The 72,089-nt window shown below is 42.4% G+C and overlaps 2 protein-coding genes across 2 annotated transcripts in view; both read left to right on the top strand.

Annotated features, from left to right (window-relative positions):
- Nucleotides 1–32,312: 32,312 nt before the first annotated feature.
- On the top strand, nt 32,313–59,033 carry LOC131948688 (synaptotagmin-9). The gene is made up of 4 exons (XM_059310344.1): nt 32,313–33,112; nt 48,229–48,349; nt 57,452–57,623; nt 58,240–59,033. Exons 1-4 carry the CDS (start codon nt 32,327–32,329, stop codon nt 58,460–58,462), a joined length of 1,302 nt encoding a protein of 433 aa, XP_059166327.1. The 5' UTR covers nt 32,313–32,326; the 3' UTR covers nt 58,463–59,033.
- Nucleotides 59,034–71,225: 12,192 nt separating this feature from the next.
- LOC131948725 (uncharacterized) overlaps nt 71,226–72,089 on the top strand; it is a 17,746-nt gene continuing 16,882 nt past the window's right edge. The window contains exon 1 of the mRNA XM_059310400.1: nt 71,226–71,762. The gene's annotated coding sequence lies outside the window, so the exon portion shown is untranslated. The remainder of the gene's footprint in view (nt 71,763–72,089) is intronic.

Genomic DNA, 72,089 nt, shown 5'->3' on the forward strand with positions numbered 1-72,089 from the left:
CTATCCCTTGTTGCCAAGTGGCCGGGTGCTAGGAGCTATCCCTTGTTGCCAAGTGGCCGGGTGCTAGGAGCTATCCCTTGTTGCCAAGTGGCCGGGTGCTAGGAGCTATCCCTTGTTGCCAAGTGGCCGGGTGCTAGGAGCTATCCCTTGTTGCCAAGTGGCCGGGTGCTAGGAGCTATCCCTTGTTGCCAAGTGACCAGGAGCTAGAAAATGTGTTTCCTTAAGAATCTGACCTCTAACGGCCCACCAGGCAATCGAATTAAAGGAGATTGTTACGTGAAAAATTACGTGAAAAATTACGTGAAAAATTACGGGAAAAATTACGTGAAAAATTACGTGAAAAATTATGCGAAAAATTACGTGAAAAATTACGTGAAAAATTACGGGAAAAATTACGTGAAAAATTACGTGAAAAATTATGCGAAAAATTACGTGAAAAATTACGCGAAAAATTACGTGAAAAATCAAGTGAACAATTACATGAAAAATTACGCCACTGATTGTAAAATTGATTCGTCTTAAATTTGTTGTTGTAAAAAATGGTCGCGGCTTGTTTTTGTAAGTAGGACGTAAGGGAAGCAACCGAGGAAGACAATGGTGAATAAATGATGAGACACGTGACACGCTGACGTCATCATGCGGTTGAAAATTATGTCATTTAGATTGGCCGAAGCTGTTTCCTTTTAAAAATAAATTAGTATAAATAATGTAGACCGTTTCTGAATTTTAAATGTTTGCTAAAGATACTTAAAGTGGAAATAACTTTAAAAAATAAACACATTTAACACTCATTCATGCACCGGCTATCAGACTACCGACTAAATCTATCTGACTACTGACTAAATCTATCTGACCACCGACTAAATCTATCTGACCACCGACTAAATCTATCTGACTACTGACTAAATCTATCTGACCACCGACTAAATCTATCAGACCACCGACTAAATCTACCTAACCACCGACTAAATCTACCTGACCACCAACAAATCCGGCCAACAACCGAACCAAACAACAGCTACTTTAAGTGGCACTGCACTCATTAAAAATCTTTGAGACGGTCAAACAGATGGTGTATCTGGCCATAGGGTTGGGTGCAATACGTCATTGTCCGGCTGGCGTCCAGGGGATATTGGATGCCGGCCAACCGGTACAGGCCGGTCACGTGACCGTACAACACAGGAAGCTGGGACAGACGAATCGATGTGGGACCCGGTCAAGTGCGGGACCAAGGTCTCACTTTAATGTGGGACCCGGTCAAGTGCGGGGACCAAGGTCTCACTTTAATGTGGGACCCGGTCAAGTGCTGGGACCAAGGTCTCACTTTAATGTGGGACCGTGCTGGTACCAAGGTCTCACTTTAATGTGGGACCCGGTCAAGTGCGGGGACCAAGGTCTCACTTTAATGTGGGACCCGGTCAAGTGCGGGGACCAAGGTCTCACTTTAATGTGGGACCCGGTCAAGTGCTGGGACCAAGGTCTCACTTTAATGTGGGACCGTGCTGGTACCAAGGTCTCACTTTAATGTGGGACCCGGTCAAGTGCGGGGACCAAGGTCTCACTTTAATGTGGGACCCGGTCAAGTGCGGGGACCAAGGTCTCACTTTAATATGGGACCCGGTCAAGTGCTGGGACCAAGGTCTCACTTTAATGTGGGACCGTGCTGGTACCAAGGTCTCACTTTAATGTGGGACCCGGTCAAGTGCTGGGACCAAGGTCTCACTTAAATGTGGGACCGTGATGGGACCAAGGTCTCACTTTAATGTTGGACCGTGCTGGGACCAAGGTCTCACTTTAATGTGGGACCCGGTCAAGTGCTGGGACCAAGGTCTCACTTTAATGTGGGACCGTGCTGGTACCAAGGTCTCACTTTAATGTGGGACCCGGTCAAGTGCTGGGACCAAGGTCTCACTTTAATGTGGGACCGTGCTGGGACCAAGGTCTCACTTTAATGTTGGACCGTGCTGGGACCAAGGTCTCACTTTAATGTGGGACCGTGCTGGGACCAAGGTCTCACTTTAATGTGGGACCATGCTGGGACCAAGGTCTCACTTTAATGTGGGACCGTATGGTGACCCGGTCAAGTGCTGGGACCAAGGTCTCACTTTAATGTGGGACCGTGCTGGGACCAAGGTCTCACTTTAATGTGGGACCGTGCTGGTGACCAAGGTCTCACTTTAATTTGGGACCGTGATGGGACCAAGGTCTCACTTTAATGTGGGACCGTATGGTGACCCAGTCAAGTGCTGGTGACCAAGGTCTCACTTTAATGTGGGACCGTGCTGGGACCAAGGTCTCACTTTAATGTGGGACCGTGCTGGGACCAAGGTCTCACTTTAATGTGGGTCCGGTCAAGTGCTGGGACCAAGGTCTCACTTTAATGTGGGATCGTGCTGGGACCAAGGTCTCACTTTAATGTGGGGCCGTGCTGGGACCACGGTCTCGCTTTAATGTGGGGTCATGCTGGGGGCAAGGTCTCACTTTAATGTGGGACCGTTCTGGGACCAAGGTCTCACTTTAATGTGGGACCATGCTGGGACCACGGTCTCACTTTAATGTGGGACCGTGCTGGTACCAAGGTATCACTTTAATGTGGGACCGTGCTGGTACCAAGGTCTCACTTTAATGTGGGACCGTGCTGGGACCAAGGTCTCACTTTAATGTGGGACCGGTCAAGTGCTGGGACCAAGGTCTCACTTTAATGTGGGACCATGCTGGTACCAAGGTCTCACTTTAATGTGGGACCGTGCTGGGACCAAGGTCTCACTTTAATGTGGGACCGTGCTGGGACCAAGGTCTCACTTTAATGTGGGACCGTGATGGGACCAAGGCCTCACTTTAATGTGGGACCGTGCTGGGACCAAGGCCTCACCTTAATGTGGGACCGTGATGGGACCATGGTCTCACTTTAATGTAGGACCATGCTACGACCAAGGTCTCACTTTAATGTGGGACCTTGCTGGTGACCTGGTCAAGGGCTGGGACCAAGGTCTCACTTTAATGTGGGACCATGCTGGGACCAAGGTCTCACTTTAATGTGGGACCATGCTGGGACCAAGGTCTCACTTTAATGTGGGACCTTGCTGGTGACCTGGTCAAGGGCTGGGACCAAGGTCTCATACACACAGCACGTCCAAAATATTTTTTTCAGCGCCAGGTAATTAACCGATATTGAAATTGTATGCTATTTGATTACGAAATGCAATATAGTAAGTAGATTCTCAGGTTTTTGAAAAACTGGAATTTCCGCCCACCTTTTTTTTTTTCGGACGAGTTTTTTATTTAAACCCTGGACGTATTTGAAAATTAAAAATAAATAAAATGAAGAATGATTGTATTGTAATTTTTAAACTATATTATCTAGCTGTGGGTGCTGCAATAAAGACAGTTGTATGATGGTTGCTGTATGATGGTTATTGTATGATGGTTGTTGTTGTATGATGGTTATTGTGTAATGGTTGTTGTATGATGATTGTTGTATGATGATTGTTGTATGATGGTTGTTGTATGATGGTTGTTGTTGTATGATGGTTGTTGTATGATGGCTGTTGTATGGTGGCTGTTGTATGATGGTTGTTGTATGATAGGCGTTGTATGATGGTTGTTGTATGATGGTTGTTGTATGATGGTTGTTGTATGATATTTGTTGTATGATGGTTGTTGTATGATGGTTGTTGTATGATGGTTGTTGTATGATGGTTGTTGTATGATGATTGTTGTATGATGGTTGTTGTATGATGTTTGTTGTATGATGGTTGTTGTATGATGGTTGTTGTGTGATGGTTGTCGTATGATGATTGTTGTATGATGATTGTTGTATGATGGTTGTTTTGTGATGGTTGTCGTATGATGATTGTTGTGTGATGGTTGTCGTATGATGATTGTTGTGTGATGATTGTTGTATGATGGTTGTTGTATGATGGTTGTTTTATGATTGTTGTTGTATGATGGTTGTTGTATGATGGTTGTTGTATGATGGTTGTTGTATGATGGTTGTTGTATGATGGTTGTTGTATGATGGGCGTTGTATGATGGTTGTTGTATGTTGGTTGTTGTATGATGGTTGTTGTATGATGGTTGTTGTATGATGGTTGTTGTATGATGGTTGTCGTATGATGATTGTTGTATGATGATTGTTGTATGATGGTTGTTTTGTGATGGTTGTCGTATGATGATTGTTGTGTGATGGTTGTCGTATGGTGATTGTTGTGTGATGATTGTTGTATGATGGTTGTTGTATGATGGTTGTTTTATGATTGTTGTTGTATGATGGTTGTTGTATGATGGTTGTTGTATGATGGTTGTTGTATGATGGTTATTGTGTAATGGTTGTTGTATGATGATTGTTGTATGATGATTGTTGTATGATGGTTGTTGTATGATGGTTGTTGTTGTATGATGGTTGTTGTATGATGGCTGTTGTATGGTGGCTGTTGTATGATGGTTGTTGTATGATAGGCGTTGTATGATGGTTGTTGTATGATGGTTGTTGTATGATGGTTGTTGTATGATGGTTGTTGTATGATATTTGTTGTATGATGGTTGTTGTATGATGGTTGTTGTATGATGGTTGTTGTATGATGGTTGTTGTATGATGATTGTTGTATGATGGTTGTTGTATGATGTTTGTTGTATGATGGTTGTTGTATGATGGTTGTTGTGTGATGGTTGTCGTATGATGATTGTTGTATGATGATTGTTGTATGATGGTTGTTTTGTGATGGTTGTCGTATGATGATTGTTGTGTGATGGTTGTCGTATGATGATTGTTGTGTGATGATTGTTGTATGATGGTTGTTGTATGATGGTTGTTTTATGATTGTTGTTGTATGATGGTTGTTGTATGATGGTTGTTGTATGATGGTTGTTGTATGATGGTTGTTGTATGATGGGCGTTGTATGATGGTTGTTGTATGTTGGTTGTTGTATGATGGTTGTTGTTTGATGGTTGTTGTATGATGGTTGTTGTATGATGGTTGTTGTATGATGGTTGTTGTATGATGGGCGTTGTATGATGGTTGTTGTATGTTGGTTGTTGTATGATGGTTGTTGTATGATGGTTGTTGTATGATGGTTGTTGTATGATGGTTGTTGTATGATGGTTGTAGTATGATGGTTGTTGTATGATGGTTGTTGTATGATGGTTGTTGTATGATGGTTGTTGTATGATGGTTGTTGTATGATTGTTGTAGTATGATGGTTGTTGTATGATGGTTGTTGTATGATGGTTGTTGTATGATGGTTGTTGTATGATGGGCGTTGTATGATAATGTTTCGTATGATGGTTGTTGTATGATGGTTGTTGTATGATGGTTGTTGTATGATGGTTGCTGTATAATGGTCGTTGTGTAATGGTTGCGGTGTGATGGCATTCTTACTGTTCAATATAAAAGGCTTACAACAATATACCATGTAAGCTCTATTGTCCTCATCTCCCCACCCCTACAACAATGGACTCGCCCACCCACGTGCACTACAAACATGTATGTACTCAGCACAAATCTCGCGTTTATCTCGTGCAGGGAGCTCATACGTCTCACGTGCACGTGAGTTGTAAAGATGTGCTCACGACGTAAACAAAACAAAATGTCTGTTGAAACTAAGCATGATCAAAATATATCTGGTTCATTACGACAACTGCTTCACTAAGACAATTAATGAACTGGTTTACTGCGAGATGTTGAAACCACGAATTTAGCCCAGGGCCTTTTAATGGAACATTTTTTAAACCAGATTTTGGACACATGACGTCAAATGTGACATCTGATGACACGTTGACCTGAGTGCCCTCTCCAGGTCATTGTGACATGGATCAGTTGCCATATCCGTTGCTCTCGTGACTTCAGTGGGGGGGGGGGGGGATTTTTACAACTATTTTTTAAACGTCAGCACCTGGAACACAGACTCAGCGGTTTTCAGCTTTAATGAAATGCTGGGAAATAATTCAGCTGAGTTATACATGAGTCGCAGAAAAAAGTGCAGAGAAATGTAACATTTTGAGAGATGGTGACCGATGGTGACAGATGATGACAGATGGTGACAGATGGTGAGAGATGGTGACAGATGTTGACAGATGGTGAGACGTGGGGAACCATACAACCAATGAACCTAACAAGTAAAATGTTTTTAGAAATTAAAACAATAGCCAAAATCAGTTTTTTATGCATATTCTCTTCAACTCTTAACTACAGTATGACTGAGTTTGTCAAACTAGCTTTACTAGAACCTTTAAATACTTAACTGGGTTCACTAAATAATGAGTTAGTTCTGTAACGGACACCAATCTATCAGCCAGACAGATGGCGAACGCTCCCGGATTCGTTTAACTGTTTACACACAGATGGCGACAAGCCTAAATAAAAGAAAGTTGACACACTAGCTCGCTAGGACTCGTAATGGATGTCTAGGGGAAACACTAGAGAAACTACTAATGCCAACAATACCTTTAATCTGCATATAACTTGCAATGAGTGTACAAAGTCGTGGCAGAACACTAGATTTATACAAGAATAAAATGGATTTACAGAATGAACAAAACCCAACTTACAATTCGTGGGAATAAATAGTATGATACACTATCACAGCTTTTAACACTTCAGAAAAATCACCACAGTATACATAACACTGCTATAAGCATAAAGAATTACTTAACCACAAGTAATATAATAATATGCTACTTAAACAACTTAGTACTACGCGGCAACACACAGGGCTTATGTCTCTCAACGACGTGTAGTCAAGTAACTGCCTCGAGACACCTGTGGGCAGTCTATTTATAGACTTAGGCAACATGGAAGGTCACCTTCAAATCATAAGGCCATTGGTTGGGGTGGTCATCTCGTCTGAATCAATCAATCATCTCTTGGTGGAAAATGTCTGAGTCTAAGACTCTCTTAGTAAGACAGCGGAAAAAAACGGTCATTGTACCACAGACCATATATGGTATTATAACAAATGTAAAAATAAAACATTACTAGACCTAAGTAGGTCACAGTTCCAATACCTAATTGCACTAATTGTACAAGTTGTATGGCTGTTTACCCACCACACAAAACAAAAACCAACGAAGTGACTGTGTAGCTCTACAGTAGCCCCGCTTGTCCTGTTGGTGAGGTGAGCCAAGATTGTAAGGACGGCTCAGTGATGGTGAGGTGAGCAAAGTTTGGTAAGGACGGCTCGGTGATAAGCCACGTTTTGTTGACGGTCTGAGCTCTGAGCTTTATGTTGTGTCGATGTCCTAAGCTCAGAGCTTTATGTTGTGTCGATGTCCTAAGCTCAGAGCTTTATGTTGTGTCGATGTCCTAAGCTCAGAGCTATTAGTCTGCTAGCAGTTAGACAACAACACATACTGGCACCGCTGCTAGCTTGTATGGAGTTGACCTCCTGCCGCTCACGTCACTACTGACGTAATACAGGCACGTGCATGATCACCATCAGAGCAGAGTTTCTTTCAGGCATCTCTTCGGGGGGGGGGGGGGGGGAATATATACTTTTAAAACTGTCCCCCCCCCCCCCGAAAATTTTAGGTGCCGCCCCCCACAGGAAAAAAATTCTGGAAGAAACACTGCATCAGAGTCTGGGCATACATTCTATTTATAGAAACATTGGGTTGTGGCATCCTAAGGTCTTGGTCACCTTTAGCCGTGTGTCACATAACCAGGTCACCCACTGGTCACATTGAGCCGTGTGTCATCTTCTTGACCTATCAATGTCCCCCACTCTACACTCTAATGGCACGCGCTTGTCTCAGTTAATTAGACCGCCACCACAGTCCTAGATTGTAAATGATGTCCCTGTTAGTTATGTACCAATCTTTACAAATTACTCCCCTTTGATATCTGCCGATCTTTACAAATTATTCCCCTTTGATATCTGGTATATCTTTGTTGAGTGATCTTCAGGAAATCAGTCATAAAACTTTATTATCTAATTTTTTAAATGATTGCCGCCATTTTGATCTGGTTTATGATTCCAGAATTCGATTCCCCGGGTAAAACAAATCATTTTTCTGGAGTCAAAGCTGGTTGAGATGGAAAATAATTTTAAAAATAAATAAATAATAAAACATAAAAAGGTCTAAAGAATTATAAGAAAAATCTTCATAATAATCTTCATAATTTAAAAAAATAAAATAAACCTTCTTTCGTAAAAATGTTAGTCTCTCTTGTATTTCTTTCCATATTTTGATGGCTAATGCTTTAACGATGAAACATTTAGATATTGTAGAGACACATGAGGAAGTCGATGTGTAGGTTTTAAAACCAATTAGTTTTATCTTTTTTTTAAAATTTGGTTTCGCGTTAATTAAGTCGATTCCCCAACGGATAAAAATATTTGCTTTAAAAACAAACAGTCAAAAATGTTACTTAAAGACAGGACCAGTAACTCGAATCGCAATTATCTGTCCTTTAGTCGAGTGTATAATCAACTTTCAGGTGTGGAAACATCCATCCATACGGCTCACGGATCTAATTAGTTTTTTAGTTTATCTCCTTTTGTGATCGAATATAGTAGACTAAAATTAAATTTTTAATAACTTGTTTTATATCTAATTAGACGGAAAATGAGATAATCTTGCGTCGTGATAGGATAGAAATTAATCTGAAGTTGCTTAAAGGAAATGGCAGCATTTCACTTGTGGGGGTCGTCAGGTCGGGGAAGGCTCATAGTTGCTAAACCGGAAAGTCCTGAGTTCGAACCCCCGGGCAAATGAGCCTTGATAGCTGGGGACAGAAACTCATCTGGGAGGGAAATCTCCAAAATCAGACAACTCTTGTCTTGTAGCTTGTTCTAGGTCGGACAATTGAAGCTAATCCAAAATTAAAAGCAGTGACGACGGCCTATTTGGCGCATAGCATGTTGGAGGGAATCCATTCAACATAAAAGAACGAAAAGAATGTCTCAAAAGTACATCCACCTTGATCTCCACCCACCAATCGCCCATCGAGATGACCAGGATTCCAATCTTCAGACAAACGCACTAGACCTGACCTTGGCTAACACGTGACCAAACCCTCACTCGGGTTTTCTAGACAGAGAAAGTAAATGTCAGACATTGCGACACGTATCCCTCGCCCGCCCACACACTCCCCCCCCCACACCCCTCACCCTCAAACACGCCTACACCTAGTCCAACCCAATGTCCTGATGTTGTCCGACCCCAGATGTTTCTACTAACGACGTTTAGTCACAGGTTCCGGATGTAGAAATTTGTGATCCAATTTTAGGGTTATCTTATTACCTCCTGTGTTGATATAACCTTGACCTACGTGAACTTACAGACAATAAACCGCAGCAAATTTGACTAGATAGTGGTAAACAAATTGGACCAGATAGTGGTAAACAAATTGGACCAGATAGTGGTAAACAAATTGGACCAGATACTGGTAAACAAATTGGACCAGATAGTGGTCAAACAAATTGGACCAGTTAGTGGTAAACAAATTGGACCAGTTAGTGGTAAACAAATTGGACCAGTTAGTGGTAAACAAATTGGACCAGATAGTGGTAAACAAATTGGACCAGATAGTGGTCAAACAAATTGGACCAGTTAGTGGTAAACAAATTGGACCAGATAGTGGTCAAACAAAACTACTGGACAGAAGTAAAATAAAATAATACAACAGTGGACTATTACTCTATTTTTCTTTAAAGTTTAGGAAGTAGAAAAATCAAAGTTATTTTAATTGATTATCAGTAGTCGGCAGTGTCAGTAGTCGGCTGTGATGTGTATCGTTGTCGTCGCGGTCTTTATAGCTCGTCAACAGTTTGTCTGGATGTCGTGTCATGTAACTGGTCAGCTTTTTGTTTTGACCTCAAGTCCCATGTATTTACTTCACCTTTTCACCCGGCACATACAACACACCCCACTTGACACCCACACATTGACAACACACCCCACTTGACACACACAAATTGACTTTGAAGATAATCCCCCCCCCTGACGTTTTGGTGATATTATTTACTCTGGTTTCCCGTCCTCTACAAACACTAGCATATTCTCACCCTTATGTCTGCTGGACTGAACCCCCCCCCACGTCTGATGGACACTACCCCCCTCCCCCTTCTAGTGTGTCTGCTAGACCCCCACCCACGGACTGACCACTTGGTCCCTCATCGTGTGGAGTTCAACAAATCCTTGACAGTAAATTGTTTTTCTAGCTGACCTTGGCCTAGTTCCCAGTCCTAATGATTTAACGGTGCTTGAGTTGTTTATAAAAATCAGAACAAGTTATGATACATCTGTTGGAATACATTATACTTCAAGGGTAACAGGGGTCACAAACAGGGGCCACAATCAGGGGTCACAAGCAGGGGTCACAAGCATGGGTCAGAAAGAAGGGTCTGGACAGAAAACTCTCCCTGCAAGAGATAAAATCTGCCAGTAGCAGAACAAACAGGAGAAACGTGCTCCAGAAATGTTTTCCAATTTTAAGACTAACATTTTTTCTTCACAAATTTGTTTGTTACACGCAAAACAATGTAGCCAGATAAAAATATAGAACTCGAGGCTATAAAAAAACCAACTTGGCTAATGTGATTAAAAAATTCAAGCCATTTCATTTTTCTTTGGTTCAGATTACAGTTTTCACAGCCTGGGTAGTTCGTGATTCGGGTTGTCAGCTTTTTGTTTGACATGGGTTGTCAGCTTTTTGTTTGACATGGGTTGTCAGCATTTTTTTTGACATGGGTTGTCAGCTTTTTTGATTGACATGGGTTGTCAGCTTTTTTGATTGACATGGGTTGTCAGCTTTTTGTTTGACATGGGTTGTCAGCTTTTTGTTTGACATGGGTTGTCAGCTTTTTGTTTGACATGGGTTGTCAGCTTTTTGTTTGACATGGGTTGTCAGCTTTTTGTTTGACATGGGTTGTCAGCTTTTTGTTTGACATGGGTTGTCAGCTTTTTGTTTGAAATGGTTGTAAGCTTTTTGTTTGACATGGGTTGTCAGCTTTTTTGTTTGACATGGGTTGTCAGCTTCTTTGATTGACATGGGTTGTCAGCTTTTTTGATTGACATGGGTTGTCAGCTTTTTGTTTGACATGGGTTGTCAGCTTTTTGTTTGACATGGGTTGTCAGCTTTTTGTTTGACATGGGTTGTCAGCTTTTTGTTTGACATGGGTTGTCAGCTTTTTGTTTGACATGGGTTGTCAGCTTTTTGTTTGACATGGGTTGTCAGCTTTTTGTTTGACATGGGTTGTCAGCTTTTTGTTTGAAATGGTTGTCAGCTTTTTGTTTGAAATGGTTGTAAGCTTTTTGTTTGACATGGGTTGTCAGCTTTTTAGTTTGACATGGGTTGTCAGCTTTTTTGTTTGACATGGGTTGTCAGCTTTTTGTTTGACATGGGTTGTCAGTCTTTTTAAAATATGCCGGCTGTCAGTCTTTCTGTTTGAATATGGTGTCAGTCTTGATTTTTAACATTCGGTTTATCAGTCTTTATTCAATTCGGGTTGTCAGTATTTCAGGCTGCTGGTTACCGAGTTGGTTGGTCAGTCTGTCAGTCAGACATTGAAGTGGTGTCACATACACGTTGTGTCAGCCGCCCCACCCACTAGTACAAACACCCCACACATTACTTACACACACGGTGTATCAGCCGTCCCACCCACACGTATTTTAATACCATCCCACACTACTTGCACACATATGCAACACCATCCCCACTCACACATATGGTGATTGCCGCCCAACTTAAACATCTGTTAAAACCACCCCACACACTACGCACACACACATCTAACCTCCTCACCCAGCACTCACACACGTTACCCGACCCCCCCCCCCCCCCCACATATCTCACCCCCACAGTAAGCCGACCCGTGCTTGTCTCGTAAAGCAAGCTCTTCCAGGCGGGTCTCGTCTAGTCTCGTCACGTAATCTCGTGTTGTACAACTAATCGATACCACCTCCACGTGTATCGATACCGCCTGGCCGAGTATCGATACCCTACCAGAAAGCCAAACGACAAACAGCAGGACACGATACCACCACACACAACTCTGTATGGGAAGGACGGAAACAGGAACTAGCCATTGTTCGACCTTACTTAATTCTAGAACATTTAGAACATTTAAAATCTAAGAAATGTAATGTTTTTAATGACGAATGCAAGTGAAATATAATGTGTGTAATTATGACTGTAAGAATCCCAGCACATTGTAAGATACAGATTACACAAATTACACAGCTTACATAGATTAGAGGATCAGATGAAAAAGGTCGCATCAAACAGAGAAATCTGAAGAAAGTTTAATGTTAATCGAGTCGAGGGGCCACAGGGGGCTGTACTCGCTTGACACAAGGGGCTGTACTCGCTTGACACAAGGGGCTGTACTCGCTTGACACAAGGGACTGTACTCGCTTGAATATTCGTACACAGGATGAAGAGTTGAAACTTTGGGGGGCAGAGATGAGATAAATTGGATGAGATTTGTCTTGTCACGTGGTACAGGGTGACGTCAGGCCAGGAAATGACACTCTGTAAGTGTAAACTAAAGACGTGGGTGTTCGTGGGGGTGGGGTGGAGTGGGCGTTTGTGTGGCGTAATTTGCTGTCAGAATATCGTGTGTACTTCACATGAGATGGGGTAAGTTGTGTACTTCACATGAGATGGGGTAAGTTGTGTACTTCACATGAGATGGGGTAAGTTGTGTACTTCACATGAGATGGGGTAAGTTGTGTACTTCACATGAGATGGGGTAAGTTGTGTACTTCACATGAGATGGGGTAAGTTGTGTACTTCACATGAGATGGGGTAAGTTGTGTACTTCACATGAGATGGGGTAAGTTGTGTACTTCACATGAGATGGGGTAAGTTGTGTACTTCACATGAGATGGGGTAAGTTGTGTACTTCACATGAGATGGGGTAAGTTGTGTACTTCACATGAGATGGGGTACGGCCGCCTGAAATTTGACACTGAAGCCTACAGCCTAGGGGACGGGAATGTAAGTCTCTGTACCCCGGGGGGGGGGGGGGGAGGGGGAATTGTAAGTCTCTGTACCCCAGAGGGGGGGACGGTAATGTAAGTCTTTATACTGGGGGGGGGGATTGTAAGTCTCTGTACTGGGGGGGGGGAATGTAAGTCTCTGTACTAGGGGGGGATTGTAAGTCTCTGTACTGGGGGGGGGGGATTGTAAGTCTCTGTACCCGGGGGGGACGGGAATGTAAGTCTCTGACCTATGGAACGGTATTGAAAGCCTAAGTCCTAGGTATTGTAGTCATCCATCATTGAAGGTGCCGTCAGTAGACTACAGCTGTATGCCAAGAGCCTTCCTACGCCACACTACCACACTACCACACTATGCCAAGAGCCACACCACACTACCACACTACCACACTATGCCAAGAGCCACACCACGCTACCACACTATGCCAAGAGCCACACCACACTACCACACTATGCCAAGAGCCACACCACACTACCACACTACCACACTATGCCAAGAGCCACACCACACTACCACACTATGCCAAGAGCCACACCACACTACCACACTATGCCAAGAGCCACACGACGCTACAACACTACCACACTATGCCAAGAGCCACACCACACTACCACACTATGCCAAGAGCCACACCACACTACCACACTATGCCAAGAGCCACACCACACTACCACACTATGCCAAGAGCCACACCACGCTACCACACTATGCCAAGAGCCACACCACACTACCACACTATGCCAAGAGCCACACCACACTACCACACTATGCCAAGAGCCACACCACGCTACCACACTATGCCAAGAGCCACACCACACTACCACACTATGCCAAGAGCCACACCACACTACCACACTATGCCAAGAGCCACACCACGCTACCACACTATGCCAAGAGCCACACCACACTACCACACTATGCCAAGAGCCACACCACACTACCACACTATGCCAAGAGCCACACCACGCTACCACACTATGCCAAGAGCCACACCACGCTACCACACTACCACACTATGCCAAGAGCCACACCACACTACCACACTATGCCAAGAGCCACACCACGCTACCACACTATGCCAAGAGCCACACCACGCTACAACACTACCACACTATGCCAAGAGCCACACCACACTACCACACTATGCCAAGAGCCACACCACACTACCACACTATGCCAAGAGCCACACCACGCTACAACACTACAACACTATGCCAAGAGCCACACCACACTACCACACTATGCCAAGAGCCACACCACACTACCACACTATGCCAAGAGCCACACCACACTACCACACTATGCCAAGAGCCACACCACACTACCACACTATGCCAAGAGCCACACCACGCTACCACACTATGCCAAGAGCCACACCACACTACCACACTATGCCAAGAGCCACACCACACTACCACACTATGCCAAGAGCCACACCACGCTACCACACTATGCCAAGAGCCACACCACACTACCACACTATGCCAAGAGCCACACCACACTACCACACTATGCCAAGAGCCACACCACGCTACAACACTACCACACTATGCCAAGAGCCACACCACACTACCACACTACCACACTATGCCAAGAGCCACACCACGCTACAACACTATGCCAAGAGCCACACCACACTACCACACTACCACACTATGCCAAGAGCCACACCACGCTACCACACTACCACACTATGCCAAGAGCCACACAACACTACCACACTATGCCAAGAGCCACACCACGCTACAACACTACCACACTACCACACTATGCCAAGAGCCACACCACACTACCACACTATGCCAAGAGCCACACCACACTACCACACTATGCCAAGAGCCACACCACACTACCACACTATGCCAAGAGCCACACCACGCTACAACACTACCACACTATGCCAAGAGCCACACCACACTACCACACTATGCCAAGAGCCACACCACACTACCACACTATGCCAAGAGCAAAACCACGCTACAACACTACCACACTATGCCAAGAGCCACACCACTCCACCACACTATGCCAAGAGCCACACCACTTCACCACACTATGCCAAGAGCCACACCACGCTACAACACTACCACACTATGCCAAGAGCCACACCACACTACCACACTATGCCAAGAGCCACACCACACTACCACACTATGCCAAGAGCCACACCACGCTACAACACTACCACACTATGCCAAGAGCCACACCACTCCACCACACTATGCCAAGAGCCACACCACTCCACCACACTATGCCAAGAGCCACACCACGCTACCACACTATGCCAAGAGCCACACCACACTACCACACTATGCCAAGAGCCACACCACACTACCACACTACCACACTATGCCAAGAGCCACACCACACTACCACACTATGCCAAGAGCCACACCACACTACCACACTATGCCAAGAGCCACACCACGCTACAACACTACCACACTATGCCAAGAGCCACACCACTCCACCACACTATGCCAAGAGCCACACCACTCCACCACACTATGCCAAGAGCCACACCACGCTACAACACTACCACACTATGCCAAGAGCCACACCACACTACCACACTACCACACTATGCCAAGAGCCACACCACACTACCACACTATGCCAAGAGCCACACCACGCTACAACACTACCACACTATGCCAAGAGCCACACCACTCCACCACACTATGCCAAGAGCCACACCACACTACCACACTATGCCAAGAGCCACACCACACTACCACACTATGCCAAGAGCCACACCACACTACCACACTATGCCAAGAGCCACACCACACTACCACACTATGCCAAGAGCCACACCACACTACCACACTATGCCAAGAGCCACACCACGCTACAACACTATGCCAAGAGCCACACAACACTACCACACTATGCCAAGAGCCACACCACGCTACAACACTACCACACTATGCCAAGAGCCACACCACACTACAACACTACCACACTATGCTAAGAGCCACACCACGCTACAACACTACCACACTATGCCAAGAGCCACACCACACTACAACACTACCACACTAAGCCAAGAGCCACACCACACTACCACACTATGCCAAGAGCCACACCACACTACCACACTATGCCAAGAGCCACACCACGCTACAACACTATGCCAAGAGCCACACCACACTACCACATTATGCCAAGAGCCACACCACGCTACCACACTACCACACTATGCCAAGAGCCACACCACACTACAACACTACCACACTATGCCAAGAGCCACACCACGCTACAACACTACCACACTATGCCAAGAGCCACACCACACTATCACACTATGCCAAGAGCCACACCACGCTACCACACTATGCCAAGAGCCACACCACACTACCACACTATGCCAAGAGCCACACCACTCCACCACACTATGCCAAGAGCCACACCACGCTACAACACTACCACACTATGCCAAGAGCCACACCACACTACCACACTATGCCAAGAGCCACACCACGCTACAACACTACCACACTATGCCAAGAGCCACACCACACTACCACACTACCACACTATGCCAAGAGCCACACCACACTACAACACTACCACACTATGCCAAGAGCCACACCACACTACCACACTATGCCAAGAGCCACACCACGCTACAACACTACCACCCTATGCCAAGAGCCACACCACTCCACCACCCTATGCCAAGCGCCACACCACTCCACCACGCTATGCCAAGAGCCACACCACTCCACCACCCTATGCCAAGAGCCACACCACGCTACCACACTATGCCAAGAGCCATACCACGCTACCACACTATGCCAAGAGCCACACCACGCTACAACACTACCACACTATGCCAAGAGCCACACCACGCTACCACACTACCACACTATGCCAAGAGCCACACCACACTACCACACTATGCCAAGAGCCACACCACGCTACAACACTACCACACTATGCCAAGAGCCACACCACGCTACCACACTACCACACTATGCCAAGAGCCACACCACACTACAACACTACCACACTATGCCAAGAGCCACACTACGCTACAACACTACCACACTATGCCAAGAGCCACACCACACTACCACACTATGCCAAGAGCCACACCACGCTACCACACTATGCCAAGAGCCACACCACACTACCACACTATGCCAAGAGCCACACCACTCCACCACACTATGCCAAGAGCCACACCACGCTACAACACTACCACACTATGCCAAGAGCCACACCACGCTACAACACTATGCCAAGAGCCACACCACGCTACCACACTATGCCAAGAGCCACACCACACTACCACACTATGCCAAGAGCCACACCACGCTACAACACTACCACACTATGCCAAGAGCCACACCACACTACAACACTACCACACTATGCCAAGAGCCACACCACTCCACCACACTATGCCAAGAGCCACACCACGCTACAACACTACCACACTATGCCAAGAGCCACACCACACTACCACACTATGCCAAGAGCCACACCACGCTACAACACTACCACACTATGCCAAGAGCCACACCACACTACAACACTACCACACTATGCCAAGAGCCACACCACTCCACCACACTATGCCAAGAGCCACACCACGCTACCATACTATGCCAAGAGCCACACCACGCTACCACACTATGCCAAGAGCCACACCACGCTACAACACTACCACACTATGCCAAGAGCCACACCACACTACAACACTACCACACTATGCCAAGAGCCACACCACTCCACCACACTATGCCAAGAGCCACACCACACTACCACACTATGCCAAGAGCCACACCACGCTACAACACTACCACACTATGCCAAGAGCCACACCACACTACCACACTATGCCAAGAGCCACACCACACTACCACACTATGCCAAGAGCCACACCACACTACAACACTACCACACTATGCCAAGAGCCACACCACTCCACCACACTATGCCAAGAGCCACACCACTCCACCACACTATGCCAAGAGCCACACCACGCTACAACACTACCACACTATGCCAAGAGCCACCCCACTCCACCACACTATGGCAAGAGCCACACAACTCCACCACACTATGCCAAGAGCCACACCACTCCACCACACTATGCCAAGAGCCACACCACACTACCACACTATGCCAAGAGCCACACCACACTACCACACTACCACACTATGCCAAGAGCCACACCACGCTACAACACTACCACACTATGCCAAGAGCCACACCACACTACCACACTATGCCAAGAGCCACACCACTCCACCACACTATGCCAAGAGCCACACCACGCTACAACACTACCACACTATGCCAAGAGCCACACAACTCCACCACACTATGCCAAGAGCCACACCACTCCACCACACTATGCCAAGAGCCACACCACACTACCACACTATGCCAAGAGCCACACCACACTACCACACTACCACACTATGCCAAGAGCCACACCACGCTACAACACTACCACACTATGCCAAGAGCCACACCACGCTACCACACTATGCCAAGAGCCACACCACACTACCACTCCACCACACTATGCCAAGAGCCACACCACGCTACCACACTATGCCAAGAGCCACACCACACTACCACTCCACCACACTATGCCAAGAGCCACACCACGCTACCACACTATGCCAAGAGCCACACCACACTACCACACTATGCCAAGAGCCACACCACACTACCACACTACCACACTATGCCAAGAGCCACACCACACTACCACACTATGCCAAGAGCCACACCACACTACCACACTACCACACTATGCCAAGAGCCACACCACGCTACAACACTACCACACTATGCCAAGAGCCACACCACACTACCACACTATGCCAAGAGCCACACCACACTACCACACTATGCCAAGAGCCACACCACGCTACAACACTACCACACTATGCCAAGAGCCACACCACACTACAACACTACCACACTACCACACTATGCCAAGAGCCACACCACACTACCACACTATGCCAAGAGCCACACCACGCTACAACACTACCACACTATGCCAAGAGCCACACCACACTACCACACTATGCCAAGAGCCACACCACTCCACCACACTATGCCAAGAGCCACACCACGCTACAACACTACAACACTATGCCAAGAGCCACACCACGCTACAACACTACCACACTATGCCAAGAGCCACACCACACTACCACACTATGCCAAGAGCCACACCACACTACCACACTATGCCAAGAGCCACACCACACTACCACACTACCACACTATGCCAAGAGCCACACCACACTACAACACTACCACACTACCACACTATGCCAAGAGCCACACCACGCTACCACACTATGCCAAGACCCACACCACACTACAACACTATGCCAAGAGCCACACCACACTACCACACTATGCCAAGAGCCACACCACGCTACAACACTACCACACTATGCCAAGACCCACACCACGCTACCACACTATGCCAAGACCCACACCACACTACCACACTATGCCAAGAGCCACACCACACTACCACACTATGCCAAGAGCCACACCACACTACCACACTATGCCAAGACCCACACCACACTACCACACTATGCCAAGACCCACACCACACTACCACACTACCACACTATGCCAAGACCCACACCACGCTACCACACTATGCCAAGACCCACACAACACTACCACACTATGCCAAGAGCCACACCACAGTACCACACTATGCCAAGAGCCACACCACGCTACAACACTACCACACTATGCCAAGAGCCACACCACACTACAACACTACCACACTATGCCAAGAGCCACACCACACTACAACACTACCACACTATGCCAAGAGCCACACCACACTACCACACTATGCCAAGAGCCACACCACACTACCACACTATGCCAAGAGCCACACCACGCTACAACACTACCACACTATGCCAAGAGCCACACCACACTACCACACTATGCCAAGAGCCACACCACACTACCACACTATGCCAAGAGCCACACCACACTACCACACTATGCCAAGAGCCACACCACACTACCACACTATGCCAAGAGCCACACCACACTACCACACTATGCCAAGAGCCACACCACACTACCACACTATGCCAAGAGCCACACCACGCTACAACACTACCACACTATGCCAAGAGCCACACCACACTACCACACTATGCCAAGAGCCACACCACGCTACAACACTACCACACTATGCCAAGAGCCACACCACACTACCACACTATGCCAAGAGCCACACCACACTACCACACTACCACACTATGCCAAGAGCCACACCACACTACCACATCGGAACAATGAATCAAACACAAGCGTAAAGCCCGACCCTGACAAAACCCGACCCTGACAAAACCCGACCCTGACAAAACCCGACCCTGACAAAACCCGACCCTGACAAAACCCGACCCTGACAAAACCCGACCCTGACAAAACCCGACCCTGACAAAACCCGACCCTGACAAAACCCGACCCTGACAAAACCTGATCCTGACAAAACCCGACCCTGACAAAACCTGATCCTGACAAAACCCGACCCTGACAAAACCCGACCCTGACAAAACCCGACCCTGACAAAACCCGACCCTGACAAAACCCGACCCTGACAAAACCCGACCCTGACAAAACCCGACCCTGACAAAACCCGACCCTGACAAAACCCGACCCTGACAAAACCCGACCCTGACAAAACCCGACCCTGACAAAACCTGATCCTGACAAAACCCGACCCTGACAAAACCCGACCCTGACAAAACCCGACCCTGACAAAACCCGACCCTGACAAAACCCGACCCTGACAAAACCTGATCCTGACAAAACCCGACCCTGACAAAACCTGATCCTGACAAAACCCGACCCTGACAAAACCCGACCCTGACAAAACCCGACCCTGACAAAACCCGACCCTGACAAAACCCGACCCTGACAAAACCTGATCCTGACAAAACCCGACCCTGACAAAACCTGATCCTGACAAAACCCGACCCTGACAAAACCCGACCCTGACAAAACCCGACCCTGACAAAACCCGACCCTGACAAAACCCGACCCTGACAAAACCCGACCCTGACAAAACCCGACCCTGACAAAACCCGACCCTGACAAAACCCGACCCTGACAAAACCCGACCCTGACAAAACCCGACCCTGACAAAACCTGATCCTGACAAAACCCGACCCTGACAAAACCCGACCCTGACAAAACCCGACCCTGACAAAACCCGACCCTGACAAAACCCGACCCTGACAAAACCTGATCCTGACAAAACCCGACCCTGACAAAACCTGATCCTGACAAAACCCGACCCTGACAAAACCCGACCCTGACAAAACCCAACCCTGACAAAACCCGACCCTGACAAAACCCGACCCTGACAAAACAACCTGACCCTGACAAAACCTGACCCTGACAAAACCTGATCCTGACAAAACAACCTGATCCTGACAAAACAACCTGACCCTGACAAAACCTGACCCTGACAAAACCTGATCCTGACAAAACCCGACCCTGACAAAACCCGACCCTGACAAAACAACCTGACCCTGACAAAACCTGACCCTGACAAAACCTGATCCTGACAAAACAACCTGATCCTGACAAAACAACCTGATCCTGACAAAACAACCTGACCCTGACAAAACCTGACCCTGACAAAACCTGATCCTGACAAAACAACCTGATCCTGACAAAACAACCTGACCCTGACAAAACCTGACCCTGACAAAACCTGATCCTGACAAAACAACCTGATCCTGACAAAACAACCTGACCCTGACAAAACCTGACCCTGACAAAACCTGATCCTGACAAAACAACCTGATCCTGACAAAACAACCTGACCCTGACAAAACCTGACCCTGACAAAACCTGATCCTGAAATAAAGTCATGTCTAGCATGCCATCAACCTCCTAGACGTCAGGTGACTAATTACATCAAGCTAGGTCAGTCTGACCTAACGTGCAGATCTATACTCAGTTTGGTGGTGGGGACGGCGGGGGGGGGGGGGTCGGCTTGGACTAGAGTAACCCCCCCCCCCCCCCCCCCTGCTGTAATGTAAGTGGACAGCTGAGAAATGCTAATCAAAGATCACAGGCTGACACGGAGAATAAGATGACATGACTAAATTCAAGCGCTCTGATTGGCTGGAGATTCATTGGATGTGAGACCAACAGAATTGTTGAGCTAAAGATCACAAGATCACTCTCTGTTGTTTGTGACCGCAAGATCATTTAAATGGTTCTCTTTTGGTGGTGCTTTGTTGTCGTGGTGACTGTGGTGCTTTGTTGCCGTGGTAACTGTTGTGCGTTGCTGTCGTGGTGACTGTAGACTTTGTTGCCGTGGTGACTGTGGTCTTTGGTTCGTCTTCTTCGTTCTTAGTTGTAGGAATTTCCTCCAACACAATTAAGTATTACGTGTTAATCTGTTATGCGTAATTTAAGAATTTCAGCCAGATTTACTTTCTCGATTTGCTTCCATACAAATACAGTTTGGCATAAACAACAGTTAAAATACCGTTAGGCCTAAACAATAGTTAAAATACAGTTTGACGCAAACAACAGTTAAAATACAGTTAGGCCTAAACAATAGTTAAAATACTGTTTGACGCAAACAACAGTTAAAATACAGTTAGGCCTAAACAATAGTTAAAATACAGTTTGACGCAAACAACAGTTAAAATACAGTTTGGCGCAAACAGCAGTTAAAATACAGTTTGATGCAAACAACAGTTAAAATACAGTTTGGTGCAAACAACAGTTAAAATACAGTTTGGCATAAACACAGTTAAAATACAGTTTGGCCTAAACACAGTTAAAATACAGTTTGGCATAAACAACAGTTAAAATACAGTTTGATGCAAACAACAGTTAAAATACAGTTAGGCCCAAACAACAGTTAAAATACAGTTTGGCATAAACAACAGTTAAAATACAGTTTGGCATAAACAACAGTTAAAATACCGTTTGGCATAAACAACAGTTAAAATACAGTTTGGCATAAACAACAGTTAAAATACAGTTTGGCATAAACAACAGTTAAAATACATTTTGACGCAAACCACAGTTAAAATACCGTTTGGCGCAAACAACAGTTAAAATACAGTTTGGCGCAAACAACAGTTAAAATACAGTTTGGCATAAACAACAGTTAAAATACAGTTTGGCGCAAACAACAGTTAAAATACAGTTTGGCGCAAACAACAGTTAAAATACAGTTTGGCTCAAACAACAGTTAAAATACAGTTTGGCGCAAACAACAGTTAAAATACAGTTTGGCGCAAACAACAGTTAAAATACAGTTTGGCGCAAACAACAGTTAAAATACAGTTTGGCTCAAACAACAGTTAAAATACAGTTTGGCGCAAACAACAGTTAAAATACAGTTTGGCGCAAACAACAGTTAAAATATAGTTTGGCGCAAACAACAGTTAAAAACAGTTTGGCGCAAACAACAGTTAAAATACAGTTTGGCGCAAACAACAGTTAAAATACAGTTTGGTATAAACAACAGTTAAAATACAGTTTGGCGCAAACAACAGTTAAAATACAGTTTTGCGCAAACAACAGTTAAAATACAGTTTGGCGCAAACAACAGTTAAAATACAGTTTTGCGCAAACAACAGTTAAAATACAGTTTGGCGCAAACAACAGTTAAAATACAGTTTGGCATAAACAACAGTTAAAATACAGTTTGGCGCAAACAACAGTTAAAATACAGTTTGGTGCAAACAACAGTTAAAATACAGTTTGGCATAAACAACAGTTAAAATACCGTTTGGCCTAAACAACAGTTAAAATACAGTTTGGCATAAACAACAGTTAAAATACAGTTTGGCATAAACAACAGTTAAAATACAGTTTGGCGCAAACAACAGTTAAAATACAGTTTGGCGCAAACAACAGTTAAAATACAGTTTGGCGCAAACAACAGTTAAAATACAGTTTGGCATAAACAACAGTTAAAATACAGTTTGGCGCAAACAACAGTTAAAATACAGTTTGGTGCAAACAACAGTTAAAATACAGTTTGGCATAAACAACAGTTAAAATACAGTTTGGCGCAAACAACAGTTAAAATACAGTTTGGCATAAACAACAGTTAAAATACAGTTTGGCGCAAACAACAGTTACAATACAGTTTGGCGCAAACAACAGTTAAAATACAGTTTGGCGCAAACAACAGTTAAAATACAGTTTGGCATAAACAACAGTTAAAATACAGTTTGGCGCAAACAACAGTTAAAATACAGTTTGGTGCAAACAACAGTTAAAATACAGTTTGGCATAAACAACAGTTAAAATACCGTTTGGCCTAAACAACAGTTAAAATACCGTTTGGCATAAACAACAGTTAAAATACAGTTTGGCATAAACAACAGTTAAAATACAGTTTGGCATAAACCACAGTTAAAATACAGTTTGGCGCAAACCACAGTTAAAATACAGTTTGGCATAAACAACTGTTAAAATACCGTTTGGCATAAACAACAGTTAAAATACCGTTTGGCATAAACCACAGTTAAAATACAGTTTGGCATAAACAACAGTTAAAATACAGTTTGGCACAAACAACAGTTAAAATACCGTTTGGCATAAAATACCGTTTTGCCTAAACTGTTGGCACAAAAAAAAAACGTGTTGTTTTATCGACCAGAACTTCCCGGCCAGTGAAGGAACTCTCGCGAGGGTTCCAGGTCTCTGTGGCCTTGACCCTAAGGCTGGAACAACAGCAACAATTTTTGTAATTATATGACAATAGGTTAAAAAATGTATATGTGTGACAGTAGGTTGGAAAGTGTAAATATGTGACCATAAACTCATAAATGTAAATATGTGACAACAGGTTCAGTCATGCATGTAAATGCGACACAAGAATATGTGACAATAGTTTAAGCCAGGATTTAAAGTCAGTGATAAATTAAGAAAATGGATGTCAATACAATCATGCAGTTAAAATGTAGTCGTAAATCACGTTGCATGTTACGAGTTATTGAAAGCAACACATGCTGCTAATACTGAAAAAGACTTTCAGTTATGTTATAGTTGTGTGTTAAAAGTCACTTTATGCTGTAGCATAATGTCATAACAATGTTATTGTTGTGTTGTTCACAGTCGATAACTGGAGTCATGATCTACTTTGTGGGCCGTCTGTGGTGGTCCTCATGTAGCACTCTGTGGTGGTCTATTGTGGGCTGTTTTTATGGTCTATTGTGGACCGTCTGTGGTGGTCTATTGTGGGCTGTTTTTATGGTCTATTGTGGGCCGTCTGTGGTGGTCTATTGTGGGCTGTTTTTGTGATCGGTTTGTGGCCCACCCTCGTGGTCTTCTGGTCAACGTCTTGTGGGTTTCCATGGCCCGTGTGTGTGACACCCCACAATTTTGTCAATGTCAATGTGTGTCCTACTCGATCGAAGTCCACACATTTCTTCTGTGTTGGATAAACAGGTAATGTAAACTTTACAACCCCGACAAATTGGCTTCCTAAAAAAGATGTCGTTTCGATACATTTTTCATGCAACTCCTGGTGTCTGCCCGACAGGGATAATAACTCTGGCGGCATTTAAAATTTCAGCACTGAATAAATAGTGTGAAACCTGTGTCTTACATTGCGCCAGTAGTTGCTTCCCTTTGGGGTGGGTTTGTCACGGAAGCCAGCGCGTCATGAATAATTATGCAAGTCCTAAAGGGGAGCTAACTACATTGTTGAGTACAAAGGGAGCTAACAAGTATAAAGGGGAGCTAACCCAATTGGTCGAGTATAAAGGGGAGCTAACCCAATTGTTCGAGTATAAAGGGGAGCTAACCCAATTGTCCGAGTATAAAGGGGAGCTAACCCAATTGTCCGAGTATAAAGGGGAGCTAATCCAATTGGTCGAGTATAAAGGGGAGCTAACTCTATTGTTAAAGTAAGAAGTGGAGCTAAGTGAGCCGGTCGGTGGTCAAGTAGAAAGGGGAGCTACCCCAGCTAAATTTCCCGACAGACACAAGAGACGAGAATACTCTATCGGGCAAACACTAAACGTACAATATCAAATCCCCAGTGAGCGCAGAAAAATCGTGTTGCTAGCAATTCAATTAGCAGACAACGACGGCCATTTTGTCTTGTTGCCTAGCACCCGTATGCTTGACAGTTTCACACCACAGGTCCACCATACAATACCAGTACAGATGTTGTCTAGTCCTGGTCTAGTCAGCTGTTGTTGTTGATGTTGTCTAGTCCTGGTCTAGTAGTCAGCTGTTGTTGTTGATGTGTAGTCTGGTCTAGTAGTCAGTTGTGTCAACATGTGTCATCATGTCAACATGTTCCATAATGTGTCATGATGTCAACATGTGCCATGATGTCACCATGTGTCATGATGTGGCATGATGTCAACATGTGACATGATGTCAACATGTGACATGATGTCAACATGTGACATGATGTGTCATGATGTCACCATGTGTCATGATGTGTCATGATGTCAACATGTTCCATGATGTGTCATGATGTCACCATGTGTCACGATGTGGCATGATGTCAACATGTGACATGATGTCAACATGTGACATGATGTCAACATGTGGCATGATGTCAACATGTGACATGATGTGTCATGATGTCAACATGTGCCATGATGTGTCATGATGTCACCATGTGCCATGATGTCAACATGTGCCATGATGTCAACATGTGCCATGATGTCAACATGTGCCATGATGTCAACATGTGCCATGATGTCAACATGTGCCATGATGTCAACATGTGCCATGATGTCAACATGTGCCATGATGTCAACATGTGCCATGATGTCAACATGTGCCATGATGTCAACATGTGCCATGATGTCAACATGTGCCATGATGTCAACATGTGCCATGATGTCAACATGTGCCATGATGTGCCATGATGTCACCATGTGTCATGATGTGGCATGATGTCAACATGTTTACTCTAGTTCTTGAAATGACCGAGACAACAAAGACTGCCCCTACCCTAGGGACTAGCTGTGGACAAACAGACAGGTCTCTGATCTTGTATATCACCACGCCGGCCATGAGTTTTTCAAATCACAACCCTGGCCACGACTCTCTAATTAAGTCAGCTCCCTGCCTGTATAGTAAACAAATCTGCCTCATGTTGTGCCGTGCTGAGAGCTGTACTCAAGCGTGCAACCATAGATCTCTGGATACTCATCTTTAAGATAACCCCACTGATGAAACATTCATCACTGGCTTTAAGATAACCGTACTGCTGAAACATTCATCCGTAGCAGTATTTTATGTCACAACAAAATATAACGTAACAAACGTTTTTTAGTTCATCTCTTTTGTAACTAGTTATATTAACAACTAGACGGTCCGAGAGGTGCTCTGGGCACGGAGAGAGGTGGGTGTTGTAGTTCCTCTATGAGAGGTGTGGGTTGTGTAAATCCTCAATGAGAGAGGTGGGTGATGTAGTTTCTCTATGAGAGAGGTGGCTGTTGTCAATGATGAATGGAGCAACATACACATTCAGACACATTCAAAACCTGACGTACATCAGTAAATATTTCCCCTGCAATCTAGGAATACACACTAAGATACGCTACATTAAAATTTCTATTGACTAACTGCCAACTACCGCACGACTTACTGCCAACTACCGCACGACTTACTGCCAACTACCGCACGACTTACTGCCAACTACCGGACGACTTACTGCCAACTACCGTACGAGCAGAACGACCCAGTCATTTATTGTCCATCCATCTTTTTCACGTCTGATGAAATGTAATTTTTTTTAGGTCTGCTAAAACTCCAGTAGCAGACGACAATAGCACGTGCATTCACGTGCGTCACTTTAGTGGGGCACAAATTAACCCCTGCAAATTGATTGCAATTTTGTTGATGATTCTTTTAATTTAACCCTGATTCACGAGACAGATTAATGTCTTTACGAGGTTTAATTTTAGATTACACGGGAATCAGTAGGACATTGATGTCAACATGAGGTCGATAGGACTTTGATGTCAACAAGATTCAGTAGGACATTAAAGTCGACAAGGATCAGTAGCACATTAAAGTCGACATGAGCCAGTAGGACATTGATGTAGAAAGGAATCAGTAGGACATTGATGTTAAAAGTAACCAGTAGGACATTGATGTCGACAATCACAAACACACAGGCTGAAAGAATCTTGCAGCCACTAACAAATCCTGTTCATTATTCCTTCATTTAAAGCCCATATGTAACTATAGCAACGGAAAATCCCTTTAGATTAATTATTCACTAGTGATACACCGGCCAACCGGGCTGTATGATAATTCCAATCCAGCGCAGGCGGACGTCGTGATAATAGAGGCTTTAATCAGGAAGACATGCCAGATTTTGTAGGGGGACTAAAGTACACTCTCAACAAACATTTTGTAAGGTGGACATGTCGACTCAATGATGTGGTCACTTCAGGGGCGGGGGGGGGGTCAACTCAATTCTCTGGTCACTACAGGGGATCAACTAAATTCTATGGTCACTTCAGGGGATCAACTAAATTCTATGGTCACTTCAGGGGGGTCAACTAAATTCTATGGTCAATTTAGGGGTCAAGTCAACTAATTTCTATGGTCACTTCAGGGGGTCAACTAAATTCTATGGTCACTTCAGAGGGTCAAGTAAATTCTATGGTCACTTCAGGGGGTCAACTAAATTCTATGGTCATTTCAGGGGGGGTCAACTAAATTCTATGGTCACTTCAGGGGGTCAACTAAATTCTATGGTCACTTCAGGGGGTCAACTAAATTCTATGGTCACTTCAGGGGGTCAACTAAATTCTATGGTCATTTCAGGGGGTCAACTAAATTCTATGGTCATTTCAGGGGGGGTCAACTAAATTCTATGGTCACTTCAGGGGGTCAACTAAATTCTATGGTCACTTCAGGGGGTCAACTAAATTCTATGGTCATTTCAGGGGGGTCAACTAAATTCTATGGTCACTTCAGGGGGTCAACTAAATTCTATGGTCACTTCAGGGGGGGTCAACTAAATTCTATGGTCACTTCAGGGGGTCAACTAAATTCTATGGTCACTTCAGGGGGTCAACTAAATTCTATGGTCACTTCAGGGGGTCAAGTCAACTAAATTCTATGGTCACTTCAGAGGGTCAACTAAATTCTATGGTCATTTCAGGGGGGGTCAACTAAATTCTATGGTCACGTAGTTGTTACAGTGGTATAATATTATTAAAATTATTAATAACCTTGCTTCTGTTATAGGTAAAATAAAAATTATAATTGTTACAATTTGGGGAAACTTGGTATTTTAAAATCTTGAAGCGATGCAAATAAACAAATAACCGCCATGATTATAACATTTAATTTAGTTTGAAAGTTTCTCCCTGGCCAACGAGGTTTCAAATTGTACGTGAAAGAGATCGAGATTTACTAGCCCCATTGTTACATTTTACCCGCGACAATGTCCAATGACGTTTTGCCATTACTTGTAGTCTTGCTAACTCAAGGGCCGGTGTGTAACGGATTTGGCAGGTCCATTGAATGTTTGTCTCTGACACCCCCCCCCACCCCACCCCACCCTGCCTGTCCATCCAGCCGTATCTGATCCGTCAATTTCCGACCCCCCCCTCCGTGTTCGTCTGGACACAATAGATATCTGACTTGCAGAAATCTGAGCCGTCTGCTGGCAAAAACAAATGCTCTTTCTGCGACTGTCGTTCTCTCCCTCTCCCTCCCCCTCCAGTAAATACACATATGTGAACATTCTTTACCTACCATTTCAATAACTTTTTTTAATGATTGAGTAAGATAATTAGACCAACCCGCACATAATCAACTGTCTCTGAGCTGTTGAGTCATGTGTGAAGTTACTGACGCGACACATCTCTATGCGTCACTTGTCCACTGACGTCACACATCTAATGACGTCAGGCAGGTTCCCACCTCATCAGCTGCTGCCTTGACCTGGTCAGATAAAAGTTCCAACAGAAAAAAAAAGTGCACAAAAATGTGCATCTGTTGTGCGGTATCCCATGCATCAATAGAGTTTCTTCTTACAGGACGTCTTTCAATTTTTTGATCTGGGAATCCAAATTCTATCAGAGATTCAAACAGCGTAATCTAAACTTTAAAAATTCATTTGGAGATATTTTGGATCATATGAGAAATTTTCGTGAAAACACAAACAAAAAAAATAAGAAAAAGTGGGTTGTCCGGTTTCAAGTTGTGCCATAACCACTAGGTACCAAACGGAACCACTAACCACCAACATAACCTCTAACCACCAATAGAACCACCAACAGAACCACCAACAGAACCACCAACAGAACCACCAACAGAACCACCAACAGAACCACCAACAGAACCACCGACAGAACCACTAGCCACCAGAAAACCAATTTCACCATATCACCAAAGAATGAAGTCGTCTGAAATTGTCGTCTGTTATCTATTTCACCAAAGAATGAGGTCGTCTGAAATTGTCGTCTGTTATCTGACCATGCCAGACCTGGGTGACTAGATGGCCCCAAATTTCTGACGGAGATATATCTCTCGCACACCCCTCGGTCACTCTGATTGGAGGGGTGGGGATGGGGGAGTCACAAGCCGCTGGGGTCACCACACCTTTCATTAGACAAACACCAATGTGCCTCTACACCTTTCATTACACAAAACCAAACACCAATGTGCCTCTACACCTTTCATTACACAAAAACAAACACCAATGTGCCTCTACACCTTTCATTACACAAAAACAAACACCAATGTGCCTCTACACCTTTAATTACACAAAAACAAACACCAATGTGCCTCTACACCTTTCATTACACAAAAACAAACACCAATGTGCCTCTACACCTTTCATTACACAAAAACAAACACTAATGTGCCTCTATACCTTTTATTAGACAAAACCAAACACCAATGTGCCTCTACACCTTTCATTACACAAAAACAAACACCAATGTGCCTCTACACCTTTCATTACACAAAAACAAACACCAATGTGCCTCTACACCTTTCATTACACAAAAACAAACACCAATGTGCCTCTACACCTTTCATTACACAAAAACAAACACCAATGTGCCTCTACACCTTTCATTACACAAAAACAAACACCAATGTGCCTCTATACCTTTTATTAGACAAAACCAAACACCAATGTGCCTCTACACCTTTCATTACACAAAAACAAACACCAATGTGCCTCTACACCTTTCATTACACAAAAACAAACACCAATGTGCCTCTACACCTTTCATTACACAAAAACAAACACCAATGTGCCTCTATACCTTTTATTAGACAAAACCAAACACCAATGTGCCTCTACACCTTTCATTACACAAAAACAAACACCAATGTGCCTCTACACCTTTCATTACACAAAAACAAACACCAATGTGCCTCTACACCTTTCATTACACAAAAACAAACACCAATGTGCCTCTATACCTTTTATTAGACAAAAGCAAACACCAATGTGCCTCTACACCTTTAATTAGATAAACACCGAGGTGTCACTACACCTTTGATTTTTGCCAACACCAGAAGCTGCAATATTCTCTTTGTACTTTGTAAATGACCTGTTTGTCGCTTTGAAACGTCACCGCGACTGTAATTCGATTGTTTGGGAATTCCCGGCAGACCCAGCACCCCGTGTTTCCTTTTATTCCAAGTTTTAATGGGAAAAAAAGAAAGAAAAACTGCTGAATCAATGGCGACTAACCCAACCGTTTTGTCAACTTTTTCTCCCTCTTTGTGCCAGCGACTATAATCCCTCTGGTGGCTGTAGAAATATTTATTTTTTCATTTGCATTTTTTTGTTTGTGTGTTTGTGTGTTTGTGTGTTTGTGAATCTGGACATGACGAGAGAAGAAATAAATTAGATTTGTCTTGCGCTCAAAGAAAATAAAAATAAGCACAGTCTATCAGGTGAAAAATAAATCTCGGATGTTTTCTTGGTTTTTCAAACTCAGCTTTATCACACAGAAACAGACGCAAGACAAATGAAAAAAAAAAGCAGACAAAAAACAAACAAAAGCAAAGAAAATAAAACAAGACAATGAACGCCATACTGTTAAAACTCACATCAGTAAACGTTTGAGAAACAGACGGATAGATTATAGTCCAATTATTTGGTGTAATTTAGTCTAGGTTGTGTCGCTGTGATTGGTCTAACTTGGTTTATTTTAGTCTTGTGACACAAGGCAGGGAGAGTTTTAAAAAAACAACTTTAAACTATTTGATTTGTTTCCGTATTTTGTAGTAATGTGCTAGTCAGCAAATGGTAGCCGTAAAATGTTTTTGATTGGTTGATTTAAATTTCTTCCCCAGGTCCTGACGCTGTCCTGGTTGGGGGTGTGACAGGGGGCGTGGCGGTGCTGGTCGGCCTTGTCATGGTCATAGCCTGGTACATCTACCGGAAGAAGAAAGGTCTGACCCTGCTGCCCACCACTGACGCCTCCACCGGCCTCCCCACCCACCAATGGGCCGCCAGCTCCGGCCCCATCCCCATCAGCCGGAGCTACCCGGACATCAGCCGGTCATCAGAGCCGGGGAAAGGCTCTGGTAACGTCAGCAAGAAGAATATTTTGATCGCTGACCGCCAGTGGACGCTGCCCACGGTGCCACAGCGGCACCAGAACTTCCAGCGCCTGATCTCTCACCGGCTGAACATGTCGCAGATCGAGTTCACGGTCCAGAGCGTCAAGCAGAAGGAGCAGCCGGACCTCGGCGCCATCAAGCCGGAACTCTACAAGCAGGCCTCCGTGGACAGCCTGCGGTCCGAGCATGTGCCGTGCGGCAAGCTGTTCTTCAGCCTCCGCTACAACCCGGAGGAGCTCACACTGGTAGTCAACATCAACCGCGCGGAGAGTCTGCCGGCTAAAGACTTTTCCGGCACGTCGGATCCGTACGTCAAGGTTTACCTCCTGCCGGACCGGAAGACGAAGCTCCAGACCAAGGTGCACCGGAAGACCTTGAACCCGGAGTTTAACGAGACCTTCACCTTCGTGGTGCCGTACGACGAGCTGTCCCAGCGGTGCCTACAGTTCAACATCTACGACTTCGATCGCTTCTCCCGACACGACGCCATCGGCACGGTCAAGGTCAAGGATATTCTCGGGGAGGGGAGTCTGACCAAGGAGACGTATTTTGTCAGGGATATCTACGCCGCACAACAGGTCAGTTCAAAGTCTTTTAGTTACTGGTCTAACGGTCCAACTATTTGGTCTAACGGTCGAACTGTTTGGTCTAACGGTCGAACTGTTTGGTCCAACTTTTTGGTCCAACTTTTTGGTCCAACTTTTTGGTCCAACTTTTTGGTCGAACTGTTTGGTCTAACGGTTTGGTCCTACACTGTTGGGTCCAATTATCAAACGCACTAACAGGCCCACGGTCTAACAGGCCCACGGTCTAACAGGCCCACGGTCTAACAGTCGCCATGTTCTAAACAAGCAAGTCTGTCAGTCTGTTTTGTCTTAATATAAAGTCTAGCTATACACAATACAAAGAATCGATTATTTAATAACCTTTGATCTAATGGTCTAACGAAACTAACGATCCGATATTTTAACGATCCAAACGATGGTTTAGCCATCTATTTGGTTTTCGCGAAACATGTTAATATTGAGGTTAGTACCGCGCTGGAGTCCACCCAGCTGTAATGGGTACCTGACACCAGTTGGAAAAAACAAAATCAGCTCGGAATGGCCTTGAACAGTTTAATTGTATAGGACACACAAACATTCTGCCAAAGTCAGAGAAAAATACATTTTAATATCTCCGACAAATCTCGGACAGGACATTTGGATCATCAAATAATCTCTACCATTTGAAATGGCTATAGCACAGACAAGAAACAAAACAGAGAAAAAAAATACGGCAATTTTTGTGTGGAAATCCCACGGTTAAATATTCTAGAGACTCCGGGTCAGGCCAGGGGTCAGGTCCCCTCAGACCCGCTAGACCCTTGAAACGAGTGAGGACATTTATTATTTAACCGTAATGCTCCGAGAGTCGACGAAGAAAATAAAAAGAAATAGCGATGATTCGATTTGTTGCTAGTTTTTGGGGCTCAACTTAATTAAACATTTCACGTCTTCATGTGTGGTGTTCTTTCACCAGCAGGACCGCAGTGCTTTATGTTAGCACTGGTGCTAAGATGTGGGGTCAGTGCTTTATCTTAGCACTTGTGCTAAAATGTGCGGTCAGTACTTTGATGTTAGCACTGGTGCTAAGATGGGTGGTCAGTACTTAAAGTTTAGAGCAAAGATGTGCAGTCAGTGCGTTGAATTGGTTTATACCAGGGGTCGGCAACCTTTTGAAGCGGAAGAGCCAAAAGTTACAATTTTCAAAATTTCCCTGGCTTTAAAGAGCCACTAACATTTTTTTTATTTCAAATATTTTATTTTTTTATTAAGATTATTAGTATTTGTTCAAGGAGCTGGAGAGCCGCATCTTGATATCAAAAGAGCCGCATGCGGCTCGCGAGCCGCAGGTTGCCGACCCCTGGTTTATACCCCTGAGAACACATTGTTGAAAATAGAAGAGAATGTTGAGGACAACCAGCCAACAGTTGACAACCATGTGAACGTCTGACAACCAGCCAACAGTTAACAACCATGCCGGTAGAGGTTGACTCACCATATAGACACAACACATCCCATAGAGACACAACACATCCCATATAGACACAACACATCCCATATAGACACATAGACACAACACATCCCATATAGACACATCCCATATAGACATAACACATCCCATAGAGACACAACACATCCCATATAGACACAACACATCCCATATAGACACATAGACACAACACATCCCATATAGACACATCCCATATAGACATAACACATCCCATAGAGACACAACACATCCCATATAGACACAACACATCCCATATAGACACATAGACACAACACATCCCATATAGACACATCCCATATAGACATAACACATCCCATAGAGACACAACACATCCCATATAGACACAACACATCCCATATAGACACATAGACACAACACATCACATATAGACACAACACATATAGACACAACACATCCCATATAGACACAACACATCCCATATAGACACATAGACACAACACATCTCATATAGACACAACACATCACATATAGACACAATACATTCCATATAGACACAACACATCCCATATAGACACAACACATCCCATATAGACACAACACATCCCATATAGACACAACACATCCCATATAGACACAACACATCCCATATGGGATGTGTCCATATGGGATGTGTTTGTGTCTATATGGGGGTTGGGATGGTGTTGTGTCTATATGTGTTGTGTCTATATGGGTGATTGTGGTTTGTGTCTATATGGTGATGGTGTTGTGTCCTATATGGGATGGTTTGTGTCTATATGTGATGTGTTGTGTCTTATAATGAGATGTGTTGTGTCTATGTGTGATGTGTTGTGTCTATATCTGATGTGTTGTGTCTATATGTGATTGTGTGTGTCGTATAGGAGATGTGTTTGTGTCTATGTGTCGTATATGGGATGTGTTGTGTCTATATGGGATGTGTTGTGTCTATATGGGATGTATTGTGTCTATCACATATAGACACAATACATCCCATATAGACACAACACATCCCATATAGACACAACACATCCCATATAGACACATAGACACAACACATCTCATATAGACACAACACATCACAATATAGACACAACACATCCGATATTAGACACAACACATCACCCATAGACACAACACATCTCATATAGACACAACACATCACATATAGACACAACACATCCCATATAGACACAACACATCACCATATAGACACAACACATCACCCATATAGACACAACACATATAGACACAACACATCACCATATAGACACAACACATATAGACACAACACATCCCATATAGACACATCCCATATAGACACAACACATCCCATATAGACACAACACATCCCATATAGACACAACACATCACATATAGACACAACACATCCCATATAGACACAACACATCCCATATAGACACAACACATCCCATATAGACACAACACATCACCACATCACATATTGACACAACACATCCCATATAGACACATAGACACAACACATCACCACATCACATATAGACACAACACATCCCATATAGACACAACACATCACATATAGACACAACACATCCCATATAGACACAACACATCCCATATAGACACAACACATCCCATATAGACACAACACATCCCATATAGACACAACACATCCCATATAGACACAATACATCCCATATAGACACAACACATCACCACATCACATATTGACACAACACATCCCATATAGACACATAGACACAACACATCTCATATAGACACAACACATCACATATAGACACAACACATCCCATATAGACACAACACATCACCATATAGACACAACACATCACCATATAGACACAACACATATAGACACAACACATCACCATATAGACACAACACATATAGACACAACACATCCCATATAGACACAACACATATAGACACAACACATCCCATATAGACACAACACATCCCATATAGACACAACACATCACATATAGACACAACACATCCCATATAGACACATCCCATATAGACACAATACATCCCATATAGACACAACACATCCCATATACACACAACACATCCCATATAGACACAACACATCCCATATAGACACAACACATCCCATATAGACACAACACATCCCATATAGACACAACACATCTCATATAGACACAACACATCTCATATAGACACAACACATATAGACACAACACATCCCATATAGACACAACACATCACATATAGACACAACACATCACATATAGACACAACACATCCCATATAGACACAACACATCCCATATAGACACAACACATCACATATAGACACAACACATCCTATATAGACACAATACATCCCATATAGACACAACACATCCCATATAGACACAACACATCCCATATAGACACAACACATCACATATAGACACATCCCATATAGACATAACACATCCCATATAGACACAACACATCCCATATAGACACAACACATCCCATATAGACACAACACATCCCATATAGACACAACACATCCCATATAGACACATAGACACAACACATCTCATATAGACACAACACATATAGACACAACACATCCCATATAGACACAACACATCCCATATAGACACATAGACACAACACACCTCATATAGACACAACACATATAGACACAACACATCCCATATAGACACAACACATCACATATAGACACATCCCATATAGACACAACACATCCCATATAGACACAACACATCACATATAGACACATCCCATATAGACACAACACATCCCATATAGACACAACACATCACCATATCCCATATAGACACAACACATCCCATATAGACACAACACATCCCATATAGACACAACACATCACCACATCCCATATAGACACAACACATCACATATAGACACAACACATCACCATATCCCATATAGACACAACACATCCCATATAGACATAACACATCCCATATAGACACAACACATCACATATAGACACAACACATCACATATAGACACAACACATCCCATATAGACACAACACATCCCATATAGACACAACACATCACATATAGACACAACACATCCTATATAGACACAATACATCCCATATAGACACAACACATCCCATATAGACACAACACATCCCATATAGACACAACACATCACATATAGACACATCCCATATAGACATAACACATCCCATATAGACACAACACATCCCATATAGACACAACACATCCCATATAGACACAACACATCCCATATAGACACAACACATCCCATATAGACACAACACATCCCATATAGACACATAGACACAACACATCTCATATAGACACAACACATATAGACACAACACATCCCATATAGACACAACACATCCCATATAGACACATAGACACAACACACCTCATATAGACACAACACATATAGACACAACACATCCCATATAGACACAACACATCCCATATAGACACAACACATCACATATAGACACATCCCATATAGACACAACACATCCCATATAGACACAACACATCACATATAGACACATCCCATATAGACACAACACATCCCATATAGACACAACACATCACCATATCCCATATAGACACAACACATCCCATATAGACACAACACATCACATATAGACACAACACATCCCATATAGACACAACACATCACCATATCCCATATAGACACAACACATCCCATATAGACACAACACATCACATATAGACACATAGACACAACACATCCCATATAGACACAACACATCCCATATAGACACAACACATCACCATATCCCATATAGACACAACACATCCCATATAGACACAACACATCACATATAGACACAACACATCACATATAGACACAACACATCACATATAGACACAACACATCACATATAGACACAACACATCCCATATAGACACAACACATCCCATATAGACACAACACATCCCATATAGACACAACACATCCCATATAGACACAACACATCACCACATCACATATAGACACAACACATCCCATATAGACACAACACATCCCATATAGACACAACACATCCCATATAGACACAACACATCACATATAGACACAACACATCCCATATAGACACAACACATCACATATAGACACAACACATCACATATTGACACAACACATCCCATATAGACACAACACATCCCATATAGACACAACACATCCCATATAGACACAACACATCCCATATACACACAACACATCCCATATAGACACAACACATCACATATAGACACAACACATCACATATAGACACAACACACCATTACTTTATTAATTAGCCTAGAGGCGAGTACAAAGAATCAAAGATTAATTAAGTCCTACTTATCTCCCCTCGGCCATATGGAACAATAATTTCTAATTATCGAGAGGTTCCCCCACCCCAGCATTGTTTGAGGCCCCCCACCCCCAGCATTGTTTGAGGCCCCCCCCCCCCCCGACCCCTCGCTGTGTGGTGTTGACCTCATGAATACATTTGTCCCCCACAGCGCGTGTTATATCATACATGATTAGCTTCCCGGGGGGGGGGGGGGGCGTGATACATCGCTCATCTGATGGTGGGGGGGGGGGGGGGGCTAATCCAATCGCTCGTGTGACGAAATCAAAATTCCCGACATTGGAGGAAACAAAAAATGTAATGAATATTGTGCTTTAGTTGAGGTGAATGCAGGGTGGGCAGGTTAATAAATGTGACATTAGTGCAGGGACTCAGCTCTTGTTTGATGTCACTTTACCGAGGGGTACTTCGTTACTCTAGCTACTGTAAGCCATCTATTACTTTACCGAGGGGTACTTCGTCACTCTAGCTACTGTAAGCACATCTATTACTTTACAGCTATGTACCTTGGACAAACTCTTTCATCCACATTGTTTTGTTATAATAATGAAAATGTCCTATGTCTACTTCATTACAATACAAATAAAGTACGACATAGCATAACAGTCTAAATAATATGTCAAGTATTAACGAGAATGTCCAAGTATGTGACGTGACGCCACTAGACATTGGTCTATGTGACGTCAGGGTGGCACATACATCAGTCGTTACGTCAGGAGTTATAGATGTGTCACGTGGTCTAAAGGACGTTACCTCTAATATCAGGTTGACAGAATATATGTGACATAATGTCAGTATTTATGGGATACCTGTAATGTCAGACTGACAGGATATATGTGACATAATGTCAGTATTTATGTGATACCTCTAATATCAGACTGACAGAATATATGTGACATAATGTCAGTATTTATGTGCCACCTCTAATGTCAGACTGACAGAATATATGTGACATAATGTCAGTATTTATGTGCCACCTCTAATGTCAGACCGACAGAATTCCTCGATTAGCTCCCATCTTGCAGTTAGTTAGACCAGCACTCCACACAACTTGCAAACAAGTCTCACGACAATAGACTACAACAACCGCGATAATAGATACAGGGTGGGGGATAATAGGCGTCTATAGTCTCATACCACTGACACACGCACACATACATACCTACACACACACTGAAACACACTGACGAAAAAATGACACACACTCTGTCACACACACACACTAACATTCTCTGACGCACACAGAACACGCACACACTGAAACCTACTGACGCACTCTGACACACACACTGTCACACACACTAACACACCGAGACACACACACACACACACACACACTGACAAATTGAGACACATGACACCACGCCCCCCCCCTACCCATCTCTCTTGACGATGTTCTAACAACTGGCGTGTGTTGGATTATCCAGCGTAAAACAGATTGTGTGGGTATTGATTGGTTCTAACAACTGGCGTGTGTTGGATTATCCAGCGTAAAACGGATTGTGTGGGTATTGATTAGCTGCTGGCAGACGTAAATCTCAGCTAATGATGTAAGCAGTCAAGGAAGGTCAGGGTCAGATGTGTTATCGAGGTCAGCAACCTGTCTTGTCAGCACCAAGTCAGATGTTGAATTTATCAACGTTCTATCAACACTCATGCGAGACATTTCAATCAATACACATTTTAGATTTCCAAAAGCTCAGTACAAATTTTAGATTTTTCTATAGCTCAGCACAAATTTCAGATTTTCTAAAGCTCAAATTTTAGATTTTCAAAAGCTCAGTACAAATTTTAGATTTCCAAAAGCTCAACACAAATTTTAGATTTCCAAAAGCTCAACACAAATTTTAGATTTTCTAAAGCTCAGCACAAATTTTAGATTTTCAAAAGCTCAGCACAAATTTTAGATTTTCAAAAACTCAAAACAAATTTTAGATTTTCCAAAGCTCAAAACAAATATTAGATTTTCAAAAGCTCAGCACAAATTTTAGATTTTCAAAAGCTCAGCACAAATTTTAGATTTTCAAAAGCTCAGCACAAATTTTAGATTTTCAAAAGCTCAACACAAATTTTAGATTTTCAAAAGCTCAAAACAAATATTAGATTTTTTTAAACGCTCAGCACAAATTTTAAATTTTCAAAAGCTCAGCAAAAATTTTAGATTTTCAAAAGCTCAACACAAATTTTAGATTTCCAAAAGCTCAACACAAATTTTTGATTTTCAAAAGCTCAACACAAATTTTAGATTTTCAAAAGCTCAAATTTTAGATTTTTCAAAAGTTCAGCAAAAATTTTAAGATTTCCAAAAGCTCAGCACAAATTTTAGATTTTCTAAAGCTCAACACAAATTTTAGATTTCCAAAAGCTCAGCACAAATTTTAGATTTTCAAAAGCTCAGTACAAATTTTTGATTTTCAAAAGCTCAACACGAATTTTAGATTTTCTAAAGCTCAGCATAAATTTTAGATTTTCAAAAGCTCAACACAAATTTTAGATTTTCGAAAGCTCAACACAAATTTTAGATTTTCAAAAGCTCAACACAAATTTTAGATTTCCAAAAGCTCAACACAAATTTTAGATTTTCAAAAGCTCAGTACAAATTTTTGATTTCCAAAAGCTCAACACAAAGTTTAGATTTTCAAAAGCTCAGCACAGATTTTTAGATTTTTCAAAAGCTCAAATTTTTGGATTTCCAGAAGCTCAGCACAAATTTTAGATTTTCAAAAGCTCAGTACAAATTTTAGATTTTCAAAAGCTCAACACAAATTTTAGATTTCCAAAAGCTCAGCACAAATTTTAGATTTTCAAAAGCTCAGTACAAATTTTTGATTTTCAAAAGCTCAACACGAATTTTAGATTTTCTAAAGCTCAGCATAAATTTTAGATTTTCAAAAGCTCAACACAAATTTTAGATTTCCAAAAGCTCAACACAAATTTTAGATTTTCTAAAGCTCAGCACAAATTTTAGATTTTCAAAAGCTCAGCACAAATTTTAGATTTTCAAAAACTCAAAACAAATTTTAGATTTTCCAAAGCTCAAAACAAATATTAGATTTTCAAAAGCTCAGCACAAATTTTAGATTTTCAAAAGCTCAGCACAAATTTTAGATTTTCAAAAGCTCAGCACAAATTTTAGATTTTCAAAAGCTCAACACAAATTTTAGATTTTCAAAAGCTCAAAACAAATATTAGATTTTTTTAAAAGCTCAGCACAAATTTTAAATTTTCAAAAGCTCAGCAAAAATTTTAGATTTTCAAAAGCTCAACACAAATTTTAGATTTCCAAAAGCTCAACACAAATTTTTGATTTTCAAAAGCTCAACACAAATTTTAGATTTTCAAAAGCTCAAATTTTAGATTTTTCAAAAGTTCAGCAAAAATTTTAAGATTTCCAAAAGCTCAGCACAAATTTTAGATTTTCTAAAGCTCAACACAAATTTTAGATTTCCAAAAGCTCAGCACAAATTTTAGATTTTCAAAAGCTCAGTACAAATTTTTGATTTTCAAAAGCTCAACACGAATTTTAGATTTTCTAAAGCTCAGCATAAATTTTAGATTTTCAAAAGCTCAACACAAATTTTAGATTTTCGAAAGCTCAACACAAATTTTAGATTTTCAAAAGCTCAACACAAATTTTAGATTTCCAAAAGCTCAACACAAATTTTAGATTTTCAAAAGCTCAGTACAAATTTTTGATTTCCAAAAGCTCAACACAAAGTTTAGATTTTCAAAAGCTCAGCACAGATTTTTAGATTTTTCAAAAGCTCAAATTTTTGGATTTCCAGAAGCTCAGCACAAATTTTAGATTTTCAAAAGCTCAGTACAAATTTTAGATTTTCAAAAGCTCAACACAAATTTTAGATTTCCAAAAGCTCAGCACAAATTTTAGATTTTCAAAAGCTCAGTACAAATTTTTGATTTTCAAAAGCTCAACACGAATTTTAGATTTTCTAAAGCTCAGCATAAATTTTAGATTTTCAAAAGCTCAACACAAATTTTAGATTTCCAAAAGCTCAACACAAATTTTAGATTTTCAAAAGCTCAACACAAATTTTAGATTTCCAAAAGCTCAACACAAAGTTTAGATTTTCAAAAGCTCAGCACAGATTTTTAGATTTTTCAAAAGCTCAAATTTTAGATTTCCAAAAGCTCAGCACAAATTTTAGATTTTCAAAAGCTCAACACAAATTTTAAATTTTCTAAAGCTCAGCATAAATTTTAGATTTTCAAAAGCTCAACACGAATTTTAGATTTTCTAAAGCTCAGCATAAATTTTAGATTTTCAAAAGCTCAACACAAATTTTAGATTTCCAAAAGCTCAACACAAATTTTAAGATTTTCAAAAGCCCAAAACAAATTTTAAATTTTCTATAGCTCAGCACAAATTTTAGATTTTCAAAAGCTCAGCACAAATTTTAGATTTTCAAAAGCTCAAAACAAATTTTAAATTTTCTAAAGCTCAACACAAATTTTAGATTTTCTATAGCTCAGCACAAATTTTAGATTTTCTAAAGCTCAGCATAAATTTTAGATTTTCTAAAGCTCAACACAAATTTTAGATTTCCAAAAGCTCAGCACAAATTTTAGATTTTTAAAAGCTCAACACAAATTTTAGATTTTTCTATAACTCAGCACAAATTCCATTAACTATGAAAGACCGGCAAAGTAAAGTTGCGCTAGTAAAAAAAAATGATTAGACCTGACGATTCATTAAATTCTAATATTGATCTCAAACATCATGAGGTATTGACGGCACAGCGCAGGTCACTCATAGCAAACAATGTCAAACAAGCACATTTCTATCAGGCAGAAAAAGGGAATTCCCTCTAGGCACGAATTACACCACGTTTAGAAAGGGCTTTTATTGGAACTTCCCGATCGCATTAGGCTAATAAAGCAAGTAAAATATCAATAAACAAGTCATTGACAAATCATGATGGAGGCTGACGGGGTACTATACTGCCCCCCCCCCCTAAATTTTAAGACGCCTCCAAACTGTGTCTCATATATAAGAATAGAAAAATTAGGCACGGTTATATATTTGGTGCAGAGAACCCCCCCCCCCCCCTCATATTTGCCCTAAACTGAATCATCCCTGTAGGCGATGTGTACCGATAGTTTGTTCTGTTCTAGCTAACTTTGTGGTGGGATGCAGCTTGTAACACTAGTGGTATGTAAGCGGCTTTGATATAAACAGCTGTGATGTAAGCAGCTGTGGTGTAAACAGCTGTGATGCAAGCAGCTCTGATGTAAGTAGCTGTAATGTAAGCAGCTGTGGTGTAGGCAGATGTGATGTAAGCACTTATTCTGTCACGTTATACAGTAGTTTAAGATTAATCTAACGATTCGTCCATTCGAGTGTTGATTAATGCTATCAGCATGTTCACTAGCCGTTCACTTGACCAGTACACTTATGTATAGGTCAGCTTCACCAGTACACTTATGTACATGTCAACTTGACCAGTACACTTATGTACATGTCAACCTGACCAGTTCACTTATGTACATGTCAACTTGACCAATATACTTATGTACATGTCAACTTGACCAGTATACTTATGTACATGTCACCTTGACCAGTACACTTATGTACATGTCAACTTGACCAGTACACTTATGTACATATCACCTTGAGACCAATAAATTGACGTGAGGTCACCTTGACAAGTACAATAATATACAGAGCATGACAATTAAGGTAATTTAAGACTGTTGTTCATACTTGACTTCTTTCGTTTGACGGCTTGATGGCTTCCAAGATCTGATTGCTATCAAGGCAGGCAGGATGCTATTGATCTATTTCAATTTATTTTAATGCATCAGCCATGCACATTACTGTCGTAAGCTACATTTTTAAAATCATTCAGGTAATTACTTGATATGAGGAATATTAGATCGATTTTCTACCTTCGTGGTTAAAGGATTTTTTTTTTAAATAAAAAAGTCAATTAATGTACTCAATGCAAGTTTTAGAATGAACCTAATGAAGAGCATTAATTAGAGAAGTCATCTGTTAGAGAGGTACAGGATTGATCATACCCGCCCCCAAAATATAAACTAAAAGTTTATGACCATACAAAAGATTGTGGCTACCATAGACAAGATTGTGGCTACCATAGACAAGATTGTGGCTACCATACAAAAGATTGTGGCTACCAAAAGATTGTGGCTACCATACAAAAGATTGTGGCTACCATACACAAGATTGTGGCTACCATACAAAAGTGTGTTGCTACCATACAAAAGATTGTGGCTACCATACACAAGATTGTGGCTACCATACACAAGATTGTGGCTACCATACAAAAATTGTGGCTACCATACAAAAGATTGTGGCTACCATACAAAAGATTGTGGCTACCATACACAAGATTGTGGCTACCATACAAAAAATTGTGGCTACCATACAAAAGATTGTGGCTACCATACAAAAGATTGTGGCTACCATACAAAAGATTGTGGCTACCATACAAAAGATTGTGGCTACCATACACAAGATTGTGGCTACCCTTCCACTGAGACACTGTAGCCACGGCCAACTGATGTAGCCTAGCGCCGACTTTCACGCACCATTTAAGATGGGACGCTCAGCAGAGCGTGTTGGATCAATATCGGGGGATTCCCCACAATCAACAATTTACTAAATAAATCCAATGTGTAAGAGTGAGATTTTAAATGCACTATAAAAAATAAAATAAAAATTAAACATACTTGTTCGATTTGGATTATGCACACACAAATGGGGAGCAAACTATGTTGTAGCGAGAGGTGAAGGTCATTTATGGATTACTCCCGCAACCCACGGTTATTCAAGAATAACGGGTAGTCTAGAACTTTCTATAACAACAAACTTTTAATTTCTCTTAAAACAATATAAAACCAGATTTCTCATTTAGAAATAATTCAACAAGCGTTTATCAATAACGTTATATGTAATACAATTTGTAGACAACACTTCAGCGACAACCACTGACTAGACAACCCTCAGACAACCCTCAGACAACCACTGACCAGCCAACCCTCAGACAACCACTGACCAGCCAACCCTCAGACAACCACTGACCAGCCAACCCTCAGACAACCCTCAGACAACCACTGACCAGCCAACCCTCAGACAACCCTCAGACAACCATTGACCAGCCAACCCTCAGACAACCACTGACCAGCCAACCCTCAGACAACCACTGACTAGCCAACCCTCAGACCAACCCTCAGCCAACCACTGACCAGCCAACCACTGACCAGCCAACCCTTAGCCACCCACTGACCAGACAACCACTGACCAGACAACCACTGACCAGCCAACCCTCAGACCAGCCAACCACTGACCAGCCAACCCTCAGACAACCACTGACCAGCCAACCCTCAGACAACCACTGACTAGCCAACCCTCAGACCAACCCTCAGCCAACCACTGACCAGCCAACCACTGACCAGCCAACCCTCAGACCAGCCAACCACTGACCAGCCAACCCTCAGACAACCACTGACCAGCCAACCCTCAGACAACCACTGACTAGCCAACCCTCAGACCAACCCTCAGCCAACCACTGACCAGCCAACCACTGACCAGCCAACCCTCCGACAACCACTGACCAGCCAACCCTCAGACAACCACTGACTAGCCAACCCTCAGACCAACCCTCAGCCAACCACTGACCAGCCAACCACTGACCAGCCAACCACTGACTAGCCAACCCTCAGACCAACCCTCATACAACCACTGACCAGCCAACCCCCAGCCAACCACTGACCAGCCAACCACTGACCAGCCAACCCTCATACAACCACTGACCAGCCAACCCTCAGACAACCACTGACCAGCCAACCCTCAGACAACCACTGACCAGCCAACCCTCAGACAACCACTGACCAGCCAACCCTCAGACCAGCCAACCCTCAGACAACCACTGACCAGCCAACCCTCAGACAACCACTGACCAGCCAACCCCCAGCCAACCACTGACCAGCCAACCCTCAGACCAGCCAACCCTCAGACAACCCTCATACAACCACTGACCAGCCAACCCTCAGACAACCACTGACCAGCCAACCCTCAGACAACCACTGACCAGCCAACCCTCAGACAACCACTGACCAGCCAACCCTCAGACAACCACTGACCAGCCAACCCCCAGCCAACCACTGACCAGCCAACCCTCAGACCAGCCAACCCTCAGACAACCACTGACCAGCCAACCCTCAGACAACCCTCATACAACCACTGACCAGCCAACCCTCAGACAACCACTGACTAGCCAACCCTCAGACAACCACTGACTAGCCAACCCTCAGATAACCACTGACTAGCCAACCCTCAGACCAACCCTCAGCCAACCACTGACCAGCCAACCCTCAGACCAGCCAACCCTTAGCCACCCACTGACCAGCCAACCCTCAGACAACCCTCATACAACCACTGACCAGCCAACCCTCAGACAACCACTGACCAGCCAACCCTCAGACAACCACTGACCAGCCAACCCCCAGCCAACCACTGACCAGCCAACCCCCAGCCAACCACTGACCAGCCAACCCTCAGACCAGCCAACCCTCAGACCAGCCAACCCTTAGACAACCCTCATACAACCACAGACTAGCCAACCCTCAGATAACCACTGACCAGCCAACCTTCATACAACCACAGACCAGCCAACCTTCATACAACCACAGACCAGCCAACCCTCATACAACCACTGACTAGCCAACCCTCAGATAACCACTGACTAGCCAACCTTCATACAACCACTGACTAGCCAACCCTCAGACAACCACTGACTAGCCAACCTTCATACAACCACTGACTAGCCAACCCTCAGACAACCACTGACCAGCCAACCTTCATACAACCACTGACTAGCCAACCCCCAGCCAACCACTGACCAGCCAACCCTCAGACAACCACTGACTAGCCAACCCTCAGATAACCACTGACCAGCCAACCCTCAGACAACTACTGACTAGCCAACCCCCAGCCAACCACTGACCAGCCAACCCTCAGACCAACCCTCAGCCAACCACTGACCAGCCAACCACTGACCAGCCAACCCTTAGACAACCACTGACCAGCCAACCACTGACTAGCCAACCCCCAGCCAACCACTGACTAGCCAACCCTCAGACCAACCCTCAGCCAACCACTGACCAGCCAACCACTGACCAGCCAACCCTTAGACAACCACTGACCAGCCAACCACTGACTAGCCAACCCTCAGACAACCACTGACCAGCCAACCCTCAGCCAACCACTGACCAGCCAACCCTACCATTTCAGGAGAAAGCTGACATCGGAGACCTGATGCTCTCCCTCTGCTACCTGCCCACGGCTGGCCGGCTGACACTCACGGTCGTCAAGGCTAGGAACCTTAAAGCTATGGACATAACCGGTTATGCCGGTAAGTGCTAATGGTGTTCGTTTCCTGTCAGTTCATGTATCCTGTCAGTTCATGTATCCTGTCAGTTCATGTATCACGCTGTTTTCATTGGCTCCAGACTAAGGTAGTTTTACATGCTAGAGACCCCGACCCCTGTTTGTATTCACCCGACCCCTGTCTTTTCACCCGACACATATCTGTACATAACAGACCCATGTTTGTATTCATCTGACCCATATCTGTACATAACAGACCCATGTTTGTATTCACATGACCCATATCTGTACATAACAGACCCATGTTTGTATAAATCCAAACACAATTTGTAGCCTACAACTCTTTAAATGAGACCCATGTTATGTGGGGGGGGGGGGGGGGTAAAGGAAATGATCAGGCCAGCCAACATATGTAATGGACATTAAAAGTATGTGTGTGTGGGGGTGGGTGGTGGTGGTCAACTGAAGGTCATTTAGCCAGGACTACACACCATAACACACTGTTTAAGGTTTGACACATGTCCCCCCCCACCTCTTCGTTTGAGTCATTACCCCATTTAGTGTTGTGAGCCATTGATTGAGAAAACAAGCAAAGATAAACGTTACACTCACGGCGGTACCATCACGATATCTTTAATCCCCCCCCCCCCCCACCCCCACCCCCACGACAGTTTACAAAAACCAACACTTGGATCAAAAACTTATATAAGTACTCTCATGGGGGAGTAATTTACTAATGGAGGTGAATTTTTTTGAAATGTATGAGCCAATGTCTAGACCAACATAGAATGGACTATTTATATGATAGCTGGGTGGCGAAACTAGACCTCAAATAGTTTCTAGCTGGATGGCGAAACTAGACCTCAAATAGATTCTAGCTGGATGGCGAAACTAGACCTCAAATAGTTTCAGTGGAACAAGCTGGATGGCGAAACTAGACCTCAAATAGTTTCTAGCTGGATGGCGAAACTAGACCTCAAATAGATTCTAGCTGGATGGCGAAACTAGACCTCAAATAGTTTCAGTGGAACAAGCTGGATGGCGAAACTAGACCTCAAATAGTTTCTAGCTGGATGGCGAAACTAGACCTCAAATAGTTTCTAGCTGGATGGCGAAACTAGACCTCAAATAGTTTCTAGCTGGATGGCGAAACTAGACCTCAAATAGTTTCTAGCTGGATGGCGAAACTAGACCTCAAATAGTTTCTAGCTGGATGGCGAAACTAGACCTCAAATAGTTTCCAGCTGGATGGCGAAACTAGACCTCAAATAGATTCTAGCTGGATGGCGAAACTAGACCTCAAATAGTTTCAGTGGAACAAGCTGGATGGCGAAACTAGACCTCAAATAGTTTCTAGCTGGATGGCGAAACTAGACCTCAAATAGATTCTAGCTGGATGGCGAAACTAGACCTCAAATAGTTTCAGTGGAACAAGCTGGATGGCGAAACTAGACCTCAAATAGTTTCTAGCTGGATGGCGAAACTAGACCTCAAATAGTTTCTAGCTGGATGGCGAAACTAGACCTCAAATAGTTTCTAGCTGGATGGCGAAACTAGACCTCAAATAGTTTCTAGCTGGATGGCGAAACTAGACCTCAAATAGTTTCTAGCTGGATGGCGAAACTAGACCTCAAATAGTTTCAGTGTAACTAGCTGGATGGCGAAACTAGACCTCGAATAGTTTCTAGCTGGATGGTGAAACTAGACCACAAATAGTTTCAGTGGAACTAGCTGGATGGCGAAACTAGACCTCAAATAGTTTCTAGCTGGATGGCGAAACTAGACCTTAAATAGATTCAGTGTAACTAGCTGGATGGCGAAACTAGACCTCAAATAGTTTCAGTGTAACTAGCTGGATGGCGAAACTAGACCTTAAATAGATTCAGTGTAACTAGCTGGATGGCGAAACTAGACCTCAAATAGTTTCTAGCTGGATGGCGAAACTAGACCTCGAATAGTTTCATTGTAGCTAGCTGGATTGTGAAACTAGACCTCAAATAGTTTCTAGCTGGATGGCGAAACTAGACCTCAAATAGATTCAGTGTAACTAGCTGGATGGCGAAACTAGACCTCAAATAGTTTCTAGCTGGATGGCGAAACTAGACCTCAAATAGATTCAGTGTAACTAGCTGGATGGCGAAATTAGACCTCAAATAGTTTCAGTGTAACTAGCTGGATGGTGAAACTAGACCTCAAATAGTTTCAGAGTACCTAGCTGGAAGGTGAAACTAGACCTCAAATAGTTTCTAGCTGGAAGGTGAAACTAGACCACAAATAGTTTCTAGCTGGAAGGTGAAACTAGACCACAAATAGTTTCTAGCTAGATGGTGAAACTAGACCTCAAATAGTTTCTAGCTGGAAGGTGAAACTAGACCTCTAATAGTTTCAGTGTAACTAGCTGGATGGTGAAACTAGACCTCAAATAGTTTCTAGCTGGAAGGTGAAACTAGACCTCAAATAGTTTCAGTGTAACTAGCTGGATGGTGAAACTAGACCTCAAATAGTTTCTAGCTGGAAGGTGAAACTAGACCTCAAATAGTTCCCCTCCGCCACGTTTAATATGTCAACACCATTTGATTCGGCAAATAAATCGAAGCGCTGTTGTCTGAGACGACGTATGTCGACGAACGTGTGAAAATTGTCGCCATTTAAGCGCGGTCAATACCGATTTCATCCAAATGTCTCGGGCGCTTTGTTGGGCTGAAATTTACCCTGGTGTGTGTGTGTGGGGGGGGGGGGGATAGCTGGACTAGTTGTTTTGATCAATGCCCTTGTGTATGTGCGTGAAGGTCATCTCGATAAACCACGTGACTAAGGCCATGCTAACGGTACAGATTCTTGTACAAATTCTTGTACATATCTTGTACACATTATTGTACACATTAGTGTACACCTCTTGTACACATCTTGTACACATCTTGTACACATCTTGTACACATCTTGTACACATCTTGTTCATATTCTTGTACACATCTTGTACACATATTGTACACATCTTGTACACATCTTGTACACATCTTGTACACATCTTGTACACATCTTGTACACATCTTGTGCACATTCCTGTACACATTCTTGTACACATCTTGTACACATCTTCCTAATAAAGTTGGACTTCATGCTTTTGCACAGGTATGATATTGATAGACGGGGGGTTTTAAGAAACATCCTTGTACGTCTGCTGACAACATATTGTACGTCTGCTATCATTAACCAGGACATTGAAATAGCTTGGCACAGCATGTTGTAAAGATAGGTCTTAAAATGAACACCAAAGTCTATTGTACCACTCAGGTTAGAAGACAAACTGAGGGAGTAATCACAGATGGTGTGACTTGCTTCAAAGATATCAGTCATAGAATATGGGAACTGGCCAATCGTTTAGTATGCTAAATAATAGATGGACATCATGAAAAATAAGCCTAATTACCTAGGTTTAAAGTACTGTGCTTACCCATTACATACAGCTCTACTGATGAGAATCATCTGGCCAAAGACCATCTTAAATTAGAAGTTAAAGCTTATTCAACATTTAGCTGTAGTTATCAAACACAGGAGATGGACAATATTGGCCCAAGTGCTAAGAATGAGAGCAGACACATTGTGTAGCACTACTCTCAGATGAACACCACAGGGCTAGAGAAACGTGGACGGCTATAAGAAAGTTGGAGAAGATCAACGGAGGAAGTGTTGACCGAAAACGGCCTCACATTCCAACAGACAGGGTTTCTAGATGGAGACAGACAGGCAGAGGTTTTAACTAGAGGCAGCAGGAAATGGTGCTCACATGCAGAGTTTCTTCCAGGCATCTCTTCGGGGGGGGGGGGCTGTAAGCCCCCCCCCCCTCGAAAAATTTCTACCGCCCCCCGAACGAAATGAAATTTATATAATTTATATAGAAAATATGTACTTTTAACAGAGTCCGCCCACCGAAGAAAGTCTACCGCCCCCCCCCCCCCGAAAATTTCAAGTGCCCCCCCCCGGAGAAAAAAGTCTGGAAGAAACACTGCTCACTTGTGGATGCCTCGTGCGTCAAAGGGCGTTGGTCAGATGACAATCGGAAGTTGAAACGTGCTAGCCAATCAAATGTCTTCTAGCCAAGAACACGTGGTATCGACTACTTTCTCTGACTTGTGATTAATTAAGCTTCTAAGTTAACTGTTTGACGACTTAATGAATCTAATCAATAGTTAGAGGGGCATAATGGCTCGTGTGGAATGAGGCGCTAAAGATTAGCGTTAGGTGGGTGGGGTTAACCCGGTTGTAGGGGACAACCCGGGTCTAGGGTTGGCTGGGGACAACAGGGGTCTAGGGTTGGCTGGGGACAACCCGGGTCTAGGGTTGGCTGGGGACAACCCGGGTCTAGGGTTGGCTGGGGACTACCCGGGTCTAGGGTTGGCTGCCCCCGCCCCTCCCTTCTCAAGTTCCCCATGCATAAAACATGTCTTCAAACATGTCTTTAAAACATGAAGTGTCTACGTTTGGCCCAGTGTACTTTAACACCCAGACGTCCACACTCACGTGACTGTTGTTGTTTATGTCTACTCTGCCTTCTTAATACAAAGACGAGAAGAGAGATAAGCCGCTAATCCTAGTGGATTAACCTGACTCTCCATGTTTGTGTGTGCAATCAGAGCCTGTCATTCGGCCAGCGTCTCGAGAATAATTTACACAGGTTGGGGCAAGTCAAAAATAGGACGAGTGATGCACCCGTACACCTCACTACCCGTACACACCCTTACACGCCCCGTACATACACCGTACACCTCAACCCCAATTGTACACACCCATGTACACACCTGTACACACACCGTACAAACACCGTATACACCCGTACACCCCGTACACCTTACGTACACCTCACAACACATGTACACACCCCGTACATCTGACGACCCAGAATGCACTACGAGCTGTCAGTTTTTAAAGCAGACGATGCCAAGCATCCCCTGTCATGGCGGCTTGATCGTGAGAACAATTTGCAATTCTGGAATCTTTCTTCGCTCAACTGTCCTACTACTGGGTACAGAGGGGCCGGGGGGGGGGGGGAAGTTGAGGGGTGGGGGTGTCCAATCGTTTGAACATTTGATAAGTTCCATTCGTCAGGTGTAACACAGCAAAAGATTTGAGTTGAAGAAAACAATATGCCAGCCAATGTGGTGAGAAATTCTATTTCTACAAGATTCTTTTCTATTTGAAAAGTTTTTGTGCTTAAGAATTGATTAGTGTTATATAAGAATATTCGAGAAAGTTTAGCGGAGATCACTCCAGCTTTATTTTTTTAAATTACAAAGAAATAAAACCCAGAAAAACTTAAGAAAACAACCTTCCAAGTGCATCAACTAAACGATAATTTTCTTAGTTAATCGAGTTAAAGGAAGGTTGGAGGATTGAACTAGCGGTCAGGCTAAATATCACGTGACAAAATGTCCGCCTGAAACAAAACAGGAAGTCCGGCTTATGAGCGGAAACCTCTCAAACTCCGCTGGTCCGTTTTTTCCCCAAATTTGAAAGTTTTTATTCCAGAAAGTGGGCCGGGCTACACTTGACCTAGATTTAAAACGTCTTTCGGTTGAGGGATTTTTTTCCGTTTCACACATAATTAAAACTCTTGGTGGTCTGGGTTGGAATGAAAGGTGCTGATGTCTTTTCTATTTATGGTCTTTTTGATCTAATTGTTTTTCTGTTCATTCTAGTCTTTCTTATGTTTTCAGTGGGTTTTGTTTTGTTTCTTATGTTTTGATGTTTTTATGTTTTATGTTTCTTATGTTTTGATGTTTCTGGTTTCCTGATGTTGTTTTCAGTAGTCAATAACTTTCGTTATTTGGCATCGATACCCACAGCGCTAAACTTTGTACTCATATCGCCCTAACTTCTTCATTTGGCATCGATACCCACAGCGCTAAACTTTGTACTCGTATCGCCCTAACTTCTTCATTTGGCATCGATACCCACAGCGCTAAACTGTGTACTCATATCGCCCTAACTTCTTCATTTGGCATCGATACCCACAGCGCTAAACTTTGTACTCATATCGCCCTAACTTCTTCATTAGGCATCGATACCCACAGCGCTAAACTTTGTACTCATATCGCCCTAACTTCTTCATTTGGCATCGATACCCACAGCGCTAAAGTGTGTACTCATATCGCCCTAACTTCTTCATTTGGCATCGATACCCACAGCGCTAAAGTGTGTACTCATATCGCCCGGAAATCCATTATTAGGAGTGCCAAGACATTTTGCCGCACGGAAGCGTTTAAGGCATAAAGGCACGCACGAAGTGACCTGGTATTCATTGCCAGCAAACGTCTTCAACTGTCAGACTGTGTCAGACACATTAAGACATTCAAAGACATCACGGCAAGACACATTAAGACATTCAAAGACATCACGACAAGACACATTAAGACATTCAAAGACATCACGGTGAGACACATTAAGACATTCAAAGACATCACGGTGAGACACATTAAGACATTCAAAGACATCACGACCAGACACATTAAGACATTCAAAGACATCACGGCGAGACACATTAAGACATTCAAAGACATCAATAGTGCGAGGTCAGACACATTAGGACAAAGACACCATAAATTATCCAATCGACATTCCACTGATAAAAACTTAAGATTTTTTGGGAAGGTGGGGAGGGGGAAGAATCTTGATAGCATAGTCAGTGTTGGTGTTAAGGTGTTAGAATCCCCCCCCCCCACACACACTCCGATAACCGTAAACCATGTCCAGTCAATAGTTCTCGTGTCGTTTTTTATTTAAAAAAAATATTTTTAAAGTTTAAAGGTATTAAAAACCGGACATTTACCTTCTTAAAATATTATTGAATATATATATATATATATATATATATATATATATATATATATATATATATATATATATATATATATATATATATGTGTGTGTGTGTGTGTGTGTGTGTGTGTATTGCCTACGGCTCTGGTTGCATTCCAACCGAATCAATCGCAAAAAAAGCGTTAAAAATTTGTAATGTGTTTTTTTTTAATCAGCTCAAATATCCGAAGCAAAAAACTTAATTAACCAAACAGATATTTCTATAATTTTTTATATTTTTTTTTTTGCATCCTCACGTGATAATCTTATTCTTTTTGGGTTGCATAAATTTGCCGGATCAACCAAATACCCTCATCTCACGTGACCTTATTTCCGACCATCCACTCAGCCGTATAAACTTCTTAGCCATGTATCACCCCCCTCCCCCTCCCGCCCCACCCGACATCCACCACTAATGAACTCTGCCCAACACATCCGGTGGGAACAAATTTGGAGCCATCCTAAGCTTCTGGTGTCCGTCACTCCCTTGACAGGAGTCTAGTTTGAATCTTCACCGCCACAACAATTTTATCGATTGCTTTGTGCTTCAGTTGGAGGGCACATAAATATTAAACGACATTCATTCTGTTAATAGGGAGTGTTCATTTTTTTTTCTTGCTTGTTTGGCTGCGACTTGTTTACAAACTGATCTATCATCAGATTAATTTTGTACGGGACACCGCGGGCACACAAATAAATCTGATTAAAAAAAAACGTTTTAATAACATGCTTTTATGTAATTATGCAAAGGATAAAATAGACACATTTTCTTTATATATATAATCATGCATTACTATTTATATAACAAACAAGAAAACCGTGGGTCACTATATTATCTATTGGATATCTTTACTAATATTTAGGACGAGACCCGCGCTTTTCTTTATTGTTTGGGGGTGGGGTGTTATCACTTGCAGTACCGTTTGAACGTTAACATATTGGTGTATGTTAATGTTGTATGTTTGTGTGACATACACGTATTCTGGTGCTAAATTTAAGGCGTGGTCGTCCATATGGTGGTGTATGGGGCTGCGTTCCGGGGGGTGGGGGGGGGGGTAGTGACGGGAGAATCTGACTTGTGCCGATGACGACGAGGGTTGAAATAGGGGGGGGGGGGGGGGGGCTAGAACATCGACCACAATAATGATTATATAAAGATCAAAATGGCCGTTAAAGAAATCCTTCGCTCCACTTTCAGAATACAGAAAAAATGCATATGTTAAACACTTTCTTGTAAGGATATCTGCATTTAAAGACGGTCATTTACATTTTTAAATCACCATTCTAGGATTTTTTTTAAATTTTGTAAATAAAGCGGGGCTACTCATGCAAATGATTTTAATACGGTAATATTTGAGTCATGTCCCTTGTATCGGTGATGTTCAAGTTATGTCCCTTACAAGATAAATTTTGATGTTACACAACCCGTTCTCTGGACTAACGTTTGTTACACTTTATGAACTTGATGAATGCAAGCACGTAGCTGGATTGTAGCTTCACATTTATAGGCATGGGCTATAACTTGTCATTAATAGTTGTAGTTGTAACTTAGCATTTTATCGACATGGCTTGAACCTTGACATCTTCTAGACATGGGCTCTAAATTGTCATTTATATTTATGGGTTGTATCTTGACATTTATACTTATGGGTTGTGACTTGACATTTATACTTATGGGTTGTATCTTGACATTTATACTTATGGGTTGTGACTTGACATTTATACTTATGGGTTGTATCTTGACATTTATACTTATGGGTTGTAACTTGACATTTATACTTATGGGTTGTAAGTTGACATTTATACTTATGGGTTGTAACGTGACATTTATACTTATGGGTTGTAACTTGACATTTATACTTATGGGTTGTAAGTTGACATTTATACTTGTGGGTTGTAACTTGACATTTATACTTATGGGTTGTAACTTGACATTTATACTTATGGGTTGTAACTTGACATTTATATTTATGGGTTGTAACTTGACATTTATACTTATGGGTTGTAACTTGACATTTATACTTATGGCTTGTAAGTTGACATTTATAAACAAAGGTTGTAAGTTGACATTTATAAACAAAGGTTGTAAGTTGACATTTATAAACAAAGGTTGTAAGTTGACATTGTAAACATGGGTTGTACCTCAAGTGTGACATCTGGAAGTTAAACACCCCCCCTCCCCTAACATCCCACCATTTTATTAACACCAGCTGACATGATGTCAGACATGTTTTGTTTGACGTCACACATTGACGTGTTCCACCTGTTCCAGACCCGTACGTCAAGGTGTGTCTGATGTGCCAGGGGCGGCGCATCAAGAAGAGGAAGACGTCCGTCCAGAGGAACACGCTCAACCCGGTGTTCAACGAGGCGCTGGTGTTTGACGTCCCGCAGGAGAGTGTGGAGGACGTCTATCTGGTCGTCAAGCTGGTGGACTACGACAGGTCAGTGGGGTCACAGGGCAGGGGTCGTACGTCACGTGGCAGGGGTCGTACGTCACGTGGTGGAGGGGTCGTGTTCGTGGGGGTCAGTTGTCTTTTGTGGGGGTCAGTTGTCTTGTGTTGGGGTCAGTTGTCTTGTGTGGGGGTCAGTTGTCTTGTGTGGGGACCATTGTCTTGTGTGGGGGTCAGTTGTCTTGTGTCTTGTGTGGGGGTCAGTTGTCTTGTGTGGGGGTCAGTTGTCTTGTGTGGGGGTCAGTTGTCTTGTGTGGGGGTCAGTTGTCTTGTGTGGGGGTCAGTTGTCTTGTGTCTTTTGTGGGGGTCAGTTGTCTTGTGTGGGGGTCAGTTGTCTTGTGTGGGGGTCAGTTGTCTTGTGTGGGGGTCAGTTGCCTTTTGTCTTGTGTGGGGTTTGATTACCTGGTGTCATTGGGTGGGGTTTATTTTTTGGTATTTTCTGAGGGTTATTTAGGCTTTTTGAGGGTCATTTATTACTGGTCATTTGGCTCAGTTACTTAATGTAACTTTTTGGGGTCATTTAGTTTAGGATAATTTGACTAGGGTGATATGAAGGACGCCGTGTTACATGCAACAGTCAGTGACGTCATCTTACCTTCCTCCACAGGATCGGCAGCGACGAGTTGATGGGGTGTGTGGCCATGGGGCCGAAGATCAACGGTCAAGGTCGTGAGCACTGGTACGAGATGCTGGAGAGCCCGAGGAAGCCCGTGGCCCAGTGGTACTCACTGCTGGAACACGTGACCCTGCCCACCAGCAGTAACGGCAAGTGTTGCCTACGTCAGCGGCAGTCTACAGAGGAGTCCAATCATAGCGACGGCAACCTTTAGAACATTCGAGATCATCTAGAACAATCGATAACATCTAGAACATTTGGAGATGTCTAGAACTTTTGCGACCTGCAGAACATTTGTGAAGCTTTAGACTGTTCTTGACCACTAGAACTTTTGGGACACCTAGACCTTCGTGTTGACACAGAAAAGAATGAGTGAAACACCAATGTTGTTGTTATCAAGTCGTCTGGTCTGGTCTAATGTGTTACCTACCAGCGGTGCATGTCTGTTTCACGCCTGACCGCCCACGGCACCACACATCTGTACCAGGAAGCCATGTCAACTGTTGCTGCTGACAATCTTTCTAAAGACGAAGCGAAATTCCAGGGCCGTTTTTCGTTAATTAAAATCTATTTTTATACAGTTTGTTATGTTTGCAGACGAAAGGCCGTGGTCACGCTCCAGTTCACAGCCGGTAATTCTTGTGTAAAGCAGGAAGAGATGGATAGTTTAGGGAGGAGTAGCGTATGCCGAGGGCGACTCTACGCTGACTACTTGCTGGAAATTCCGGAACCTTAACCGTCTCAAGTCTGACTACAAAAATCCTTCGACGTCACCCCCCCCCCCCCCCCCCATACCCCATGGTGTGACATAACGCCCCACCCTAATTCCCTGCCCTCGGGGACAAAACAAATGCGATCAGCTGCATGATTGTTTTCAAACAGAAAAAAACTGTTTACGAGCTTGCTTCAGTACCACAGGAGCAAAGCACCGATCAAGCTTCAGAGAAAAAAAGTTTTGCGAAGACAATGTTTGAAAAACACAAATACCTTTGACAATTTACGCGGCATCCTTAAAGCGTTGTAATCAACTTTTCTTGTTTCGTTCTTTGTACATGTTTTTTTCGTTTTAATGCAGTTGAAAAAAAAATGTATATCTGTGATGATAAAGCCATAGAACAAAACAAGTTCAAATAGAGATACCAAAAAAAAAATAAAAAAAAAACTAAAAACTAACCAATCAGCTTTAAGGTATAAAATAAGCTAGCCAATCAGTGTAGAAATAAATCAAAGGCTAACCAATCAAAACGCGTATAGCGGCATTTAAACATTATATTGATAGAACCCTCAATCCGCGGTCATATTTAGCTTTCAGGATACATCCCTAGTATGGGGCAATGTTGTAGGATAATCTATCCCTATTTTGTAGGATACTGTGTGACTATCTTGTAGGATACTGTGACTAGATCAGCCGCTGAATGTTTTAATCTACTTGATTATATTACTTAGTGTAATCAGCGAAAGATGAATATTTTGTACGATAATCCTAATAGTTTTCGCGCTTTATATTCTTTCTTTCACTGAGCAAAAGTGTAGCTTCATGAAATTTCTTCAACACACCTTAGCGACAAACGCTTTAACTGAAGAAAATAAAACTGTTTAATTCTATAGGTCGAGCTGACCTTAATCCTGACTGTGGTGGGGGGAAATTGCTTGCTTTCTTTATTCTTCTTGTTATTCTTCTACTAGTTTCCACATATAGTTAAAACTACGGTGACGAGGACGAGAACTCTCATATCCGTACAGTAAATAAGACAACTCGAATATCAGTTTGATTCACAGTATTTTACTTATTACACATCCGATGCTTAACACAATATATACTTCTTGTCTACACCTAATGTTCAATATTTCCTACACTATTGTCCCTACGCTGTTCCCTAACTCTACACTTGTATCCGTCCTCTAACTACAAAGTCTCAACCTCGACTGCTAGATTCAACTGTCTCCTAACCCTCATCGTCCTCACTTCTTTGTCTTCCCCATCCGGTCTAACCTAATTTGCATGTCGCCACAGTTCTGTCGTACCTGATTAAAATGTCAGACCCTGCTAATAAACTACCCCCATTCCGGTCACCAAGGCTAACTAGATACGTGTCTGCTACACCTACCCCCCACAATGATGTCGCCCGTAATTACAATCTAATTCTAACCCGTGCTTCGTCGATCGTCTCCGTCACGTACACTGTCTATCCTACACCTGCATCTACGCCACCACATATTCCTCCCCCCTTTCAAATAAAAAGCTAATTATATTAGCTTTTTTTCTATAGGCAGTAACTTGTATCAATAACTGTGTAACATACGACGATGAATAAAGTACATATTATATCAATACACTCATAATATAGTAATTTACATAATAATACATTTCAACAATCAAGTAATGTCACAGTTCTTGAACATCCGTTGTCTTCATTAAGCTTTGATTGATTGATCCCTATGAATTTTTTTTTTTCACTGATACCCACACTTAATTGACCGTTGCGGCTTGGTCGAACAACTGAACGCGACCGTGCGCAAGGATTCTCAGGCTTAAAAGATATTTCACAAAGTTCTGTTTCTGCTTGTCCAGTCGATGTGTTGATCTGATGAACTGCTCCTGTCGATGTGTTGATCTGGTGAACTGCTCCTGTCGATGTGTTGATATGATGAACTGCTCCTGTCGATGTGTTGATCTGGTGTATTTGTCCTTGTAAATGTGCTGTCGTTTGCTGTAGCAAATTTAGAGGCGTGGTGTTTGTTGACGACGAGTTAGTTTTACGGTGACATTGGCGAGGGCGGCAGCGCAAGGATACGTCACATCAGACTGTCTCTCATGGTTGTTTCTGATAAAATATGAATTGACACGTCGTGTTAAACATATGCCTCGTTAGCGACGTTTGTGCCCGTCAGACAAATAACCTTCCTCTTATATAAAAAATAATCCCACCAAATTTTGATGTGCTGGTTATTTGTCCACGACACACTACATAACAACAACAATGGTAACTACATTATAATCATCAACAATAATACTAACTACATTATAATAATCATCAACTACATAATTGGTCTTCCAACAGAATTAGATTAGATACAAATAAAGAAAAGACATGTGTGCTTTGCGTGTCACATATCTGTAGTGCAGGAGCAGCTCTCTGCCTGTGACTGTAGACTGTGCATAATCATAAATATTCAACTTCTCATGGAAACTTTAAGACATTCTTCTCTTTATGGTTATAATGGAGCAACTCTCATTATACTATGTAATGACATCTTCTTTCTGTAACATCAAAAGTGACCCATCGTTTCACGCCGATATTTTCGACGACTTATATCATACTGTTTGATAACTTGAATTTACTTTACTTGTTAATCATTGTGTAAACGTTGTTCAAAACCGTTCGTAAGGGGGTGTGCGTGGTCCAAGTTCTATCCGTCACGGGGTAAAGCACATGGGGCGCTAGGTTAAGGTTAGGGTTGAACAGGTCCGTCGTTTGTCTTGTACTCGTGTGCAGGTCATTTCTTTTGGCTCTGTAGTTTCTTGTGCTCCTGACATTATCTGATTAAGTGCTGACCAGGAATAGTAGTAAGCTGTCTCACCAATTGAATTATTTAGGACATATTCTTCATTTTCATTGTTGACTTTTTTCTCTAATCTGAGCAATCTGTCATTAAGTTGATCATTCTGTTTTCTCAAACTGAGAACAACTGAGCCGATTTCTGTGATTTTTTTAGACAACTCTTCAATAACTCCTGTGTTCATGTCTAACACCAAATTATTACTCCTTTGTAGATCGTACATCGTTCTGTTTACCGGTTTGATAGAACTTTGTGTGTTGATCTGTTCGCTTCTTACTTGTGTTGTGTGATTTATGTCATTTTCAACTTGAAATAGTTTGACACCTCTGATGTTGCCTAGGATCAGATCGTGTGGACCATATCTAAACACAACAGCTTCTACTGTTCTTGTTGCTGATGGCGTGCTAATCTGGATTATAGCTGTTGGCCAAACATATGTTATGCCTCGTGAACTCTGGACATGTTGTGTTCTGCCTGTGTATTGATGTCGTCTAACAAAGCAGCTTCTAACCGCTATTGTAGAGCATCTTGTGTCTCTTATAGCTCGTGCAAATCTGTTATTAATCTTGGCTGTAAATGTGTCTTTCCTGTTGCTGGCTTCACTAAAAGATGTCATGTATGCTGATCTATAAATTGGTCTCTTGTATTGACGTCTATTCTGCTCTATATTCCGCTGGAGTCTATCATAATATAGTTTTTTACAATTTATCTTTTTATGACCTGGTCTATTACAGTAGTAGCATCGAACATTGTAGTAGTTCTTTTGTCGCAAATAGTTCATCTGCATGTTGTGGTCTGTTGTGGTATCTTCTTTAACTGAGTGTGGCGTATCAATTTTTGTAGTAGGCTTGCTCTCTGATTCACTGTATGAGTCATCTGAATCGTAGTAATATTCATAAGTAGATCTAGGTAGCTCTGCTTTTTGTTGTAGCGTTGACTCATGGTGTTTAGGTTGCTGTGACCGATTCTCTAACTTTAATTTATATTGACGTAGTTCTTCTTCTACTTCTTTTCGTCTTATTTCTACTTGTAGTCTCATTTTACTTATTTCAAGTTCAGTTTGTTTTTCAATCTCTGCTTTAAAAAGTTCAAATTCTTTTTTATTCTCGGCTCTACGAAGTTCTGATTCTTTTTCTTGTTCTTTCCGAGCCTCGGCAAAATTAAATTCAACTTCTGCCTCACGTTTTTTCTCATCTAACTTAGCTTTAGCTTGAACGGATTCTTCTTCTCGTTTGGCCTCCAGTTGAACTCTATAATGAGCTAACGCCATTTGACATTGTCTTTCCTGTTCTGCATCCTCTAAAAGTCTTAATTGGACTAACTCAAATAATTTATCTTCATCGACAACTTTGTCTTGCTTCCCATTTTTGCTTTTCTTCAGCGACGAGTCTCCAATGGTATGCTCTAAGCCTAACTCGGGCTTAGTTCTATTTAGAAGTTCGTTAAATGGAGGCATGTCTTAGTGTGGTGTAATAAAGGTGATGTGTGGGGAAAAAGAGAGTAACAAAATAACATTAACTGAACAGGACGATACACATAAATGGGCGAGAGTAAGATAGATGTAGCCTACCACAGTACGTAACACGTGACAGGTTATAAAGAGAAAAAAAAATGCTGGGAGCAGCACTATAGACACGATAATGCGAACATTACGTGATACAGCTAATTATAAAATGTACCTCTTAAATAGCAGGCCTACACCCAAAGTGTCCTATAATTAGGAAGCCTCAGCCAATTTAAGAGTAACAAACCTATAAACGCTAATTACTGATAGACAAATACAAAACAATAAACAAAAATACTGGTATAATATCCAGCACAGGATCTAAAATCCCTGTTATTTGAATAAAATTAGAGGAAGGTACTTATCTTTGCTTCCTTGCGATAACTTGTAGCACTTCTGATAGACACAATATGTTGCAACCATCACTTCTGGTCAGATCGAATGTTCAACAACACTTCTGTACGGATTACGAACCACTGTGCTCCACCAATATGTGGTGGGGGGAAATTGCTTGCTTTCTTTATTCTTCTTGTTATTCTTCTACTAGTTTCCACATATAGTTAAAACTACGGTGACGAGGACGAGAACTCTCATATCCGTACAGTAAATAAGACAACTCGAATATCAGTTTGATTCACAGTATTTTACTTATTACACATCCGATGCTTAACACAATATATACTTCTTGTCTACACCTAATGTTCAATATTTCCTACACTATTGTCCCTACGCTGTTCCCTAACTCTACACTTGTATCCGTCCTCTAACTACAAAGTCTCAACCTCGACTGCTAGATTCAACTGTCTCCTAACCCTCATCGTCCTCACTTCTTTGTCTTCCCCATCCGGTCTAACCTAATTTGCATGTCGCCACAGTTCTGTCGTACCTGATTAAAATGTCAGACCCTGCTAATAAACTACCCCCATTCCGGTCACCAAGGCTAACTAGATACGTGTCTGCTACACCTACCCCCCACAATGATGTCGCCCGTAATTACAATCTAATTCTAACCCGTGCTTCGTCGATCGTCTCCGTCACGTACACTGTCTATCCTACACCTGCATCTACGCCACCACACTGACCTTCGTCAAATATGGGTGAGGTTTTATATGAAATCGCATAACAGTATGTTTACTTTTATGACGTCACATAATAATATCTTTACTTTTATGACGTCACATAATAATATATTTACTTTTATGACGTCAAGAGACAGTAATTTCTTGTAATGATATTAACTTTCAAATATTCATGTGATAAAATATTTATTTTTTTGTCAGTAACCTATTTTTTGCGTGTGATATGATGATCTATTTTTATTCTAAGTCACGTGATATTCTATTTTTGCACCGGACGCTGTGATTGGACGGGGATGTCATGTGATCTGGTGACCGGGCTTGTACATGCTCCATGTACAGGTCACGTGTTACTTGTGTACATATTTTTTTCTCCCGGCTTACATCTTGTTACTTTCTCGTACACGAAATATAGAGGAAGTGTTGGGATTCTTGGGATCGTGGAAAAAGTTGTAATCGAGATTTGTGCAAATCTCGACGTTTTACACCTCGGGGTCATCCATAAATGACGTCACGCTTTTTTTGACGATTTTTACCTCCCCCCCTCCCCTCCGTCACACGTCGTCACAAAAAGCCAGACCCCCCCCCCCTAAAATGACGTCACACCTCAACCTAGAACCCCCCTCAAAATTGCAGTTGAATTTTTTTAAAACATCGATATTTTTCCAAAATCTTGTCTAAACTATTACAATTTATTAAAACAGTTATCTAAAACGCGAAATAACGTCTAAAAGTCGTTTTCTAACATTGATTTTTTATAATGCAAAAATGTGACGTCGCAACATCTGACCCCCCCCCCCTCCCCCTCATCACACATCGTCACAAAATTACGGACCCCCCCCCCCCTCCCCCCCTACGAGTGTGACGTCATTTATGGATGACCCCCTCCCTAAGTCGAAAAAAAACACATAGTTTTGCAATTTTGTCCGTATGTCTGTGTATGTATATATGTATGTCTGTGAACACGATAACTTGAGTACCGTTACAGCGAGGTTGATAAAATTTCATATATAAGTATTATATCAACAAATGTTTATACCACAATGATTGCGGCTGCTTGATTTGGTAGCCAGCTGTAAAGAAAGAGGTGACCGTGTTGAACATTTTGAGACTCGTTGGTTCAAATGTTTGAAGCTTGCTAGACATTGTATTGTGGGAAGGGGGAAGTGTAGAGTGGGGGGGGGGGGCAGTAGCAGTAGCGTGTGTTTAAGCATCCTTGTTTTTGTATTATCCACTGTTTAATTACAGCGGAGTAGATTCTCACTGAGGTTTATTTAAACTTGACAAAATCCAAGACCACACAAAAAGTTTAACTCTAGTTCTTCTGCCACATTGGCAGCCAGCTTTAAAATAAACATATTTGAAAATAACTTGCATGATGTTGGGGATAGCACAGGACAGCAGACAACATAGGACAGCAGACAGCACAGGACAGCACACGAGTTTAAAAATAAAAGCTTTTCTTGAATTATAATTACAGCTGGCGTTTCGACCTAAGGTCTTCTTCGTGCTTTGATACAAACTTGCAGCTATAGCTAGTCATAAAACCTTCGGCTCACTTGTCATTCACCTGTCATGACAACATCTCACTTGACAGTGCTACTGTCATGACAGAGCTTCACGTGCCCTTGACAGCTGACAACCTCTTACATTTTGTTTTTATGTTTTCACCATAATGCCAGATGTGCTTGGTCAGTTTTTAACCAATCAAAGCCGACTCCATTTTCAACCAATCATCATTCAGATGTTTCTAACTCGCTCTTGTGAAAAAACTCTACCATCAATGTTAACTTGTTGAGCTAAAATTGTATCATTTATTTATTTGTTGTATTGACTGTCGTCTCAATCTATATTTTTTGTCTGGGAATTTTAAATATATGTGTGCATATTGGTTCTATAACGTGGTTCAATACCATTTGTCTACTCTACACCACACGTATATATATATATATATATATATATATATATATATATATATATATATATATATATATATATATATATATATATATATATATATATACGTAAGAATTAAAGATGAGAGTATTTAAGCTGTGTTAAAAATGCATGTACGATCAATGACTTCGAGACCTTACCTGTAATTATTCCTGCTGTTTGGCTTACTCCCTATAAAATTATGTACTGTAATTACAAAAATAAATAAATAAATAAATAAATAAATATATATATATATATATATATATATATATATATATATATATATATATATATATATATATATATATATATATATATATACTTACGTCACAAGTTGACCGCGGCCTCACCCCCACCTAACCCTGTCTTTAAATAAATAAATAAAATGCTCTGGTGAGTAACGTGAACTGAACTTTGAGTTTAGTGGGAACGAGATAGATTCTATATGTAGAAATATATTGGTGGTGGTTTGTAGTGGTGGTTGTGGTGGTCGTGGTGGTTGTAGTGGTAGTGGTGGTGGTGGGGGGGGGGGGGGGTTAACGTCTCTGTCTCTACCGAAATACCCCGAGCTATACATATATACAATAGGATCTAAACGTAAAGATTAAATTACTATAGTTTACAAAAGATGTTTTCATTGTTTAAAGAACTTTCCCACATCATCTAGATACGACTTTACGATCCCAGAACTTTACAGGAAACACGTGACCAACTTGTGAATTAATCTCATTGTCAATTAAAGATTCATATAAGATTTTTATCAATTCAGATAATTAAGCTTAATTAATTATATGTGTACATTATATAATGTTTTTTTTCATTCAGTGCGTCAAGTTGGACTTAAAATTGTTTTCATTGTGAATGGTGATATTGGTAATTTGCACTAATTAATGAATTTGATGTTATTAAAGACTAGCGACCACACTAAGGCTAATACGTGTATGACTAAATAACAGACGATAGTTTTAACTATTGTCGACAGAATATGACGTCACATACACCAGTAGATGACATTGGTTATACTATCTGACGTCACACAATGTCATCAAAACCTCAGACAGAAACAAATGACGTCACACAAGAAAACCATCAACACCAATTGACGTCACACATTAGGATACATCATCTGACGTCAAATATGACCGTTGACTATAACAATTTGACGTCACACAAAGCCCTCTAGCCGCTACACATGACGTCACACAATGGCCATTAGCCGCCATACAAGACTTCAGACAAAGCCCACTAACTACAATACATGACGTCACACCAAGCCCTCTAACCGCCATACATGACGTCACACCAAGCCCTCTAACCGCCATACATGACGTCACACCAAGCCCTCTAACCGCCATACATGACGTCACAACAAGCCCTCTAACCGCAATACATGACGTCACACCAAGCCCTCTAACTGCAATACATGACGTCACACAAAAAACCCTCTAACTGCAATACATGACGTCACACTAAACCTTCTAACTGCCATACATGACGTCACACCAAGCTCTCTAGCCGCCATACATGACGTCACACCATCTCTCTAGCCGCCATACATGACGTCACACCAAGCTCTCTAGCCGCCATACATGACGTCACACCAAGCTCTCTAGCCGCCATACATGACGTCACACCAAGCTCTCTAGCCGCCATACATGACGTCACACCAAGTTCTCTAGCCGCCATACCTGACTTCCGACTGTTTCAATGTTGTCCCACCAAGTTGCCCACATTGTGTGATCCGAACATGTCTATTTTAATTTTACTCTCTGGTCCTCTATCGTTTGGTGTGTGCTGTTGTCCTGTCCTTGAGATCAACCAAAAATTATACCCTAACTATCAAATAAAATGGTCAAATGATTTTTTTGTTTTGTTTTATTCTTGTACGGATCAGAGCGTGCTAGGCAGGGTGGATGTTGTTAGAAGGTTCCAGAATGTGAGATTTGTAGAGGCACTAATGTTAAACCTAACTCGTTAAACCTGACTCGTTAAACCTAACTTACTTGGGTTATGCATATTCGCACGTACTCATACAAGTACGCGTACACATTTGTGTAGACCTATACGTGTATGTAGACCTATCCGTGAATTTAAGCATATACGTGTATGTTGGCCTATACGTATACGTGTATGTAGGGTGTTTGAGAATGTATCTTTATAACACTTTTTTCTGGATGGGTTAAAAAATATTGTTTCAGACATTTTTGGACTGAGGTACTACCTCTGTTATAAATTTTTGGGCAAATTTAACACAAGTGACCTAGAGTTCGATCTAATTGTTTATTGAAATTAGAACAGTCATACTATTTAGAGCACATACAATTCATACATACACAAAAACTGCGAACACAGAAGGGGAATATTGGACATGAAAACAGAAACTGAAAACGTAGAGATATAAATACATGAGTGAGTAGTGTCCCCCCCCCCCCTCCCGAACCCTAAAAACAGGTTATGCTTCTGAACACGTCAGTTCACTTCAGTACGTCCCAAAATGAAGTGACCCAGAAACCCGGGTCTGTTCTGCTCTACTGAACTTGGTTGATCCTCAGTAAATGTTAAAGGGACCCATTTACATTGTTTTCTATTAATTTTACTTAATTTCAAGATCAATAAAACTTAACTTTTTAAAAGTATATTTTTTTTGGCACACCATTGCCGAATTTGTCTCAACAAAAATATTCGCGATATTATTATTAGGCTATTTTTGGTTGGAATTCAAAATGCCGGTATCGCGTCAAAATGTAGGTATCGATGCCAAGGCATGTGTAAAGCGGGTACGATTAGTAGGGCATATTTCATTTCATCGTCAGTGTGTAAACAAAAGTGTGTGTGTTTGTGTGTATGTGTCCGTGTGTCGGGGGATAATTTACGTCACAGCTAAACAAAGGGGACATGACACACTCAAGCTAAAAAAATCCAGTCTAAAAATAAAGTCCACTCCGTTTTGCGAAACGGATTATCTTTAAATAGATTGAGTCTACTTAAAGCATGAAAGTGTAGTGGATTAATTAAAGCGTTCGTTTCGATGTGTGATCTTTTCTTTTGGCCTACACAGATTTAGATACATGTGGTTCGAGAAGTGAATCGGTCATGGCCAGAATAAAAGTTGGCCATCAAAGGTCATGTTTGATTCAACATTTGGCCACCATTGTCCATGGTTAGTGTGAATCATGGGCTATAGCTAAACTAAAGAAAACACTTTTTGTCGGGGTCCAGTTGTCATACCGCCAAGAAGGTTGTCAGTGTGTCGGTGATTCGTTTAGAGGGTTGTGCAAGAGGGTTGTCCCCTACTTTGTCGGAGTCCAGTTGTCGCGCCGTAGAGTGGGTTGTCGCGTAGTGCTCTAGATCAAAATATTGAGATTTATCTCCCCTGAGCTGAGACAATGTTTATATCCCCTGAGACACATGTTTATCTCCTTTGATGTTTCAATACAAGGGAATTTCCACGGTCTCCGGTGTGACGACACGACATGTCAAGGCTTCATTCATTTGTTTATTCTGTTTATTCATCTGTTTATTCATATGTTTATTCATATGTTTATTCATATGTTTATTCATATGTTTATTCATCTGTTTATTCATATGTTTATTCATCTGTTTATTCATATGTTTATTCATATGTTTATTCATCTATTTATTCTCTGCCATTCGCTTGCCCAATCCTGAACTGTGCCTGAAAAACCCCAAAGTTGTTTTATTTTGTATAGAGCTTTTTTTTGGGTTGGGGGGGGGGGGGGTGTTATGATCTATAGCAAAAGTCGCCTGACTTATTTCTCGTGTGTTGAAGGATGACGTAACAAGACCTCACGAGTAATGTGTCGCACACAGACGACGTCTGCTAGCCAGAACAATGACGTCGCCTCGACGAAAACCCTCGAAGTGGGAGCCCCACGATTTGCTGACAGATCGAGCTAAAAAACCGAAACAGGAGGCAGACGACACATTTATCTAGGCCACGTGACCTGTCCACTCAAGCAACCTGGCGAATGTGTCAAACACACAACTTCATCATCAACTCATTTACATAACGCGGCTACTTCATGTATTGTGTACATAACGCAGCTACTACATGTATTGTGTACATAACGCAGCTACTACATGCATTGTGTACATAACACAGCTACTACATGTATTGTGTGCATTACGCAGCGATGTTATACAATAATACAACTGGATGCCATGTAAAGCCCTGAGTACCCATGTCAAACTAAATTCACACAACAATACAAAAATACAACAATTCAACAAAACTACAATACAACAATAAACTTAAAAAACAGTTTGTTGCTCTAGTTTAAGTAGGATAGACCAAATGTTGGTAGTTTGAAACACATTTTGTCTGCGTGAACAGAACATATAATATATTAAGTTTCTGTTTGATTTTAAAACAAACCACAATTGGGCAATATTTTGTATTGAATGTTCGTATTTAATAAAGTGAAGAGTAAAGTTGAGCTTTAATCGTCTAGACCAGGGGTCTCCAAACAACGGCCCGCGGGCCAAATGCGGCCCGCGATGTCCTCTCATCCGGCCCGCGGAGATCTTTTTGTCCACGGATAAAACGTTTGTTGGTGATGGCTGAGGAACTTTGACCAATAATATCAAAGACATGCCAGGAACTAACTGGCCCCCGAACTGAAATTTGATAGTAAATGCGGCCCTCGGACTGAAAAGTTTGGAGACCCCTGGTCTAGACAACAGTTATCCGATTTGTGGGGATCGCTTATTAGAATCGATACTGCAACTATTCACCGATACCTGCCACGCAAGATAAGAATTGCTTTTGAAGTTACGGGTTAATTTAAAGCGGTGCGAAGCAAAAGGTAGCTTTGTAAATTCCCGGGTCTATTTCAGGTGTAGGGTTTGGCATGACACATTGGGCGACTGACACATTGGGCGACTGACACATTAGGCGAGTGACACGCTGAATGGTGCCAGGAACACACGCAGGTTCTCGGGAGTGGCGTCGAGTTGCAGGGAGCTACATGGGGACATCTGACCACAGCGCAACGTCAGCGGAGTCACTGACTCCAGTTTCTTCTATTCGGACATGTGGTCACCAACAGAGTAGTGTTAGCGGAGTCACTGACTCCAGTTTCTTCTATTCGGACATGTAGTCACCAGCAGGACATTTTTAGCCGAGTCACTGACTCCAGTGATGGCACCATTTCTGGACTCCTGACGTCACCGGTCTTGGATCACGTCTCATGCGGGTCACAATCTAGGTCAGAGGTCACGACCCACAATCCAGCCGTGTCAAGCTGACACCTGTGAAATATTTCAACCATGCCCGGACATCAAAGTTCTGATACCAAGAGGATTGAGGTTAAGATTAAAGCACTAATTAGCCTGATTAATTAGCCTTGATTAAAGCACTGGACCAGCTATGTCACGCTCTGGATAGTGACGAGGAAGTGAATTCTCTTCTCCAGGTAAATAGCCAATGGAATTCTTTCTATAAATGGTTATTCACGTAATGTGTACATTGACTTAACCCTATCGCGTACATTGCCGCAAGTATTAGGAAGTTCAATACTGGGTTCATAAAGTTATAAACCTTAAAGGGTTAAGATTAAGGAAGACTCAGAACATAAAGTTATAAACCTTAAAGGGTTAAGATTAAGGAAGACTCAGAAAAATAAACAAAATAATTAATTTGATTCTCAAACTAAACAAAATGATTAAGACATTGAAAATTAAACAAAATGATTAAGAAACTCCGCAAATTAAACAAAATGAGACTTTGAAAACGAAAGTTG

The sequence above is a fragment of the Physella acuta genome, unplaced genomic scaffold, assembly GCF_028476545.2.
Source record: "Physella acuta isolate Inbredline_101_S28 unplaced genomic scaffold, ASM2847654v3 ptg000658l, whole genome shotgun sequence".
Taxonomy (NCBI): Eukaryota; Metazoa; Mollusca; class Gastropoda; family Physidae; genus Physella; species Physella acuta.

Bases quoted from the DNA above. Each gene is read 5' to 3' on its own strand.
- LOC131948688 (XM_059310344.1), top strand. From the start codon at position 32,327: ATGGTCATAGCCTGGTACATCTACCGGAAGAAGAAAGGTCTGACCCTG. The intron at 33,113-48,228 runs GTCAGTTCAAAG...CTACCATTTCAG, and splicing joins ATATCTACGCCGCACAACAG to GAGAAAGCTGACATCGGAGA. The intron at 57,624-58,239 runs GTCAGTGGGGTC...CTTCCTCCACAG, and splicing joins AAGCTGGTGGACTACGACAG to GATCGGCAGCGACGAGTTGA.